The 67,219-nt window shown below is 47.7% G+C and overlaps 2 protein-coding genes across 2 annotated transcripts; both read right to left on the bottom strand.

Annotated features, from left to right (window-relative positions):
• Positions 1–8,329: 8,329 nt before the first annotated feature.
• Positions 8,330–25,555, bottom strand: LOC122172433 (butyrophilin subfamily 1 member A1-like). The gene is made up of 8 exons (XM_065565100.1): positions 24,939–25,555; positions 23,988–24,104; positions 21,795–22,142; positions 19,384–19,665; positions 17,901–18,005; positions 12,686–12,706; positions 11,911–11,943; positions 8,330–9,032 (listed from the first exon to the last, which is right to left on the bottom strand). The coding sequence occupies exons 2-8, from the start codon at positions 24,085–24,087 to the stop codon at positions 8,521–8,523; spliced, it is 1,401 nt and encodes a 466-aa protein (XP_065421172.1). The 5' UTR covers positions 24,088–24,104; positions 24,939–25,555; the 3' UTR covers positions 8,330–8,520.
• Positions 25,556–48,913: 23,358 nt separating this feature from the next.
• On the bottom strand, positions 48,914–63,462 carry LOC101935443 (zinc finger protein RFP-like). The gene is made up of 7 exons (XM_065565017.1): positions 63,034–63,462; positions 57,211–57,306; positions 56,398–56,628; positions 55,383–55,405; positions 54,536–54,651; positions 53,107–53,166; positions 48,914–51,947 (listed from the first exon to the last, which is right to left on the bottom strand). The coding sequence occupies exons 1-7, from the start codon at positions 63,448–63,450 to the stop codon at positions 51,430–51,432; spliced, it is 1,461 nt and encodes a 486-aa protein (XP_065421089.1). The 5' UTR covers positions 63,451–63,462; the 3' UTR covers positions 48,914–51,429.
• Positions 63,463–67,219: the final 3,757 nt, after the last annotated feature.

The raw sequence follows: 67,219 nt of genomic DNA, 5'->3' as shown, positions 1-67,219 counted from the left end.
CAGCCCAGCCTGGGTGTGAGGAGCCGGGGAGGGAGGGAAGTGGAGCCCGGATGCAGCGAGGGAGGAGGGGTACTGCTGCCGCTGCTGCTCTGAGTCTCCCCAGGGCGGTGCGTCGTTTCCCTGCCCGAGTGGGCTGTGCAGGGCAAGTGGCTGGGCAGCCCGAGCTGCCAGGGAGCTGCCGCCGCCCCCTCCTGCCCCCGGATCCAGCCCGCCGCGCACCTCCCCCGCCTCAGCCCTGCACTGCCTGCCCTGGGCAGGGAGAGGCAGAGCCCGACTCCGAGCAGGGCAGCGGGGGATACTGCCCTGCCGGGGGACCCCCGCAGCTCAGGCACCTGGGGGTCAGTGTCTGTCTTCTCGGCTCTTCCTGGACGGGGCTGGGGAAGAAGCTGTCAGAACCTGCCCCTCTCAGCCCTTGTACCCCCCATCCCGCTCGCAACCCCTCCACTTGTACCTCCCCCATTGCTCCTTCGCTGCACCCCTTCCCCTTGTACTCTCCCTTCACCCACACCTCTCCCCTTGTACCCTCCCCCAGCCCTCTCCTCCCGCACCTCCCCCCTCCCCTGCACCTCTTCTCCCACAACCCTCCTGATACCCCTCTCCTCCTCCACAAGCACCCCCACACCCGCTCCTCTGCCTGAACCCTCTTCACTAGCTCCCCATCCCTTTCTGGGTACAAGGTTTGAGGGTTAGTCCCTATGCCTTCCATGTGCATTTGGAGCACTAAAGATGGGGTTGCGGGGGTGAGATTTATATTAAAGTGAAATAAAAATAGGAGAAACAGTTTGATTCCCACTGCAAGTGTAAATGGGGATTGCTGTGGTGAACAAGAAGGTCGTGTTTGGGGGGGGAGCTAAGGGCTGGGGCGTGCGGGTGGGGTAGGGCACTGGTGGGAGGGGGGGAAGAGCCCAGGGCTGGGGTGGGGGACAGCCAAATTTTTTTTTTGCTTGGGGCCGCAAAAAACCTAGAGCCGGCCCTGACCTTAGGTGTAGCTTGCTCTTTCTTTTACAAGTTTCCTGTCTTTGGTTGTAGGTTGTAATTATTAATGTAAAGGTTCAAAGATTTTTTTCTATTCAACTGGGAGAGTCTGGAGAGATCACCACAATACAAAACTTGTTTTTGTTGAGTAAAACACTTCAGATTACACTTTGGTTTGAAATTCTTCAGATTCAGTACAGCCCCTTTTTACTTTCAATAGAGTTGCGCCAGCAAATAATTTGGCTCTCAGTGTTCAGCAACATTCAGAAATTGCCAGATTAATTACAATATTTTTGAAAAATTCACTGTTACCCCCAACATATTTGGAGAAATCATAATTACAATTCCTGCAAATATTTGTGCAGCAAATTAATCAATCTTCTTTTGCTCTCCTTGTGTTCACAGTGATTGAATCATCCAACTAGGGTGAAATTTGCAAATGTGCTGAAGACCTTCTCTGCACATGATTTGTGCACTGATTTAATGAAACTTGTGCAACTCTTTCAGGTGGCCATTCTTACATTGGTTCAATAGTTGACTTCAAAAGAGTGTTGCACTAATTTAACTATGTATAAAACCTTAAATTGTAAAGTAGCGTAATAGTATCCTACCTGCAGTTAGCTTAAGTCAGTAAGGAATTGACAAGCTAAATCAATATATGCACTCAGAAACTTGTGTAAGAGTGTTCAGAAAAGCAGATGGCATTAATTAAATAGCTAATCAGTGCAACTTTTTGTGTGTAGACAAGGTCAAAGTGAATCTCTTTGTGGATTTGAACCAAAATGACTGAAGAAGCACAAATCTAACTGAACGTCAAAACAAACAACAACAGGAGTTAGGTGACATTTCACACAACAAGTAATAAACAGTGAGTTGGTGAAGTGAAAATATCACAAACAAGCAGGGGTGGCAGGTTTGTAGAAATTTTGGTGGTGCCCAGAACCCCCCCCCAAAAACTCCACCACCCAAACTCTGCCCCCCACCTGCCTAAGGCTCTGGGAGGGAGTTTGGGTGGGGGGAGGAGGTCTGGGGTGCAGGCCCTGGGCTGGGGCAGGGGATTGGGATGCAGGAGGGGTGCAGGCTCTGGGAGGGAGTTTGGGTGCTGGGTGCAGGCTCTGGGCTGGGGCAGGGGTACAGGAGGGGGTGAAGGGTGCAGGCTCTGGGACAGAAACGGCATGTCTGGGGCTGGGATCCGGAGCGTCCGTTTGGCGCTTTGGTCTTCTAGTAGCCTTGTCTCAGGTTCTTGATTTTCACGTGGCACTGCGTTGCATCCTGGCTGTATCCTCTCTCCGTCATGGCTTTGGAGATCTTCTCGTAGATCTTCGCATTCTGTTTTTTCGATCGCAGCTCCGAAAGCACGGACTCATCGCCCCACACAGCGATCAGATCCAAGACTTCCCGATCAGTCCATGCTGGGGCCCTCTTTCTATTCTGAGATTGCAAGGTCACCTCTGCTGGAGAGCTCTGCATCGTTGCCAGTGCTGCTGAGCTTGCCACGATGTCCAAATAGCAAATGAGATTCAAACTGGCCAGACAGGAAAAGGAATTCAAATTTTCCCGGGGCTTTTCCTGTGTGGCTGGTCAGAGCATCCGAGCTCGGACTGCTGTCCAGAGCGTCAACAGAGTGGTGCACTGTGGGATAGCTCCCGGAGCTATTAGCGTCAAATTCCATTCGCACCTACCCTAATTAGACCTGGCCATGTCGAATTTAGCGCTACTCCCCTCGTCGGGGAGGAGTACAGAAATCGATTTAAAGAGACCTCTATGTCGAACTAAATAGTTTCGTTGTGTGGACAGGTGCAGGGTTAATTCGATTTAATGCTGCTAAATTCGACATAACCTCCTAGTGTAGACCAGGCCCTAGAAATGACTGCAGAGCAACTGAAAGGCAATACGTCTCCAGAAATCTTTTCCCTCCTAAGGACCTCTTTGGGAGTCAATCAAGAATTTCTTTTGGGCAAGAAAGTGCCTTGGCCACCCTGAGAATATTTGTAATAACATGTTGGGAAAGTTTTCAGCGTATTTTCCATGCTATGAAAGTGGCTGTTTGCTCAAAGTTAGTTGCACTGTGTTATTGTAAAATAATTTATAAGCAGGGAGTCAAAGATACTGTAATGGGAAAGAATAAAGCCTGCAGCCCACACAAAGATAATACAGACACAAGGCACTGGCCTGCTACCTCCAGTTCCAATATGGTTTCTTCATAAAAAGTATCATCTTGAACAAAGCAGTGGTATTGTCCTTCATCAGGGTGTCTGATATTGAGAATCCTCAAGGGAACATTTCCATCTGTTAATTCAGCTTTCAAAAGCTCTGTCCTCTGATACTCTGGCATCTGCCCTTCATACTGATCCTTCCCATCATGATATAGGTGCACAAAGGATACAAAATGAGATCAGAACCATCTCACTTCCACGTTTGCAGTGCTCATCTAGTGGGACAGGTGACAGGGTAAAACAGTTTCCTGACCCACGATGGCAGTGACCAGGTCACATGGTCAAATCACTGTGAACTTTGCTGGAAAATGCACCAGGACAACAACAACAACAAAAGTAGCTCAGAGGAAAGTGGGAATCTGATATGAAGGACTCGGCCAACCGGTTCCATTTCAGACAAATTTTCCAATAAGTTCAGCCAGAGACGGACACCCGGCATGGAACATTTCAGCCTGAATATTTGAGAGAGAGCAGCGCTCATGGGCAGCAGGACTGGGGCTCTGTTATAAGAACACTCAGCCTCAGTGTATGGCACAGGCACACAGCACTGAGATGGGGCGTGGAGCTGATAACAGGCAAGTTTGGTGCATGGCCCAGGCACAGAGCATGGGACAGAGTGGGGAGGTGAGAATTGGTAGGTTCAGTGCATGACAGAGGCACACAGTACTGACAAGGGGTGGAAAGCTGAAGACAGGTGTATTCAATCCATGTCACAGTCACACATCACAGAAACTGAGGCAGAGAGCTGGGAATAGACGTGCTCTGTGTATAGCTGAGACGAGCTGACCATTCAACAGGTTGTTTTTCTAAGTGATCTTAAATTGACACACTTACTGACATTGTCATGAAATTTGCTGGGCCTCACCAGGAATAAGGGTAGGGTTGGTGGGCCTTTTTGGTGTTCTTTCACCAAGGGGCTCCTGAGACATAGCCCTATTGCTAGAGCCAATTGTTTGACTATTATTGTTCAATACTTCATATGATCAAGAGACCAAATAACCCAACTTAACCAATTGTATTGCCTAAAGACAGAACAGTGCACTACAGAAAAGAGACATCCATACCCTCCTTCCGGGATGCAATTCTTATCTTGCAGCTTGCTTACCTTAAACAGAAGGTGTGCTTCAAAAATACACCCCAAACCCACTTATATTTATACTGTGGCTGTTTACAAGTGACAAAGCTCTTGATACATCACCTAAGATCCAACCCACCAGTTCCTTAACTTGTTCTTCTGTACCTTTTTTATCCCAGTTTTGGAGACCACATTCCAAACCACATGGGTGAAGCACAGCCTAACCAGTGCTAGGACACACCATTCATGTATCCTGGCTTTGACAGGCTTCCTATTTTCTATTGTGAATGCTAACTTCAGTTTTGCAAACTTTGGTGGGATATTTGATATTGGTGAACAGAATTGTGGGAAATGCATTCAGTTAACTTCCCAACACTTTTATATAATAGGATTATTATGCACATAATACCTAATAATAAGGTGTATACTACACCTAATATATATGTGTCGACTAACAGGTCCAACAAAAAAGTCACGACATCAAAATATTCTAGTTCTTATTACATTTTTGTGCACGTGTGGGGCTGAAATTATGGCTCTGATCTTTTTTACATCTGAAACCCACCAAGTTAATTTATTTACATATTAATTATTATTATTATTATTATTATTTATTAAACTCTTCAATAAGTGTCCAGTCAATGCTTTGGACATCCTTAACAATCTTTTAAAAATACATGTGTGAACAGACCTAGGCGCTATCCCAGGAGCAAATAAAATAACCCAGCAGCAACACAATCAGAGCCAAAATTGAATAATGAAGGTGCTGATCTTGCTGTGCGGTTAAGTTTACACACTGGGAGTAGTTACATTGACTTTATGTCAAGTATGTTGTTAAGACACTTCAGGGGCCTAAATAAATCCTCTCAGAAACAGCAGACACAGGGCGGATTCCTACCTGATTCCATCTTGTGAACATAATAAGTAAGGAAGAAAACAATAAAACCAGGGAGAGGGAAGCAGGCTCTGGAGCTGTGGCACAATGAAAGAGTCTTCATCTTCATTGTAACTTGATCAAGAAAACAGGTAGGAGGAGGGGGGGGAACCTCATCATAATGAGCATAACACTGATTAACATTAAATCATTAAAGTCAAACATTAAAGAGGACACGTTAAATAAAAACGGAATAATTACATTGTTCAGTGAACTCTTTCATATTACGGAGTGGAGAGCTCTCCCGTCATCATAATAAAACCATCTCCATGAGCAGCAGAAGCTCTATTGATGGGAGAAGGTCTCCAGCTGACATAGCACTGTGCACAACGGAGCGTATGTCCATGTAACTTACGTCAGTCGGGGGTTGGTCTAGTCATACCCCTGAGCAACATAAATTCTGCCAACTTCAGATGTCCTGTGGACACAGCCTCAGGCGCTTCTCTTTGAGAGAGGAGCATGGCTTAGGATTGTTGTTACCATTTCCCATTGGCTGTTAGGTAGCTCCCCACCTAGCATGCTGGCTCTTGTGGATGGCATTGTAAGGCACTTGCCTGTCTCCATTCATCGTGCAGGGAGACTAGGCGCCTAAGTCAGGCTGTGTGGGTTGCAGTGTTCTTCTTGTGATGTTCTAGGCACCTAAGAATGAGGTGCGGGTGATACTCAGCATTGTAACACCTAAGTCCTTTCATGGATCCCACCCCCAGTCATTTCCATTAGAAGTTCACAGAAAACAAAGACACAGACCTGGCCAAAGGTGGGGTGTCTCCTTTTTCTCCCTTTAGATCCCATCTTTTAGCTCATGGCCACCCTAAGTGAAGGGGTGGGTTTTTTTCAATGCAATAGTAAACACAAGGCAGTGATCTCATTATACAGTCCCAGTGGAGATCAGGCAAGTGATGCTTTCACCTCAGTGAAACTTATCAAGGTTATCAATAACCCTCCCAAACAGCCCCCAGCCCACAGAATTCTTCTTGACCAGTTACACGGAGGTGAAACCATCACTTACCTTGTCTACACACAGATTGTACAATGAGAGAGAGAAATCTGCACCCTAGTGTAGACAACCCCCAGAGACTGTTTCTCGGAGCAGGTCCCATCCCATGAACTCTCCTGTGGACACCACATAGGGTTACCATCTGCCCGTATTTCCCCGGACATGTCCGGCTTTTTCGTCTTTAGATAGCCATCCGGGAGGAATTGGTAATAAGGTTAAAAGATCCAGGATTTTCCCCCCTCCCTTCCTTTCCCTTCCCTGCCCCTCCCCCCCATGCAGAGGGTACGGCTGATTGGGCAGCTGGGCCTAACTGAGCCGCTCCCATTGGCCTCCAGCAGCCAGAGCCCCTCCCGCACTTCCCTCCTCCTGCTACCTCAGCACTCTGCGGGGGAGGGGCTGTGTGCTCAGCAGCCTGTTTGGTTTGGCTCCATGTGGCATGGTGGTAAGGGGAGTCCCAGGGGGCAGTCAGGGGCAGGGGGAGATAGATGGGTCGGGAGTTCTGGGGGGAGCCGCCAGGGGGCAGGGGTGGGGAGAGGGATCGGAGCAGTCAGGGGACAGAGAGCAGGGGGAGGGTTAGATGGGTCGGGAATTCTGGGGGTCCTGTCAGGGGGCAGGGAGTGGTTGGATGGGGCATGGGAGTCCTGGGGATCTGTCTGGGGGCGGAGGGAGAGTTAGATGGGTCGGGAGTTCTAGGAGAGGCTGTCAGGGGGTGGCGGGGTGGAGAGGGATCGGAGCAGTTAGGGAGTGGGGGGGTTAGATGGGTCAGGAGTTCTGGGGGGCTGTCAGGGGCAGGGGGGAGATAGATGGGTTGGGAGTTCTGGGGGGGCTGCCAGGGGGCGGGGGTGGGGAGAGGGATCGGAGCAGTTAGGGGACAGGGAGCAGGGGGAGGGTTTGATGGGTTGGGAGTTCTGGGAGGGGGGTCTGTCAGGGGGTGGGGAGTAGTTGGATGGGGCGTGGGAGTCCCGGGGGTCTGTCTGGGGGTGGGGGTGTGGATAAGGCTTGGGACAGTCAGGGGACAGGGAGGGTCCTAGAGGGGCAGTTAGGGTGGGAAGGTCTCGGGGGGGGGGCAGTCAGGGGACAAGGCACAGGGAGGCTTAGGTAGGGGGTAGGGTTCTGGGGGGGCAGTTAGGGGCAGGGGGCCCAAGTAGGGAAGCAAATCCCACGACTCCGCCCCTAACAACTGCAGCTGGAAAATTCAAAAGGAACAAATCAGAATTGTCTTTCATGCTTTATTTACTGTAAATACCCCTTAGAGTGCAAAGGAGCTGAAAGCAGCTTCAATACCCACAACAATGGAAAACAGACCCACAGGTTTTGGGAACAGTTATTTTTAATGACACTAAAATGGCAACAAAGTCAAGGAAGTAACAAATGAAATAAATGAGTGACAGTTGCACCTTCAGTGACGTTTTATAATTCTCTGTCCCTTTTTTCCCCCCTTCTCTGTCACACTGGTCATTTGTACTCACCATTTTTCTAGCACTCATTTCCCATCCCTGTTTATTTCTCTGTGTCTTCCACTCTCCTCTGATCCCTGTCACAGATCATTCCCCTCATGGTCTCCATTCTTTCCCCTGAATTTATCCCTTCCCCTCTCACTGCCTCTGGCTCTTTCCCTTCTTCAGAGTGTTTTCCTTTCCTTGTTTTGATATTTAATTTTCACCCTTTCTTGTTTTACTTTATCTTTTTCTTGGGTTTTCTCTTTTTCAGCCCAGCCTGCCCCCCCCCAATCAATGACTCCCGCAGTGTTACCAATCCCAGAACTTAATAATCATGAGTCAGAGCCAACGATCGTGAAATTGCCCCCCCCCCAAAAACACGAGGGCTCCAAACAATGTATTCTGGTTTATCTTCTGATTTTTGAACTCTCCCATCCAGTGTTACCAGCTCTCCCGTAGTTACAGGGGAAAGTGCCTTGGGCCCCTGCATCAGGAGCTCTGGCTGGGAGACCCCAATGAGACCTAATGACACAGATCTGTACAAACCGCTCCCTGCTGCTGCAGAGCTTCCAGCTTCTCCCCAACCCCCCAAACCCTGATTGATTCATGCTGTGTCGCCGCCACCCCCACATCCACCTGTCCCCAGCCCGGCTGTTAGTTCTGCCCCCTGCCCAGCCCCCACCTCTGCCCTTCAGGGCCCCTCTGCTCCTTCTGCAGCTACAGGGGTTCTTCACCCCCCTTCCATCTCTGGGGATGCAGGGAGGGGAAGGAGCTTCCAGGGGTCATAGAGATGAGAAGCCAGAGGCTGGATAGATGGGAGTCCTCTAGATTCATAGAGACTGGGGTGTGTGAGGTAAGAGATGCTAATTTCAGGGTCCCCAGTATCACGGACACAGTCTGAGCTGGGGTCCCAAGACCCAGAGCCAGGGTCGGATTCTCTCCCGAGGGATGGAGCCCGGCGGGAAAGTGAAGATCTGGGTGTCATCACCAGCATCGATAAATGTCACCTGACCCCGTTCACAGTCCAGACAAATCCGGATCCTGCTGGGGGCCCGGGTTAGGGGCAGGAGGGTCACAGGGGAGGTGAGAGCCCGGAACTGACCCCACCACCACTCCACAGCCCAGATCCCTCCCTCTGGGCTACGGCTGATCCATCCTTTCCTCCCTACAGACTCTCTGGCCACCCCTACAGCCCAAAATGTCCCATCCCCCACCTCCACCTCCCAGCAATGTCTCCCCAAGGTGAATCCCTCACAGCCCAGCACACAGAACACAGTGTCAAATCTCTCAGGGTTGTTGGACAGATGCTGCCACATGCCTCCCCATCTCACACTTTTCCGATCCTCAGACAGGACGAGTTTGGGATGAGCCGTGTCTGGATCCAGAGTCACATTCGCTGGGGAGAGAGAGAATCAGACCATGAGGGTCACAGCTCTGCCCTGAGGGAGGGTCAGGGCCGGCTCTAAGATTTTTGCTGCCCCAAGCAAAAAACCCCTCTCAGGTTAGGGAGGGTGGAGAAGCGGAGCAGCGGCGCATTCAGGGGAGCAGGCAGAGTGGAGGTGAGCTAGGGTGGGGGGGTGCATGAAGTAACAGAGGGGGCAAAGGAAGTAACAGGGGGGTAGAGGAACCACTCCCCGCTCCAGCTCACCTCCACTCCACCATCGCCGCCTCCCCCGAGCGCCCCCCTCGGCTTCTCCTCCCTCCCTCCTGTCCTTGCTGTGTGAAAGAGCTGTTTGGTGAGCGGCAAGCCTGGGAGGGAGCGGGGAGAAGCGGAGCGGCGGCGGCGCACTCAGGGGAGCAGGCAGAGGCAGAGCGGAGGCGAGCTGGGGTAGTAGGGGCACTTTTCCCCCATGCCAGGGAGTCGGCGCCTATGATGGCCAGCGCCAGAATGCCGCCTCTAGAAATGTGCCACCCAGGGCCGGCTACAGGGTTTTTGCCGCCCCAAGCAGCCCCCCCACCCCCCCAAAAAAAGCCGCAATCGTGATCTGTGGCACTTCGGCGGCAATTCGGCGGGAGGTCCTTCACTCCGAGCCGGAGTGAGGGACCCGTCGCCGAATAGCTGGACGTGCCGCCCCTCTCTGGAGTGGCCGCCCCAAGCATTTGCTTGCTAAGCTGGTGCCTGGAGCCGGCCCTGTGGAGGGTTTGATGGTGTCAATGACAGGATCTGCCCCAGCTGGACAGTGACTCAGGGAATCTCCTTCCTCCAGGATTTACCCGTCAGTAGGGCCAGCTCTAGGTTTTTTGCTGCCCCAAGCAAAAAAATTTTTGTCTGCCCCCCACCCCAGCCCTGGGCTCTCACCCCCCCCACCAATGCCCTCCTTCACCCGGACCCCCTGCCATCCCAGGCCTGGTCTCTCTCTCCCCCCCTACCCGCACCCCCTGCCGCCCCAGCCCTGGGCTCTCTCCTCCCCCCCACCCACACCCCCTGCCGCCCCAGCCCTGGGCTCCCCCCCCCACCCAGTGCTGACTCCGCCCACTCCCCCCTTGCCTCCAGCCAGTCCGGCGCTGGCAGGGTCGGGGTAAGCAGTGGGGCTTTCGGGCCACGCCTCAGCCCAGGGTCCCTCCAGCCAGGGATCCCACCTCCAGGACCGGCCGGACCCAGGAGGGCAGAGCTGGGGGACCGCCCCGGCAGGGGGCTGAGGAGCCGGGACAGGGTAGCCCCAGAGAGAGTGGAGCCCCGGAGAGCGGGATGCAGGCCCTGCATGGCAACACCCCTCCCTCAATGGCCCCGCTGCTGCTTCTGCTTCTGGCTGCCCTGCTGCAGTCCCTGGGCAGCTCGGGCTGTTTCGCCTAGCCCCGGCTGCGGCACTCGGGGGCGGCCGCCCTGCAGTACCTGCAGGTGACTCCCTGTACCCCGCGGGGCGGCCCCCAGCACGAGTATCTCCTGCTCGGCCCAGCCACAAGGTACGGGCGCTGCTCCCCCACAGCGTGAACCGTAGCAGCCCCAGGGCTTCCTGCGCGCACCACGCACTGCTGCTGCCAGGGCCGGCTCTAGGCTTTTGCCGCCCGAAGCAACAAAAAACAAAAACAAAAAAAGATGGCCGGAATGCCGCCCCTGAAAATGTGCCACCCCAAGCACATGCTTGCTTTGCTGGTGCCTAGAGCCGGCCCTGCCCGTCAGCTCAGAGATCTCAGCACAGGGCTGGGGGGAGTCACTCCCCTGGCAGAGACAGTCAGTGACAGGGTGAAAGTATCGGCTGCGCCAGGCCTGAGACTCAGAATCTTTCCCCTCCTGCCCCCACCTCTCCCTGGGGAAGGGACTAGAGACTCTGGGAGCCCCAGCAGATGGTACAACTCACTGAATATTGAGAGAGCTCCCCTCCCGCCCCACCTTGAATCTCACTGTGGCCCAGCTGCCCCATGCTGGACTTTGCTATGGGGCCTCCCCACTGCACCCGGCCTGCTCTGGAATGTCACAGCTCGGACAGCAACAGGCCACACGGTACCAGGATTGAACATGCCCAGAATTTCACTGCTCAGCAGCAGTCACAGCACAAAAGTACATTAGCATGAGGCAGAGAGTGAGGGGTTAACACAAGGGAAGGGGGTTCATGGTGGAATGAGGCAGAAGCTACAAGTGTGGGGGGAGGTACAGAATAGGTGGCTGGTGGAAAGAGGGAGAGGGTCATGCTAGTGATGGGGAGGCTAAAGTGACGTCCTGTTTACCAGAGACAGGAGAATGCTGAGATCATGGTGGATGGAGACAGGAGAAAAGAGACAAGCTCACAGCTCTGATCACAGGAGCTCCCCAGATGTGTATAATGGAGCCAGAAGAGCCCCTGTCTGTGATCAAGGCTCTGTTCCTCTGCTGGAGACTGGAGCAAGGGTCACACACAGACACAGTCCCTGCTCACCCCATCAGCGTGGGGTCATGGCAGAGCTCCTGGCCTTCTTCAGAGGGGAAAAGATGAAGGAAGAAACAGAGAAATTGGAGATCAGCCATCAGCACAGGGAGATAAAACAAACTCCCCCTGGAGAAGTGGCTGTGGAGGTGCATGTCCCACTGGAGCTGCTGTCACAGATCTCTGCAGGGTGCAGTGCGCATGCAGGTGGTGGAGGGGCAGGAAGAGCAGATGCAATATGACGTAGATTCATTACAGTGTGGTAAGACCTAGGCACAAACCCCGTCTCACCTTGTGATGCACCGTGGAATGCAGGGTGCAGGGGAGGTCTGCCCTAAACTATCACATCCACTCCCACATTCAAGGAAAAAGAGGCACAGTGCCTCATAGGAACTGATATTTGGACATTGATAAAATATGATCTTTAATTACCTTCTTCTACAGGTGCCACAGATCTTCTCCACCCTAAAAACAACCACATAATTAGAGATGAGAGCAGATCTGAACAAGTATTGCATGATTCAATATTGTACAAACTAATACACTGACGGAGAAAGAAAGTTATAAGTGCATCAGAACCTCCACTGGGTTGCCTGTGTGTCTCTCTCCCTGGGTGGATCTTCACTGCAGAGTTAGGCCAGGATCTTACCTGGCTCTTACCCCAACCTGTTTATTGCACAAGCACAAAAACTCTGACTCAGGTTTGGTGGTGCTTTACACCCAGGCTGGCTGGCAAGACTTTGAGTATTGGCTTTAGCTCAGGTACCACTTTCATTCAGCTTGGTTACCTGCCCACGTTGCAATGTGGAGGGAGGTTAATCATCTCAGGAGCTGATAGTCCTGCAGTGCCTTCCCACAATTCCTCCCCGGCCATATTTTCTTGGCCACTACCTACTTTACTACTGTATTGCTTATCAATATTTCAAATTAGCTTTTGGTGTGAAATTCATCCAGTTTAGTCTTTCCCCGCATTTTATAAAGTTACATTACAAAACAACCCACCCCCAAAATAATAATAATAAAATAAATAATAATAATAATAATAATTAATAATAAAAAGCAAGCAAACAAAAAAGGTTTCCTATTGCATCAATTTAAAAAAATAAATTTAAAAGCGAACAACTCCACCACAATTAAACAAACTCCCACATGAGACTCCAAAATGGTACAAAAAGTTTCTTGTCAGAGGAAGGATAATGACACTTACTTATTTCGTTATCTCGTTTCTCTAAAAATTAAAGAGAAATAAAGATATATTTTGTTAGGCATTTCCCTTTTCTTATGTTTTATTTCTCTTTATCATCTATATGACAGTGAAGGCTGAGAGAAATCAACCTCCTCCTCAGGACGTCAGACGAGAGGATCCAGTGGTATCTTCTGATCTTAAGCTCTCTGACTCCATGGCTCTATTGTTTATCAGTATTTCAAATGAGCTTTTTGTGTGAAATCTCTCCAGTTTAGCACTTCCTCACATTTTACAGAATTACACTAACCCCTCCAAAAAAAGAATAGTAATAAAAAGCAAGAAAACAAACAAAAAGAGGTTTTATATTGCAACAAAATTGTAAAAGTTAAATTTAAAAGCGAACAACTCCACAACAATTATGAGGAACCCATTAGGTACAAAATATTTCCTGTCAGAGGAAGGATAATGACACTTACCAATTTCTATATGTAGTTTGCCTAAAAATTAAACAGAAATACACATATTGTTTGTTCCAAGTTTCCCTTTTCTTATGTATAATTTCTTTTTATCATCACTACAACAGTTAAGACAGAGAGATTATTTTTATTCAGACCTATTAAGTAGGTCAGACTAGACCAGTGGTGCCAGAACTTTTTCTGTTGCCCCCTCCCCCCCTTACCAGTAATGGAATCTGTGTGTGACCCCCCCACCCCATTACTGTACACTCGGCTCAGCAGATGAGCTTGGGCTGAAAGTGGAGTTGGGCAAAGAACTGGGGATAAGAGAAGAGCTCGGAATAGAGGTGGAGCTGGCCTGGGGGCAGAGAGGGAATGAGGGAAGAGCTGGGCTGGGGGCGGAGCAGGGGGCGAAGTGGAGCTGGTGCTGGGCTGGAGCTGGGGTGGGAGCAGAGCGGGGCTGGGTGGTGCTCCCTCCCTTCCCCCCGTAGAGGCTGGCCAGGGCCCTGCTCGCACCGCTCCCACAAACATTCCTCCACATACCCCTAGGGGGCCCGCCCCACTGTTTGGGGACCACTGGACTAGAGGATCTGGTCATCCCTTCTGGTCTTAAACACTGTGACTCTATGACTCTATTGCTTATCAGTCTTTCAAATGAGCTTTTGGTGGAAATTCATTCAGTTTAGTCGTTCCCCACATTTTATAAAGTTACATTACAAAACAAACCCCTATACACTCTCCTAAAAGATGATAATAAAAATAAGAAAAAAGCACGCTAGCAAAGAAACGAAAAAAATATTTCCTACTGCAACCATTTGAAAAGTTAAATTAAAAAGAAAACAACTCTACCACAGTTAAACAAACTCTCACATGAGGATCCAAATTGCTACAAAATGTTTCTTGTCAGAGGAAGGATAATGACACTTACTTATTTCTTTATCTCGTTGGTCTAAAAATGAAAGAGAAATAAAGATATATTTTTGTTAGGGGTTTCCATTTGCTTACATTTTATTTCTATTTTTCATGCATATGACAGCGAAGGCTGAGAGAAATCAACCTTCTCTTCAGGACGTCAGAGAAGAGGATGCAGGGGTCCTTTCTGGTCTTTAAGTCTGTAATTCTATTGCTTATCGGTTTTTCAAATTAAATTCTGGTGTGAAATCTGTCCAATTTAGTGTTTCCCCACATTTTATGAACTTACACTAAACTCCCAATCAAAAAACAGTAATAACAGAAAACACGCACACAAACAAACAAAAACAGATTAAATATTGCAACAGAACTCTAAAAGTTAAATTTAAAAGCAAACAACTCCACAACAATTAAACAAGCTCCCACTTCAGGATCCAATTTGATACAAAAATAAATTTTGTCTGAGGAAGGATAATGACACTTACCAATTTCTATATCTTGTTTGCCTAAAAATCAAATAGAAATATACATATTGTTTGTTGTTTCCCTTTTCTTATGTTTTATTTCTCATTATCATCAATACGATAAGGCTTAGAAACTATTTCTATTCAGTTTCTTCTTAAGGAGATCAGACGAGATGATCTGGTCTTCCCTTCTGGTTATAAACTCTGTGATTCTATTCAAATCACAGAATCCTAGGACTGAAAGTCTAATCCCCTGCACTTGTGGCAGGACTAAGTATTATCTAGACCACCCCTGACAGGTGTTTGTCTAACCTGCTCTTAAAAATCTCCAATGATGGAGATTCTACATCCTCCCTAGGCAATTTATTCCATTGCTTAACTACCTTGACAGTTAGAAAGTTTTTCCTAACGGCCAACCTAAACCGCCCTTGCTGCAATTTAAGCCCATTGTTACTTGTCCTACCCTCAGAGGTTAATGAGAACAATTTTTCTCTCTCTTTCTTGGAACAACCTTTCATATACTTGAAAACTCTTATCATGTCCCCCTCAGCCTTCTCTTCTCCAGACTAAACAAACCCAATTACTCTATTGCTTACCAATTAATCAAATTAGCTTTTTGTGTGAAATTTATCCAGATTAGTTTTTCCCCACATTTTATAAAGTTGTATCCCCCCAATGAGAATAATCATTAAAAAAAAAGTATGCAAAAAACAAAAACATGTTTAATAAATAAATAAAAAGGGTACATTTAAAAGCAAACAACTCCACAACAATTAAACAATCTGCCTATGATGGAATATACCAGTTTAAAAACCATCCCCTTTGGACTTCATGGGGACACAGCCACTTTCCAGTGGCTGATGGATAGAGTGCTGTGTCTGTATGGGTCCTACACGGCCACCTCCATTGACGATATCATCATCTACAGTGAGAGCTGGGCCAAATATATGAAGCATGTTACTGTGGTATTTTCAGGCTCTCAAGGAGGCAAGTTGGACGGCCAACCCAACCAAGTGTCAGCTGGCCACCCAAGAAGTCACTTACCTAGGGTATGTTGTGGCGGGGGGCGTGGGAGGAGCTATGACCTTTGGTGGAAAAGTCCAAGCCCTAGTGGCCTGCGGGATACTATTGACAGTTCATCCCAAACTTTGCTACCATGGCTGCCCAGTTGACAGACCTGGTTAAGGGCACTGCACCCAAAAGGATCCACTGAACCAAAAGCTGTGACAAGGCATTTAGGGCACTACAAGACCTGTTGACCCAGGAGCCAGTAATATTCCACTCAGCCTTCTCAAAGCCCTTTATTCTCCAAACAGATGCATCCAATGTAAGACGCAGAGCAGTGTTATCTCAGGAAGTCGGAGGAGAACACCCTACTCTCTATCTCAGCTGGAAGTTATTCCCACATGAGGTAGCCTAATAGGTCATCAAAAGGAGGCCCTGGAGGTGAAACAAACCATCGATGCCCTATGCTATTACTTGTGGGGGCAGCCCTCCCACCTAGTAACTGACCATGCACCACTTCACTGGCTGAAGTCAATGACAGGCCATAAAGCTTTAGGCAGTGGTATCTCTCAATGCAGCCATAGAGCTTTCAACTGGTACATCATTCAGGCATGGAAAATATATATGTGGACTTATCACAGGACGGTGGGGACACAAACCAGCCCCAGGACACCACAGGCCAGAGTGTGAGGGGAGGGTATGTGAGGGGGTATACAAACACCACACTGGGCATGACAGGGTGAAAGAACAGTACTGGGCCCAGGTAACCCCACCCCTCCAGCCCTGCAGATCATTCTCCAGCTGTTGAAAGGGTTGAAAAGGGAGCAACCCAGCTCAGAAGGGAGAAGCATGGGAGGAGGACAGACCTACCCTGAAGGTTACTGACAAGGGCACCAGAGCAGCCTCCCTGAGGGACTGACTACACACTCAGGCCCGGTTGGGGCTGATGGTTTGGTGCCTTTTCTTTTTCTTTTCACCTTATCTTGTACTTGAAGCTGGGGAAGACCAGCAGCCAGTAGGAAGTGACCCAAGGAGGGTTATTAGGAGGATACCTTTGGGGGCCAGACACTGTCGATCCTCCTAGGGTGCTGGGTCAGAGCCGGGTGTAGTGGGTGGGCCCGGGTTCGCCTATCACTGCCTACCTCACTGCACCTCTGATTAAAAGAGGGTCAGAACTGCAAGACCTACCCACTGGGAGGCAGCACTAAGTGTGATAAGCACTAGGCCACCTAACTCACCGATGCATAGACACCGACTCTGTGGGTGCTCCAGGGCTCAAGCACCCACAGGAAAACAATAGGGGGTGCTCAGTGCTCACCAGCTGGCCACCAATCAGCTATTTGGGGGTGGACCCCAGGGCTAGCTCAGCACCCAGGGACTAGTCTGCACTGAAAACTTACACCCTTCAGACATGTAGCTATGCCAACCTCACCCCCTAATTGGAAGGAGTTTTAAAGGGAGAGGGTTCTCTGGTAACATCCAATAGGGCCCTAAAATGGTGCAGCCTATTACACACACATCAACCCTCCCCTGCCCAACAAACACAGAGAAATAAAAATAAATCAAAGAAACCAACAAGTCTATATATAATTTTGTAGTCAAAATTTGTATTTGTGGAAAAAGGGAAATTGAAACTTACCAACTTCTTCAGTAAGTTTCCCTTAAAAATACAAAAATAAATATAAATTATTTTCCTCTCCCTGCCTCATGAAACAGTGTTAAACTACTACATCCAATAGGTACAAAATTCATTAGGAGCATGGAGGGACAAGTCCAATTTATTTGGAAATTGGGCAGATATTCTTTATGGGCAAAGTGAACCCGGAGCATGGACAGCTGTGTCTGAGTTATGTGACAGTTGATATGATTTTTTTTACCATCTGAGGAAGAAATGTGTTTATTTACAGATTTACCACAGGGGCATTTCTATTGGGCTGATCACTGTAATATCGAGGTGCACTACACTTTGTTAGCAAAAATGATCTTTGAAGTACAAATATAACAGGCTAGGCTTTGCAGAATCTTGTCTCAAGCGGGACAGAGACAGACAGTGATAACCCCCTGAGAACTGGGAAGAGGGGGAGATGGAGAACTGAGCAGAACACAGACGTATCTGCTATGATCTGATTCTTTGGTTCAGTTTGATAGCTGAAGACTCTCCTTCCTCCTATTTTCCCAACCCCAACTCTGCCATCCTGCTCTATCAATACCCCCACCTCCCGCCACACACACACCTCTGCCCCCCACCCTCTATTAATAAATTCACATAAATTCTTCTTTTTTATTTAGGACAAGATCAGCAGGTCACACGTTCTTCTAATATAAAATTCCGAAATTCCTCTTATTTATTTATTAAAATAAAACCTTTATATACAGTATATTTCTCCCTCTGATATTTACCTTTCATTTTAAAGAGATAAACAGTGAGGCCAATGAAACCAAACAAAACCACTAAGATCATACTCAGAGCCACCATCCAGGAATTCACCTTCGGGAAAAATGGATCTGAAAAACACACACACTCAGAAATTGCCTTTGTTTGGAAACAGGGATGAAAATCAGACGTTTTTATTCCATACAAATACACAAATAGTACCCAGCAGGATTTTTGTGAGATAAGAGTGAAAGAATGGCCATGTCTACACTACACATAATACCAGAAAATGATTTTTAAAATGGCTCCATTCAACATAGATTTAACACTGATTTATCCTGGAAAAAATTGGCCTGATTTGATCCATTGCTATTCAGAGAGCTGTAGAATTCAAGGGCAAATTCTTTGCTCATAAAAGAACACTGACTTCAATAGAGTTACACCAGCAAAGAATTTAATCCTTAGTGTTTAGCAACATTCAGAAATTGTCAGATTAATTAGAATATTTTTGAAAAATCCACTATTATCCCCCAATATTTGAAGGAATCATAACCACAATTTCTCCAAACAATTCTGTATCAAATGAATTAATCTTCATTTACTGTTCTTGTGTTCATAGTGATTCAGACATCCAACCAGGATGGAATTTTTGAAATGTACTTAAAGCTTTCTCTGCCCAGGGTTTGTGCTCTGATACAGTGAAACTGGGGCATCCCTCTTATGTGGCCATTCTTAAATTGGTTGAAGAGTTGACAACATATGAGTGTTGCACCAATTTGAATAAATTAATGCACAAAACCTTAAATCATAAATCAGCTTAATAGTGCCCTACCTTCATTTAGCTGAAGTTGGTAAGGAATTGACTGGAGCTAAATCTATATAGGGCCCTCTGAAACTTATATGAGTGTTCAACCAAGCAAGTATCATTAATTATCTAAATAGTCAATCAGTGCAACTTTTGTGTGTAGACAAGGGTAAAATGAGTCCCTTTGTGGATCCAGACCAAAGTGACTTAAGGAGCACAAGTCCCATTGAATGTCAGTAGAAAGAACATCACATGACTGAGGTGACATTTCACACAAGTAATGAACAATGAGTTGGGGGAGCAAGAAGATCACGAAGAAGGCACATTACAAAATGTACCACATTAAAAAAGAAATTATTAAGATAAAGTTAAGATTTCAGAAACATACTGTGTCAGTGGATTGAGTGAAATTTTCTTTTCAAAAGGTTGGAAGTTTGTGTCTGTATGTGCATTCTAGAATATCAGAAAAGTCAAACTTAACATTAAATGTACATGAAACCCAAAACTTTGTTAGACTGAATACTCACAATGAAGGGAACCAAACTGCCTAAGCTGTGACCCTGTAAAAACACCAGCCTCCCACCTTCTATGTTTGTATGTGGATTATGAAATATCCACCACAGACGTTTCAGTTCTTGTTTTCCTATATTTTGTTTTGTTTCTAGTGGTGGTGAGTTCAATGTGGGATTTGGATGGTAACTGACCTGCCATATAAACTGCTGATTCCTTTTCTTGATTGAGAATGGTGTTCCTGATGCAACAGGACAAGTTTTGGTTTGAATGTTCTGTTACAATGATCACAGTTTCTGTTTCAAACAGGTTGTTATACCCTTGGGATTTAGTTTCAGAGAGTGATGGTAAACGTCGCCCATTGAGACCTTTCCACTGTATCTCAGGCTCTGGGTACCAACCAGCTGATCGACAAACCACCCGGATCCCTCCATCCTGGTGACCCTCAACAGAGATGAGAGGAGCAGAGCCCAGACCTAAGGGGAAAATACATAAAGGTGTCAATTCCTTGAATTCATTTATAAAGCAGAAGGGATGAGGAACAGTTTGTGGATCCCTTACTCACACTACAAATCACTAATTCATGTGGGTAGTCAGTAGAACAGATAAGTGAATACTGGAATGGCTGAAATCCCAATATTCATGGACACAAAAAACATAAACAAATATTTAAAATAAGTTCACTGAGTCAGTGGGCGATATGTTGTCTGAACACAGGAGCAACTGGGTGCTGAGCACCTTTGGAGATATGACAACGTAGATACCTGAATAGGATCTGAACTTTTGAAAATCTGATCATTAGTGCATTGGGTAGATATATTTATTATTTTAAAAAGTCTAACTGGCTTCATAATTGCAGTGTCAAAGCAGCAGGAGACAAATGCTAAATCTTGTCTAAGAGGGATAATGCATAATTTCCCCTCCCCATTGTGACACTCTGCACTCCATATTCACCATAGTAATATGATTAAGATATAATTATGTAGCATCTTATACAAGATGTGTCATGTCAGGTGTCAATGGAAACGTTATGATTTGCTGAGTATAGTTATCCTATGTGTATGCATGTATCATTTTTGTATCTGGAGTTATGAATATTGATTATGCATCTGTATTTCAAATGTGCTTGTCCTGGGTAAAACCCACAACTAGCCTTTCAGGTACAACAGTGAAGAAGCTAGACAATGCTAATGGCCCATCAGCAAAAACAATAGGACATGGAAAAGTCTTGTCCTCACCGGGGGACACTTCAGACAGCCTATGGATAATGGTTGCCATGACTCATCAAGTATGCAGAGGAATCTGACTAGATCACATGATACTGAACTCCATTTTGGTACCTGTATTTTTCCACAAACTGGGCTGGGAACCTGGCTTGGAACAAAGGGGTTCCCACCATATTGAAGAAACGATAAAAGGAGGAAGTGACATCACCAACAGGCCTCACTTTCCTCACAACTCCACATCTGGATATAGCTCTGGAAGAGCACAGACTTTGAACTGGGGAAGTGCTGGTCCCAGGTGGGAAAGAAGGAAATCCTGCCTGTGTATAAAACATCTACAAACTGCTTGTACTATCTAACAGGGTGAGACACTGTTTGATTCAAATCCTGTGTAGTATGTTAGGCTTAGAGTGTGTGTTTGTTTATTTGCTAAGTAATCTACTTTGATCTGTTTGCTATCACTTATAATCACTTAAAATCTGTCTTTCTGTCATTAATAAATCTATTTTATATTTTTAACCTAAAACAGTGTGGTTTGAGTGAAGTGTTTGGGAAAAATCTCAGCTCAGTTAACAAAGGTTTTGTGCATATTCCTCTCCACATCGAGGGAGGGGCAAACTGGGCAATTGTAATAATCTTTTCTGGTCAGGCTTTTGACCAGGGCAGGACGGTACAGCTCCAGGGTTTTAGGTTGGGGAGCTGGGGGGTGTTTTGGCTGAAGCCTCGCTATTGTGGGTTCATGAGTGCCTGGCTAGATGCATTCATGAACACAGCTGGGTGTGGTCCCTGCCTGAGGATGTTGGTGTGAGTGCAAGTGTGGAGGGCTTTGCAGCTTGTCACAACATCACAGTGCAAGAGGGAACCCAGATTGGTGAAAGAGAGGGCTCAGCTGTACTTCAGTTCCAGGTGGCACCCTGGGGGGAACCCATCACACCCACCACCACCATCCCTATTATACAGTCTCAGCAAATAATAACACTGCATTTGATTTTAACTATGCCCCGAAGCAACAACCAACAGTGAACCAATGAGAAAGGCCATAAAAGTCTGGCAGTCCCACCTTAGTCCACATCCTAGAAATGCATGCAGAGCAACTGGAAGACCATACGCATCCAGAAGTCCTTTCCCTCTTAACTAAAGACTGCTTTGGGGTCAATTAAGATTGGGCAAGAAAGTGCCTTGGCCATCCTGAAAATGTTTTTAATAACATGTTGGGAAAGTTTCCAGCATGTTTTCCCTAGTATGAAAGTGGCTGTTTGCTGAAAGTTAGATACACTGTGTTATTGTAAAAATAGATCACAAGCAGGGAGTCACAGTTGTTGTAATAGGAAAGAACAAACCCAGCAAACTGCACAAAGCTAAAACTGTCACACGCCACTGACCTGCTACTCGCAGTTCCAATACGGTTTCTTCATAAAAAGTATCATCTTGAACAAAGCAGTGGTATTTTCCTTCATCAGAGTGTCTGATATTGAGAATCCTCAAGGGAACATTTCCATCTGTGAGTCCGGCTTTCAAAAGCTCCGTCCTTCCCTGGTATTCTGGCATCTGCCTTTCATACTGATCCTTCCCATCACGATACAGGTGCACAAAGGGTACAAACTGAGATCGGAACCATCTCACCTCCATGTTTGCAGCGCTCATCCGGGGGAACAGGTGACAGGGTAACACAGCTTCCTGACCCAGGATGGCAGCAACAGTGTTATGGGGTCCAATCACTGTGAACTTTGCTGGAAAATGCACCAGAACAACAACAACGAAAAGCAGCTCAGAGGAAAGTGGGAATTTGATATGAAGGACACATCCAACAGGTTCCATTTCAGACAAACTTTCCAAAAAGTTCAGCCAGAGATGGACACCTGGCATGGAACATTTCAGCCTGAATGTTTAAGAGAGAGCAGCGCTCATGGGCAGCAGGACTGGGGCTCTGTTATAAGAACACTCAGCCTCAGTGTATGGCACATGCACTCAGCACTGAGATGGGGTATGGAACTGATAACAGGCAAGTTTGGCGCATGGTCCAGGCACAGAGCATGGACAGAGTGGGGAGGTGAGAATTGGTAGGTTCAGTGCATGACAGAAGCACACACTGCTAACATGGGGTGGGAAGCTGAAGACAGCTGTATTCAATCCATGTCACAGTCACACATCAGAGAAACTGAGGCAGAGAACTGGGAATGGACGTGCTCAGTGTATAGTTGAGACAAGCTTACTATTCAACAGCCCATTTTTGTAAGTGCTCTCAAATTGACACGTTTGCTGACATTGCCATGAAATTTGCTGGGCCACAGCAGAAAAAAGGGTAGGGTTGGCCAGCCATATTTGGTGTTCTGTCACCAAGGTGTTCCTGAGACACACCCATATTGCTAGAGCCAGTTGTGGGACTGTTATGGTTCAATGCTTCACATGCTCAAGAGACCAAATAACCAAACATAGTGAAAATTATTGCCTAAAGACAAAACAGTACGCTATGAAAAGGAGACATCCATACCCTCCTCCTGGGAAGCAATTCTTATCTTGCAACGTGCTCACCTTACACAGAAGGTGTGCTTGAAAAATACACCCCAAACCCACATATACTTATACCATTACTGTTTAGAAGTGAAAAAGCACTTTATACATCACCTAAGATCCAACCCACCAGTTTCTTAACTTGTTGTTCTGTACCTTCCTTTACCCTGTTTTGGACACCACATTCCAAACCAGGTGGGTGTAGAAGTACATCCCAACCAGTGCTAGGACACAACTTTCATGGCTTTGATAGGCTTCCTATTTTCTCTTGTGAATGCTTACGTCAGATTTGTAAAGTGTTGTGAGACACACCTCTACCCCGATATAACGCGGCCCGATATAACACGAATTTGGATATAATGCGGTAAAGCACTCCGCTGGATCAAAGCAAGTTCGATATAACACGGTTTCACCTATAACGCGGTAAGATTTTTTGGCTCCCGAGGACAGCGTTATATCGAGGTAGAGGTGTATTACATATTTGTGAACAGAACTGTGGGAAGAACATAATACATTCAGTTAACTTCCCAACACTCTCTCTCTATCTAATGTATATAATAGGACTACCGTGCACATAATGCCTAATAATATGGCGTATACTGCACCTAACATATATGTATTAGCTAACAGGCCCAATTAAAAAGTCACATGACATCATTATATTCTGGTTCTTCTTATGTTTTTGTGCAGATTAGTCTCAGACTATGGCTCTGATCTTTTTTACATCTGAAACCCACTAAGTTATTTGATTTTATTATTTATTATTATTATTATTAAACTCTTCAATAAGCGTCCACCCAATGCTCTGGGCATCTTTGACAATCTTTTAAAAATACTCGTGTGAAGAAACTGACCTGTGAATGATCCAAGGAGCAAATAAAATAACCCAGCAGTAGCAACATAATCAGAGCAAACAATGAATAATGAAGGTGCTGATCTTGCTGTGTGGTTAAGTTTATACACTGTGAGTAGTTACATTGACTTTGAGTGAAACATGTTCTTAAGTTACTTTAGGGGCCTAAATAAATCCTCTAAGAAACAGCAGACACGGGGCAGATTCCTACCTGATTCCATCTTGTGAACATAACAAGTAAAGAAGAAAATAATAAAACCAGGGAGAGGGGAGCTGGCTCTGGGTCTGTGACAGAATGAGAGAACCTTCATCTTCACTGTAACTTGATCTAGACAACAGGGGGAGGATAAAAAACTTATCATAATGACCATAACACTGATTAACATTAAATCATTAACATCAAACATGAAAGAGGACACATTAAATCAAAAAAGAATAAATATATTGTTAAGTGAATTCTTTCATATTATGGAGTTAGAACAGCCATTCAATTACAGTTGAAAATGTGTTTCCTTTACGACTCTGATTTTGTCCCAGCCCTACAAAATCCAATTTAAAAAAAAGTCAGATCAGTGTAAAAGTTTGTAGTAATTTCATCAAGGGAGAAAAAAGTTTTAAGGAATGAGAAACAGTGTATGTGTGTGTGTGAGAGAGAAAGATTCTTGGAGGGTTTTTTTTACCCATTTCTTTTCTTTCAACATATCAGAGGCAAAATGATTCAGTCCCATAAACAGAGCTATTAAGTAACAGGGACCACAGAGAAAGACGCTTCCCATAAGCTTGGATTTGCAAGAGTTTGTAATTTATTTTACAAAACAGAAATATACAGTAAGTTAATTCATAGCAAATCTCCCTTTAAAAGCATTGAGAGCAGGATCAGGTCCAGTTTTCGTGAATAAAGTGTAGGAGCAAAGAAATAAATTCTTAAATCAAATAACCAGAATAGTCTGGAGTTACATTACAATGAAAGGAGAGGGGAAAATAGCTGATATATCATTTTGAATATATAGTTCAAAAGCAAAGTTTGTATTCAGAGTCAGACACATTTATCCTGGGATTATTGGATCATTTTGCAGTTAATAATTCACACAGGTAATAAATGTCTACTAGGCGATATCAAAGAACAAGGGAGATGGTATTCAAGTGACAGAAGCTCACTTACCTGATACATCCTGGAAATAAGCTTTGGAACAGTTTTGAGCTCTCTCTGGTGTTCACAGGTTTTCTAAAATCCTCATCCATTTTCCTTTACTTAGTTTACATTGTCAGTGACTCGTTCAGTGATGAGACTGCAAAATTAATTCTTGGTAAGAAATTACAGAGACAAAGAGCTGAATCCTGGTCTTTCCTTCTGTATTTCTGCCAAAAATGATGTTTATTTTTTGTTGGACGCTGAAGTGAAATGTGTCTCTGTCAATGCCTTCACCAAGCTAGAAAGAGAAAGTAGAAAAGGAACTGGAAAGTTATGATGATTTCAGTCCATCTCATACCCTGATTATCGTTTGGAGATAAGGATCCTCTCCCAAAGAAGTCCTCCTAGCGTGCCAGTGTTAGTGGCAGTAGAGTCAGACATCCAAGTGTCCCAGTCTGGCAGAAGGCAATGAGATTTCTGAAGAGGCTCGGCTTCCTGCTTCTCAAGAACTGGTAAATACTGTCATAATAACCATTATATTTTTCATCTCATGCTACAAATGGAAACTGACCTTTTAATTACTTAAGCAACAAGCAAACTTCGTACTGCTACATTGGAGTTTCTGGTGAAGCCAGTGTTTTTATTGCTGTAAGGTTGAAGTTTGAAGTCCAACCCCTCTCTGTTCTCAGATAGGAGTCAAACAGGGATCAAACTGCGTTAGTTGATTCTAGGTTCTGATTGGTCAGCAGACATAGTGTTCTCCTTGTGACAGGATCCCCATGGTACAACCTGGAACTCGGGTACTGCTGTGCCCCCTTAACTTTCCCGGCTGGGCTGTCTCTCACAATGCTTTGCTAGTGACAAGCAGCAAACCCATCCAGGCTCTTTTATCACTCTGCACAACAGCATGTGGAGCCCCACACCCATCTAGATTGTCTGAATGCTCCCAGAGCCACTCACAAATCACATAGAGAAAGGCACCAGCCAATTCCCCCCAGCTCGCCAGCCGTACACCCCAGAACTGTACTGTCTTGCCCTGGTTAGAAGCCTGACCAGTGTACGTTTTTTACACAGTCCGCCCCACCTTCAACATGGAGAAGACACACACTAGCCTTTGTAAACTGAGCAGAGGTTTCCCAAGCACTGGAATGAAAACACACTGTTTTAGGTAAAATATAAAACAGATTTATTAACTACAGAAAGATAAATTTTAAGTGATTATCAGTGGTAGGCATAAAAGTTCAGGGACAATTACCAAAGAAAATAAAAGGTAAGCGCACAATCTAAATCTTAAACCTTATTACACTCGGCAGTATTTAGATCAAGCAATTTTCTCACCACACTGGATGTTACAGTTCTTAATACACCGGCTTGTCTCTCAAGCCTGGGACCAGCCTCCTCAACTGAAGTCTTCATCTTCTTAGCTCAAAGGTGCCAACTTTCTAATGTGCCGTGGGGTGATCCCCCTGGCTCTGCCCCAGGTCCTGCCCCCTCTCCAGTCCTTCCCTCAAGGCTCCACCTCCACCCTGCTTCTTCCTGCCCCATTCCACCCCTTCCCATGAGCACACCCTGCCCTCGCTCCCCCCTCCCTCCAGGCGCCTCCCGCATGCCACAGAACAGGTGATCCATGGTGGGTGGGAGGTGCTGGGAGGGAAGGGGAGGCACGAACTGGTGGGGCCTCTGACAGATGGGAAGCACTGGGTGGAAGGGGATGCACTGATGGGGGGGCTGCCAGTGGGTGCTCAGCACCCCATCATTCCTTTCCATGGGTGCTCCAGCCCTGGAGCACCCACAGAGTCAGTGCCTATGTCTCAGTTTTCTTGTTGCTTCCAGTGTAGGTGGAGGAGGAGAAAGGCAAAAGCACGATGCCACTGTTCCCTATTTTATATCCATAGTCCACGTGCCAAGAAGACACTTGCCCAGACATGGCCTGGTGGGCTTTGCTGAGTCACAGGGTTGAGCAATCCCCCTGGCGTGGTCTTGTGCAACTCAGTCATGGGGTTGAGAAGTCCCCACTGTGTGGTGCTTGCACAACTGTCACTGAATTACAGCTCCCCTGTTGACTAGTGGTCGTTTAACACCCTCCTGGGTGCGGACCATGACCTTTATAGTAGAGACTCTGAAATTCAGAGCATATTTCAGTAACAACCATACAGCAAAATCTCATCTAACTATACATATTTGGACAGAATAACGGGTTTCAGCATATCATGACCTTCCATATGATATCTTACATGGCATGCTTGTGTGAAATATCACAACCATATATGAATAATGAATGTGAGGGTTACACGGTGCTATTTTGAGGTATGGTGTGTCACACTCCTGTCTAAGTTCATCACCACAGGTTACTGAATCCATGAATCATAACCCTCCATGTTCTCTTTATTCCTTTACAAGTGGACAGTGCATTCCTGGGGTCAGACCCAGACAATCACAGTGCAATATTTGTAGAGGGATATGCAATGGTTTCCCATCATGTCAACAAGACTTGAAACAGCACGGAAGCAATGACTGTATGGATCTAGTTATTAGAGAGACAAGGTGGATGAGATCATCTCTTTTATTGGCAGGGCTGGCTCTAACTATTTTGCCGCCCCAGGCAAAAAAGAAGAGCTCCACCCCGCCATAACACACACACACACCCCCCGCGGCGCCGGGCTGGCCAAACCCCACCCTCCCTGGAGTGCTGTGCTGGGCTGCCCGAACCCCCGGAGCGCCGGGCCGGGTCGGCCAACCCCCCGCCCCCCCAGAGTGCTGCGCCGGGCCGGCCAAACCCCCAGAGCGCCGGGCCAGCCAAACCCCCGACCCCCCCCCCCCCCGAGCGCCGGGCTGGGCCGCCCAAGCCCCCACCCCCAGCGCCACGCCACCAAAACACCCCCCACACTGCCCGGCCGAAACAAAAACACTGGGAGTGCCCGCCGCCACCCCAACATTGTCCGCCCCTTCTAAGGTGCTGCGCCAAGCACGTGCTTGGTCGGCTGGTGTCTGGAGCCGGCCCTGTTTATTGGACCAACTTCTGTCGGTGAGAGAGAGAAGCTTTTGAGATGCACAATGCTGGGAAAGGTACTCAGAGGTCATGGCAAAATGCAAGGTGGAACAGATTGTTTAGTCTAAATAGTTAGCACATATATGGGACCATTCAAGGTAGAGTGGCCCGTCAACACCTCTGCAGTCATAGGACAAAGGCGGCGGGGAGTGAGTTACAGATTTTTGTAATGAGCCATAAATCCAGTGTGTCTGTTCAGTCCATGATTTTTAGTGTCTAACAGACTCGATTTACAAAATGCTCCCTGCTGGTGGACAGTTTTCAACTTCTTCTCAAAGTCCCAAACCCTAATTAGCTTAGGCTTTGTCTACACTAGAACTTTTGTCAGTCAGGGGTATGAAAAAACACCCCCCAACTGACAAAATGTTACCAACAAAAAGCACAATCTCATGAAGATGTTTTCTCTGGAATTTTCTCATAATTTAAAGATAATCTCCACCTGCAAACTCACCCTGTCTGTGTGCTCCTAGGAGTTCCCCTGTTTTTGTCTCCAGTGCAGACGGCAGAGTGTCTGGAGAGGGAAAGGAAAAGAGATGGGATTTCAGGCTTTCATATTTATAACAGCATCACCACTCTGAACTCCTAGACCTGTGTTTTAATTAAATACCGAGAGGCACAGGGACTCACTCAGCTATTTAATATAAACTAACCTGAGACCTTCTATTTCCTCTCTGATTCAGGTGTCTCCCAGCCATGGAACCAACATCCTTGCAGCCTCACAACAATCTCAGGTCACATAATCTGTAAGTGAGATTTACTTTTCCCCTCCTCATCCCCTCACACCCTTCAGACCCCAGTTGGTTTGTCTTATTCACTTACTGCATTTTGTCGTAACCTAGACCCAGATCACGCAAAGACTTTGGCATAAAAGTAATTTTACCCACTTTGGTCCCTTTGACTCTAACAGGATGTTCAGAGATTGTGAAATCCTGGCTCATATTGTGAGCTGTTGGGTCTGTTTACTCAGCGTCTCTACAGAAAGCAGCACGATGGGGCCTTGCCCTACATAGGCAGAAACAGGAATAATACTAAAATAATTTTACCCATGTGGAAATTGAGACAGGGGAAGGTTGGCTCCATGGGCCGGATTCACCCCTGTACTTGTGAAAGGAGAGAGGCTGGAGATTTGTAGCCATCAGTCACACTTCTTCATTCTGCTGCTATTTCATGTTTGATTCCCCACCCCTCCATGGAGAAGAACATCAGACCAAGGAGTTGGTTAGTAGCAGGTGACCAGGCCACCTGACTCTGTAGCATCCCAGCATCTTCTCCACAGGATGGCCAAGCCTTTTCACAGTCCATTGTCTTTGCTGATGGGCCATCAAGCCCTGTCTGGCTTTTCCATTGTAGTCCCTGAAGTGTCAGCAGTTGGAGTGACATAAAACAACAAATATGAAATACAGATACACAGGCCAGTATTCCTAACTTCATTTACAAAAAGGATACATGCATACAAATGGGATAATCATATTCAGTAAATCATACCCTTTCCAATGATATCTTACATGACCCATCTTGCATAAAGTATATCTCAGTTATGTCATATTCAGATCATAAGCATATTTTCATAAAGCATGTGGAATATTATGTTACATCTTAAATCAAAGTCTAATACGTTCTCATGCAGTATTGCTCTTACTGTGACTATTGGTAAATTTTTCATGATCAGCAATGGACATATTTTGTCATGGTCTGTGTACGTACAGTGAAATCAACAGTTACAGACATCTACCAATAAAGTCTAATCCTTCCAAGTCTAGTAACATTACATTCCAAGGACAAAAACTTGGTTAAGCTGGTATCAGTGTCTCATAGGCCTGATTCTCATGTACACTAAGGCTGCTCTGGCTCAGTGTAAAGGAGCTGCAGTGTCACCAACACTCATGATTTTATAATAAGTCTTATGCTATTTGGTGTGTGTGTTAAAGCCCCAGCTCCTGGAAGCATGTGATGAGGTGAGACTCTTGGCTTTTGTTTCCTAAACAAAGGAAGTTTCTAGCTTTCTTGATTGCAGAGAAAAACTTAATAATATGATCCAAGTGCAGCCTAAAGGTCTGAGAAGCCAGATGGCAAATAGAAAGAACCCAACATTTATTATTTTTAAGACTTATGGTTTTTAAGGCAATCTCATCATTTCAGGGGTTCTGACTAATGATTTTTAAAAGTTTGGAGTTGGTAATACTGTGAGAATTCATGCCTTAACTCTCTATTCACTACCCATGGAAAGCCCCCTAATTTAGTGCCATGATTTATCTAAAACAGCACAGTCAACAGAAAGGGAACTAGACAAAGAGGGCAAGGTGTGGGAATGCTCATGGAGCCGGACTGTGGGCCCAAGCAGCAAATGAGCACAGCCCCCCTGAATTGGGGGTGAACTAAAGAGAGAAATTAGGATGTTAATTTTTATATTTAGGTCTTTAGAGCCTTTGCTGGAGAAGACAGGCCTGAAAATACAAACTCATCATTGCCCATGCAGTATTGCCAGCACCACGTAATCAAAAATAATGAGGTTGGTTGAAGGAAACATGACGGGTTTTCTTGTAAAAAATTACATTCCGGATATTGTTTGTTTGTTTCTGAGCATTCAGGATTCACTCCAGTCACATTCGCAATCTTTCCTACTCAAGAAACTGAGAGCAAGAAATTGACCTTTATTAAAGTGAGAGCTGAGATTGTCACATAATCACAGGATTCCAGGAGCTGGGGCATTAAGAGAAACAGCAGTTAGAGAAAGAGTCAGTGTGAAATCACTTCTAGCTATTGCAGATCCTTATCTGCCCCCCATCACTGCACTGTCTGAGCACTTCACAAACTTCAATCAGGGCTGGATTAACTTTTTGTGGGCCTGGTGCCAAACATATTTGTGGACCCCCCTGAGGAATGATTGTAAAAGACAGGAGATTGACACAGAAATTGTCTTTGACACAGCACATAGCTGCACAGATTTTATTAACAATAGCTACACAAAGTGGTTTGGTTGAGTAAGTTACATTAATACTTACTATGTAATATACAAATTACTTATCTGAAGCAAAACTAGTATGAAGAATGATACTGTAAATAAAATGTACAAAAGTTTTCTTCCGATTTTTTGACGTGACTGCAGCAAATGTTTCAATTAAACTCAAGAAGTCTATTGAGTTTACCGTCTCCGATTTAATGGATAACAGAGTAAGACTGTTAAGTCTTTCTTGAACCATTGTAGCACGTAAAGCACTTTTTATCCTTTTTAAATGTGAAAAAGACCTTTTCACCACTGCCAGGGCCAGCTCTAGGTTTTTTGCCGCCTCAAGCAAAAAAAATTTTTGGCTGCCCCCCACCCTAGCCTTGGGCTCCCCCACACACCCCCCTGCCTCCCCAGTCCTGGGCTCCCCCCCACCAGTGGCTGACTCTGCCCACTCCCCCCTCACCTCCAGCCGGTCCAGCGCTGGCAGGGTTGGGGTAAGCAGCGGGGGTCCTGGGCCGTGCCTCAGCCCAGGGTCCCTCCAGCCGGGGCTCCCGCCTCCAGGACTGGCCGGGACCCAGGAGGGCAGAGCTGGGGGACTGCCCCAGCAGGGGACTGAGGAGCTGGCGCAGGGTAGCTCCAGAGGGAGCGGAGCCCTGGAGAGCGGGATGCAGGCCCCGCACGGCAGCACCCCGGGCACCGGTCCCCACTATGGCCCCACTGCTGCTGCTGCTCCCGGTCGCCCAGCCGCAGTTCCTGGGTGTCTCGGGCCACTTCGCCCAGCCCTGGCTGCGGCGCTGGGGGGCGGCCGCCCTGCGGCACCTGCAGGCAGCTCCGTGCACCCCACGCGGCGGTCCCGAGCCCGAGTGTCCCACGCTTGGAGCCTGCTCAACCCAGTCACAAGGTGTGGGCGCTGCTCCCCGACACGAACCACAGCGGTCCCAGGGCGCCCCCCCCCGTGCTACTGCTGGCAGGGCTGGCTCTAGGCTTTTGCCACTCTAAGCAAAAAAAAAAAAAAAAAAAACCAATGGCCGGAATGCTGCCCCTGAAAATGTGCTGCCCCAAGCACGTGCTTGGTTTGCTGGTGCCTAGAGCCGGCCCTGACCACTGCAGTTTGAGACTGGTAGTGTCAGGTAAATGCATAGTGCAACAAAGACATTTGAAAGGCAGTTTGCAAATTACGCATGTTCATTATGGTCAGCACTTGCAGTGGTGTAGGCAGAGCTTGTGATAATGGCTTGGAGGCAAGCTGCTTTCCAGGTGAGCACCACTGTACCCATTCTTCAAAGATCTCTTCACTGAGAGAACCGAGACCACAATGTCTCTTCACTGAGGTCTTCTGAGAGACTCTTTAACAGCAGTACTGTCAAGGTCACCTGTTAAAAAACAGAAACAGTTGTTTATTGCTGAATATGCATGAACTCTTCTGTTGAGATGCCTGACAAGTGAATCTATTATGGTGTAGAACGATTCAACTTTGAACTTCTCTTCCCCTGTCAGCACAACAGCAGGTTCTTCACTATCATCCGCCATATGCTTTGGATGATGTTGCCGCTTTACCTGAAAGTTAGCTGTAGAACTTAAAGACATTGCAGATTCATGGTATTCCTCAAAACTATTCCATTGTGCTGCCACAAACTCAGATAGTGACTTCAGCAGCATCCCAGCTGTGCCTAAGTCCATTGTTTCAGACTGCAGAAGTTGACTTGTTTTGTTTACTCTTGTAAGAATTCTACTCCAAAATCAGAGGGGTAGCCGAGTTAGTCTGAATCTGTAAAAAGCAACAGAGGGTCCTGTGGCACCTTTGAGACTAACAGAAGTATTGGGAGCATAAGCTTTCGTGGGTAAGAACCTCACTTTTTCAGATGCAAGTAATGGAAATCTCCAGAGGCAGGTATAAATCAGTGTGGAGATAATGAGGTTAGTTCAATCAGTGCTCTGCAGAGCACCTCACCCTCCCTGATTGAACTAACCTCGTTATCTCCACACTGATTTATACCTGCCTCTGGAGATTTCCATTACTTGCATCTGAAAAAGTGAGGTTCTTACCCACGAAAGCTTATGCTCCCAATACTTCTGTTAGTCTCAAAGGTGCCACAGGACCCTCTGTTGCTTTTTACTCCAAAATGTTGTCATAAATGCAGTCTCCAAATGATCCATGGTTTCAACTAATGAGTTTGCCTCTGCTCGTTTTTCATTGTTCTGCACAGTATCTGCACCAAAAGCCTGAAGCACGGATTTATAGCTTTTGTAGTTGCATGATAAACTGCGAAGCGCATCCGCTCGACCGGACCACCTTGTGTCACTAAGGAGCTTTGGGAGAAGTTCTCTCTTACTGGCCTCAGATGTCTCCTCTTTCAGAGAATCTCACAACAGGCCCCAGCGATAAGTTGAACCTGAGAAAAAAACATACAGTTTTTGGACAAATCCAAAAAATGTAATTGCATCAGTGCATGACTCTGCAGCTGCAATACCAAATAGATGTAGTGAGTGGGTCATGCATGGGATGTGCACTGCTTTCTCATTGACTGCAATTACCCAAGCTTGCACACCAGAATAAATGCCAGACATGTTACTAGCATTGTCGTATGTTTGACCTCTGCAGTCCTTTAGATTGATATTTAGTTCATTGCTTAGGGTTTCATTGATGACATTAAATAGATGAAGACCTGTATGTGATGTAACTGGAACAAAATTCAAGAAGCATTCTGCAGGTGTGCAGTTATTCAGCACATAGTGCACAGTACATGTCAGCTGATCAGTACGGCTAATATCCGGTATGGAATCAACCCTGAAGAAAAAATCCTTAGCCAATTTTAGCTCATCCACAATGTCCTGCTTTACCTTGTTAGCCATGAGTTTGATGAACTCTTCAGATTGTTGATGAAATATGCCCAATGGCCTGTGATGGGATGTTAGATGGGGTAGGATCTGAGTTACTACAGTGAATTCTTTCCTGGGTGTCTGGCTGGTGAGTCTTGCCCACATTCTCAGGGTTTAGCTGATCACCATATTTGGGGTCGGGAAGGAATTTTCCCCTAGGGCAGATTGGCAGAGGCCCTGGGTTTTTTTTGCCTTCCTCTGTAGCATGGGGCATGGGTCACTTGCTGGAGGATTCTCTACACCTTGAAGTCTTTAAACCATGATTTGAGGACTTCAATGGCTCAGATATAGGTTAGGGATTTGTTACAGGAGTGAGTGGGTGAGATTCTGTGGCCTGTGTTGTGCAGAAGGTCAGACTAGATGATCATAATGGTCCCTTCTGACCTTAAAGTTTATGATTCTATGATAGATATGATGTGCCCTGACCAGCATTCCCATATTTGTTGATGTGGCAGGCCAGGAAAGAATCAAACTGTGCTAAGAGCTCTAAACAGCCAAGGAAGTTGCCATTATTAAGACTGCAAAAGGTTTCATTAGACCCTCTCAGTACCAGACCTCCTGTTGTCAGAAATTTTATTGTTGCTACGACTCGCTTCAACACTTCTGTCCAGTAATTTCTTTCTTTAATAGAGCCACCTACTATATGTTTATCAAGGGTTTGAGTTTTTGATAAACGCATTACATAAGTGGTGAGAGCTTGTTGGTGTTCAGTAGAACTTTCATGTTCACCAAGTCTGCCAATGTGAGCCCATGAATCAAACCCTCTCGTAGCTAGTGCAGATGTGCTGTTCGGAGGAAACAATTTGCACACAAAACAGAAGACGCAGCCAGTTGATGGTGAGTATATGAGCCAGAGCCTTTCAATAATTTCACCATTCGGGGACACCTGGTTGAAGACTGTATCACAGAGTTTTTTAAAATAATTAACATGTCACTATTAATGCATGTTCTCCAACATTTGTGATGAATACAGGCACATTTGTGGGGCATTAAGAGAATAAGGGGATCATAGTATAGTAGCAAGCAACCTGGAATGAACATTTTTACATTTAGATATATACAACAAAAACCTGTTTCTTTCAATTGTCTCACAAAATTAATAGTTAAGTCAACCCCTGCTGGAAAGAGTTAATCTCATAAAATGACTCAAGTAATGTATAGATTTTAAAAGCATACGACATTTATAATTACCTTGTTCTGCCCTTATGTGTCTTGATGACATTGCATATTATCCATCACTAGCAGGATTTCGGCAGAAATCGGGGCCCACGTCTATGCAGTACTGTTGGGTGAAAACATCAACAGTCCAGAAGGCAGCATCGGAGGAGAGTAATTGTACTGATGTGTTTTGCAGCAGCTGTTCTTTATTTGGTGAATTTCATCAGAAGAAAGAGCCTGTTCTTCAGAGCCATGATCAATGTCGGCTGGACCTGCCCTTATACTAGTTTCATTAATTACACACTCATCATCACTACTAGTAGTATTAGTATCATCAGTGGGAGTCTCTATATGATTATTAGTGAAGTAGCTGCTTATACGATGCATTTTTGCATTCTTATCTTCAACTTCTGCTTTACGCCTCCGTTTTTGAGCACCACTTAAATGTTTTTTCATCATTATTTTCTTTATCACTTGGATTTGTTCATTCTCCTATGTTTATAGAATCCTGCTTTGCACCTCACCCACACCTGTCGTATATTACAGTGCGTACATATGCCACTGACACCATGTGCCTTTCCATAAATAACTGCAGGGGAGGAAAAGAAAATGAAAGGGTTGGGTGGGCAGAGGGCTCAGGGCTGCAGTTCAGAAGTGAAGGGCACTGGCAGAGTGTGGGGAGGAGTCCAGGGCTTGGCCTGTAGGAGGCTGCCCAGGTTGGTCCCCAGAGCGAGGTAGGGGTTGGGGACAAGAGGGAGGGAGGATTGGTCCCCAGCTGGAGCAAGGCAGGGGCCAAGGGCAAGATGAGCACATGGGTATGGGGGGAGGATTAGTCCTTGCTGACTGGAGCAAGGCAGGGGCCAGAGAGGGGTAAACAGGATCCCTCCCTGCCCACATAGAGCGTGTACCTACCTTCTCCCTGGTAGTTCTAGCCCATTCTCTTCCTTTCTCTGCACTGAGCTGCCCCTCCTCCCACAGCAGCAGGACAGGTTCTTTTCCAGCCCTCTGGGGTGTGTGTTGGGAATCGGAGGAGTGGAGGCTAATGTGGTTACTCCTATAACCGAACTTTTAGTTTCCAGTCAGCACTGCTAACTGGACACTCAAGTCCAGTTGTCTACTGGGGTTTCCAGTCTAAAACTGGATACCTAGCAACAGGGCTGCCAGAAAAGCCTGAGGGGTGTGTGTGCAAGCAATCATTTTTAAAAGTGAGAGGGCTAAGCCTTAAGTGGGGGAAGGGGGGAAGCAAGTGGTGGGTGGACTAGGGAGTGGAGAGGAGCTAGTGGGTAGGGCCATGTCTGCTGTACTGCCCAGGTAGGTTGGAGACAGTCTGTGAGGATCAGTTGACACAGTATCCCCAGCCCAGGTGACGTGACAGCCAGTGGTGGATTTAGAGTTAGTGGGGTCCCCCAGCCCTGTGCTCAGCTTCATTTTGGGGTCCCTACTTGGGACCAGCCAGGGCCGGCTCTAGGTTTTTTGCCGCCCCAAGCAAAAAAAAATTTTGGCTGCCCCCCACCCCAGCCCTGGGCTCTTCCCCCCCCACCCACACCAGTGCCCTCCCCCACCCGCACGCCCCAGCCCTGGGCTCTCTCTTCCCCCCCCACCCGCAACCCCTGCTGCCCCAGCACTTAGCTCCCCCGCCAAACATGACCTTCTTGTTCACTACAGCAATCCCCATTTACACTTGCAGTGGGAATCAAACTGTTTCTCCTATTTTTATTTCATTTTAGTATAAATCTCACCCCCGCAACCCCATCTTTAATGCTCCAAATGCACATGGAAGGCATAGGGACTAACCCTCAAACCTTGTACCCAGAAAGGGATGGGGAGCTAGTGAAGAGGGTTCAGGCAGAGGAGCGGGTGTGGGGGTGCTTGTGGAGGAGGAGAGGGGGTATCAGGAAGGTTATGGGAGAAGAGGTGCAGGAGAGGGGGGAGGTGCGGGAGGAGAGGGCTGGGGGAGGGTACAAGGGGAGAGGTGTGGGTGAAGGGAGAGTACAAGGGGAAGGGGTGCAGCGAAGGAGCAATGGGGGAGGTACAAGTGGAGGGGCTGCGAGCGGGATGGGGGGTACAAGGGCTGAGAGGAGCAGGTGCTGACAGCTTCTTCCCCAGCCCCGTCCAGGCAGAGCCGAGAGGACAGACACTGACCCCCAGGTGCCTGAGCCGCGGGGGTCCCCTGGCAGGGCAGTATCCCCCGCTGCCCCACTCGGAGCCGGGCTCTGCCTCTCCCCCCCGAGGGCAGGCAGCGCAGGGCTGAGGCGGGGGAGGTGCGCGGTGGGCTGGGTCTGGGGGCAGGAGGGGGCGGCGGCAGCTCCCTGGCAGCTCGGGCTTCCCAGCCACTCGCCCTATCAGCGCGCGAGCCGGGATCCGCGCCCCCTGCCCAGCCCAGCGGCGCCTGCACAGCCCACTCGGGCGGGGAAACGCCGCGCCGCCCTGGGGAGACTCAGAGCAGCAGCGGCAGCAGGACCCCTCCTCCCTCGCTGCATCCAGGCTCCACTTCCCTCCCTCCCCGGCTCCTCACACCCAGGCTGGGCTGCAGTTCAGGCTGCCTGGCCGCTGGAGAGCCGGAGCATCATCCCCCGGAGCTGAGCCCCTCTCGCCGCCGCAGCCGGGCTCAGCTCCGGGGATGACGCTCCGGCTCTCCAGCGGCCGGGCAGCCTGAACTGCCGTCCAGCCTGTGCGACTCCGGCTGCCATGAGCGCCATCTAGTGACTGCAGCCAGAACTGCAATGTCAGTTCCAATTCAGCCTGAAAGCCTCAGCTGACAGGGAACATCTTGGTTCAGGGCCGGCTCCCGGCTTTTTGTGCCCCAAGAAAAAAAAATGGGGGGCCCTGGAGTGCCGCCCCTTGGAAAGTGCTGCCCCAAGCACATGCTTGCGCTGGTGCCTAGAGCCGGCCCTGAGTGGGTTGATCCAGGGGAAGCAGCTCAAACATCCAATGTGGCTGGACAGCGGCAGGACATCAGCACTGCAGGGGAGGGGTGGGTGTGGCAGTGACATCACAAGGGCCTTTGGCAGGATCTCAGCCTATTGGACAAAGGTGGTGGGGGGGTGATGATCTCACAGAGAGATCTTGACATCAGCCAGGCAGGACAGGGGTGCAGGACAGGGGCAACCTTGGAGATCCCTGTGGCTTTGCTTCAGCATGTCTCCTTCTTGAAGTCTCTCCTTGAGGACTGAGAGACAATTCACTTTCACATACGTGAGCGCAAGGAGGACCATCTTCGGAGTTTTCTCCTTTTCTTTTATTCATTTTGCTAGAAAACAGACGTCCCTGTATAGAAGGTAAGAGCCTCCGAGAGGTTTGGAACCTGTTCAGTCTGATCCATCAGGTGCCGGCTGATTTTTAGGAAAGGAAAACACTAGATTGTGGGGGCAGCATTTTATTTCCGACCTAGGACTTTGTCCCTTAGAATCACTGGGGACATTGGGGTTTCTCCTTTTTGTTTTCCCTTTTCCTGTCTCTCCCTCCTTTCTCTTCTTCTCTTGCATCTTCGTCCTTTTCCCCTGCTCTCCTTTCACCAACAGGACCTGACTGTGCATGTGGAGTGGGGGGCGGAAAGGGGGTTGCACTCCAACTCTCAATGCCGGAGGCCCTCCCAAAGACATGTGACTGGAATAGTGCTCCAAGGATGACTCCCTCCATTGGTGACCTGGGACATCTGGTGAGAACTCTCAGCTTTCTGATTCTCAGAGTCTCAATGCTGATTGGGTGAGCATGGGGCTCTTGTGAGGGAGGAGACTCCGGTCCTTGTTACTCTCTTTTAAGACCAAGGAAATAAGCCAGAACCAAACATGTATTTGATTGCTCTTGCTGCTTTTCTCCATTCATTGTCTTTGAGTAATTCATGATTCTCTCTCTAATGGGCTAGTTCTTCTAAAATACTTACTGAATAATTAGGTTTTAATAAAGCCATATGCAAACCCATACTTCCAGTCACAAAGGAGTCAGGCGGCACCCTACAGAATGGGGGACAGTCTGCTGGAAAGCAGTGACCCTGAAAAGGATTTCGGGGCCATAGTGGACGAGCTGCTCAACATGATCTGTCAATGTGAAACTGTGGTAGAAAAGGTTAAAGCCATTCTTGGATGGATAGAGTAGTGAGTATGGAAAGGGAAGTGATCCAGCATTGGTGAGACTGATATTGGAATGTTGACTCCGGTTCTTGTGTCCACATTTTGAATATTATGTTAAAAATATTGGAGAGGGGACAGAAAAGATTCATAATTGAGTGATGGGGATGATGCCTTATAATGAGACATTGAAAAAGCTCAATCTGTTTAGTATATACAAAAGAAGAATGAGAGGTGAGTTGCTTGACTTCATGGAGAGAAAATGTTGAGTATAAAAGGGCTCTTTTATCTAGCAGAGACAGGCATGACAAGACGCCATGGATGGAAGCAGAAATCAGAAAAAGTAAAATGACCATAAAACCCAGATTTGTAAGAGGGTGATTCATCATTGGAACAAACTACCAAGAGAAATGATGGCTTCTCCATCTCTTGATATCTTCTAATAAAGACTAGATGCCTTCCTGGAAAATGTTTGAGTAAAAGAAAAACCCAGCTCTTCTGACATACAGGAGGCCTTAGGATACACAGGGGATCAGATTAAATGCTTTAATGGTTCCTTCTGGCCATAAAGTCGACTAACTTATGACAACCTGATTGCGGCCTGGGGAAGAGCCTCTCATGTTCTACTGTGTAGTTGGTGTCACCCCCACAATGAAGAGTCATTGAGTGGGGTGATCCAGAGGAAGCAGCTCAAACATCCAATGTGGCTGGACAGCGGCAGGACATCAGCACTGCAGGGGGAGGGGTGGTGTGGCAGTGACATCACAAAGGCCTTTGGCAGGACCTCAGCCTATTGGACAAAGGTGGTGGGGAGGTGATGATCTCACAGAGAGATCTTGACATCAGCCAGGCAGGACAGGGGGTGCAGGACAGGGCCAACCTTGGAGACCCCTGGGGCTTTGCTTCAGCATGTCTCCTTCTCGAGGTCTCTCCTTGACGACTGAGAGAGAATTCACTTTCACATACATGAGCGCAAGGAGGACCCTCTTCGGAGTTTTCTCCTTTTCTTTTATTTATTTTGCTAGAAAACAGACGTCCCTATATAGAAGTTAAGAGCCTCCGAGAGGTTTGAAACCTGTTCAGTCTGATCCATCAGGTGCCGGCTGAATTCTAGGAACGGAAAACACTAGATTGAGGTAGCAGCATTGTATTCCCAATGTAGGACTTTGTCCCTTAGAATCACTGGGGATTTTGGGGTTTCTCCTTTTTGTTTTCCCTTTTCCTCTGTCCCTCCTACCTTTCTCTTCTTGCTTCCTTTGTCCTTTTCCTCTGCTCTCCTCCCACCACCAGGAGCTCTGTGTGTGCAGTGGAGGCCGGGGACATTGTGGGAGGCCCTCACAGAGAGGTGAGACTGGAATAGTGCTCTGAGAGTGATCCCCTCAGTGGTGACCTGGGCCATTCTTTGGGCTATTTGATAAGAACCCTTACCCTCCCACCCCTCAAGGTCTCAACCTTAATTGGCTGAGGTGGGGGCTATTGACAGGGAGGAAACTCTAGTCTTTCTTCTTCTCTTTTATGACCAAGCAAATAAGTCACAACCAGTTATATGTTTGACCAATGTTGATCCTGCTTTCCATTAATTGTCTCAGAGCAGTTCATGATCCTCTCTAACATTCCAATTCTTCTAAAATACTTGCTGAATAATTACTATGAACAATTGTTGGTCTGTAGCTCATTTGAGAGCAACTCTGCTACTGACTGGATGCATCAGCTAAGACAAGTCACTGCTCCTTTCTCAGCCTTAGTTTCTCCTTCTGTCAAGTACGAATAATAATCCTCTCCCACCTACCTCGCGATGGGTGGATGATGGGGATCCATTGAAGAGTGTCACTAGTAGCAGTGCAGAATAGGAGGTGTCCTATCACATTGAGCCATATCAGTTTATGACATAATATTCTATTTTATTTGTATTTTATTCTTTTGAAATTGTTAAGAGCAGCAACTACTTAGCTCAGACTGAAGCATCTCGTCTAATTTTCTAGATCATAGTGTCTCCCCTTTGTGTACGACGAGACAGTTTAATGCACTGTGACAAACAGGAGATGCTCTTGTTTTGCAAACAAATATTTTTGCAAAGAATTTTCATCCCACTTGTTATGATTTCAAGAAACAAAGTTGTTTAGTCTGAATGGATTTTCTGACAGAAAATGGTTTCCATGAAAATTTTCACCCCTTATTTCCTGGGCTCTATCCCTGCCTCCGGGGGGTTGTTGTCCGTATGGAGTGTGTGTGTGTAGACCCCAGTACAGGCGGATAGGAGTGAAAGTGAATCATTTTTCAGGCCTGCTGTAAAACGCTGAGGTTCTCTCTGAATAGCCAGACACTTTCTGTGCTCAGCTATTAGGTCCAGCTGCCCTCAGCCCCATCTCCATCCAGTTCTGTTTGCATTCCCTAGATAGGATTCTCTACTGGGTATCCCCTGTTCCCCTTAAGATCCCTTTGGAGGAAGGGATGAGAAGGAGAGACAAACATTTATCCCTCCCCCACAATCTCTACCAGTCCCTGCTCCTCATCTGGTGGGGAAATAAAGTAAAACCAGCCCATTGGGGCTGTGAGCAGGTAAATCTCCTCCCTCCCCAAGCAGCTCCCCCAGAGCACTAACCCAATGGCTCCCCCACCACCACATGGACAGAGGCTGAAAGTCCATCTGATGGCGGCTCAGGGGCCAGTGTGGAATGTGCTGGGTTCTCAGCCTTGGCCCTCGTGGGGCAGGTGACCCTGTAACACAACCACACCCTCAGCAAGGCCTGCACCAATTTTCTCCCTTTTTGTCAGTCCCCAGAAGACTCAGGGACTAAGTGGTGTACAGAGACCAAGCTCCTCCGCACCAGGTGAGGGCTGGGGCCCAATGGCTGAGGGCAGTGAGTGTGAGGGGAGCTCACACTTGGGGTCCTGCAGTGCCCAGGGTGTGGGATAAACAGAGAGCTCTAGGGGTCCCTGGTTCAGTGCTTGGTGCGCTGGCCAAGAGGGCAGCCGTCACACCTGTTCTTAGCCGAGTGGCTACTGCTTCTGTTTCCCTGCACAGTCTCCCCAGCTCTCGGGGACTCCTGGCTCTCTGCAGATGGCAGCGGGTGTGAGGGGAGCTGGCACTGGGGCTCCTGCGCTGTACAGGGGATGGGCTAACCAGAGACCTCTTGTCTCCAAGGCTCTCAGGCCCCTTTTCCAGTCTGGCTGCAGGAGGGGATCTGGGGACAGACAGAGGGGGCCTGGGAGAATCTGGGGAGCAGCCACCTGGGACCAGAAATGGAAATCCAGCTGTGGTGAGAAGGGAACGCTTGCCAAGGATGTAGCTGGTTACAGGGGCTGCCGTACAGCTGGATACAATGTTGCAGCTATTTAATGCAGTGCACTGTGGAATTCCTAAGTTTTTGCAGCTGGATGGTGTGAGCTGAAATTATTTTCTTTAAAGGGAAGGCTGGCAGTGCTCCTGTTTTGCTGGAGAATGCCTGGCTGGAGATCTGTAGCCATCAGTCACATGCCTTTATTCTGCTGCTGTTTCCTGTGGCTGGGCACTGCAGCCAGGACTCTTTTGTAGCAGAGTGGATTTGAGATCAGATTCAATAGGGAATCTGGGGAGTGGCCGCCTGGACCCAGAACAGGAGCTGCAACTGCGATGGGACAGGCGTGCTGGGCGGAGATGCTCTGGGGAAGCAGCTGGTTACTTCATGAGCAACAAGATACCATATTGTTACGTCTTTACTCAGACTGTGATGAGATGTATTGTAACCATTGTGTAAGGCAAACTTGCTTTCAACCAGTCTTGCTACTTCTTGGCAGCCAGGTGCTGTCAGCTCTGGTGGATGTGCTCAAGCAGAGGTTCTCACTGTCGGCGGGTTTTTTGCTGGTGAATGTATTGCCTGAGAACTGTAGTCATCAGTCAAACACAGATGACATGCCATTATTTTTGGCCAACAGAAGTGGCCTCCAGGAGCTGTGAGGGGGAGGCTGGAGAGATGAATCCCTCAGCCCATGTCACTTGCAGGCAGCTGACTGTGCCAATGAGACAATTCCCAGACTGCTGAGCGGAACAGCAGGATGGGGGAGTGGGGACACTTTCCAACAGCTAGGTCAAAAAACAAGGACTCAGGTAAAGTGAAACAAGCCAGAGGACAAGTACAATTCTCACTTGACCTTCCAGCCCTAGCAGGCAGTCTAGTATTGAAGACCTTTGCCACCCATTCTACTCCTAATTTACCAGAGAAGTTGCAAAAGGTCACTGAAGCCAAAATGGGGAATAGAACCAGGGTCTCCAACATAGACGGCCCAGGTCTTAGCTACTCAGCCCCACTGCCTTGGTTGAAAGTATCAACTATCTGTTCATTAGGTCACCTGTCTCTAACCGTTACAGCAGAGCCAGCAATAGGAGCCCAGAGTCCTGATCACAAATGTTCTACTGATGATGACTAGCAAATACTTGTGTAACCCACTGGCAAAGCACATGTCACATCCCCTCTACTGGCTGGTCTACACACAGCACAACAATTATTCCCAGAGCTGGTATGGTGGGGCTCTGAAAAGACAAGATTCAAATCATGTAGCAGAGCTAGGGAGAAAAGCTTTGTAGTTCAATGTGTTTTATTTTTATTTTTTATTTTTTTAATGGTTTGTTTAATTCACACAATAAGGAAAAAATACTTTAAAGCAGGATTATAGTTTATAAACATTTTTATCTGTAGGTTATGGAGCAATGTGCAACCAAACACAGCTGTTCCACATTTCAGCTATTCAGCACATACATTTCTTGCTGGTGCCACATCTTCGCATGTTTGAAGGCTGATGGGCACCGTGACCAGCCAGCTCCCTCCAGAGCTCCATGAACAGTTCCTGAGTTACATGGTTATATGCAGTAAACACCCAGACAGGCCGTAAAGGAACATGTCACAGGCTGGCCAATGTACCTGGACAGGCAGTTAAATGTGTCTCTTTCTTTCACAAAAAAGGTAAGCATTGCAAGTAAACACACTGGAAGTCTGTTGGCATATGGAACAAACAGGAGTATGAGATGACACCTTGGAGCCCCACAAACAGACCCACAGGGTTCCACCTGCCTTTCTGGAGCAGAACAATGAGTTCTGGAAATACAAGAAGAAGCAAAACAACATTTTGCTCCCCATTTCCTGAGAAAACCCCTGGTACAGCCTGGGGTGTTCAGGAAATCTTGGATCCTGGTTACGACTGTAAAGCAGCAGCTCTGTCAAAGACAGAAACCTTGGGAGAAACTCCAGGGAACTGGAAGCAAAGGGCAGTGGGGAGTGGCCAGGCGCATGATGGCCTCAGTCTATGGTATTTGCATCTATTGATTCCAGTGAGACAATTCTCAGTATGCCTGGAGCAGAGCTGGGCCCTGACTTCATTCTGAGTTGTTGGTACTCAGCACCTTTCAGGGTTGGGCCTGAAGTATGTACCTGTTTCCCAGTCTGGTTACTATGGGCCGAGGGAAAGGGACAAGTGCTCAGTGCAGTTTTCCTTAGGTATCTACAGCTCAAGTCAGTGAAGATGGCGATTGGTTGGTCTCTGGGGGTTTAACAATCAAAATGATCATTAAAACGACAATAGATCTTAGTGATTTGTATTTTAAAATTATTGAGAAACCTTCACTAGCCAGTTCCCCAAGATGCCGATAACCTGAGTGTTAATAAACTTCTTTTGCAGGCTGGCCCCTTGAAATCAGTGGAAAGATTCCCAACCACATCAAAGGCCTTTGGATCAATCGCTAAGTGACTTGGTCCGTCACCCCAAGTGCCATTCACTGCACCCCAGTAACTGGGTTCTCTGCAGGTGAAGTGCCAGGGGGTGGAAAGGTGAAATCCACCCCCATCCTGGGGCCAGGACATAGGGCTCCAGCACAGCACATCCTGTCCACCCTAAAGTCAGCCCCTCCCCCAGCCTGTGCCCTGGAGCGCTGGTTTCAGCCCCCCTGCACCACTGGGATTCCCCTTCCATGCGACATTGGGGCTGCTTCCCCTCCAGCAGCTAGTCCAAGCCGTCCCTTTGCTGCCACGGCCTCACTGCTATTGGTAGTGTGCTCGCTCCAGCAGTATCAGCATGTTTACATGTACCCGAGCTGGGAATCACACCTCCCAGGTACTGTGTAGATGTGCCCTCAATTGAACTAGGACATTCTTAATGTAAGTAGGGTCTGAATGAGCTCTCCCCTGACACCTACTGATGAGCTGGGGAAGAGGACCTCAGGAGCTGCCCTTGTTTGCATGGACACACCCACCCTGCCTAGGTGCTCAGCATGATGGAGCTGCTTTGACCAAATGGTCACTTTTGGCTGGTGTTGGATCACCAGTCACTTAGTTATTGGGGCAGGTACTAAAGGGTTGTTCTCCTTGTTGTGTGAATCAAGGGCAGCAGAACTGTGCTTGGCATACCCTGATTGAGGGACTCACCCTCAACTAAACTGCACTCGCTATGCAGGGGACATGGGTTCCAAAGACTAGTGGAGGTGTGAGGGGGTGGTGAGATATCTGTACTAGATGGTTGAAGCCCTGGATGTGATCTGATCCTTTCTGTGTCCACTGTGTAATCACAGAGATGGTTAAGATTCAATGGGGAGTCTTGTTATGTATGAACAGAGCTGAAATAACTGATTATCGGGTTTAAGCATTAGATCTGCTTTGGGAGAGTTTTTCTGATACAATAGACTGCCTTGTCTGTGCTACCAGTGAGTTTCCCCCACTAACAGCTGAAATCACTGAGAGCTGTGCTAAGTGGTATGACTTGAAGATGTCCTAGTGAGTGTGGGGTGGTGAGCTAATAACTGGCTGAGCAGCTGGTGCAGTGGTAAGTAGAGCTGTGAGTGGCTGGCAAGGCAGCCGCTGCCAGAGCAAATGCCTGGACAGTGGAGGAAGCAAGATGCACCCCCTCCACCCACCACCAGGGGGAGAGTTGAACTCTGCAGATGCACCTCTAAATTCCGAGTCTTCACTGTGAGTGCGGCAGAGGGAGAAGGGACGGGTACGTTAAAGGAACTTTTGGTTGCTTGACTAAAGAGCCTGAGACAAAAGGTCACTGCCCAAAGTACTCCAGGGTGGTGGTTTCGCTCATGGTTTTATGTTTATTAATCCAGCTTGCAGCGTTTTCCCAAATGAATGCCGTGTGATTTCCCTCCTTTCATTAAAAGTTTCGTTTCTACACTCAGACTCTGTGCTTGCGAGAGGGGAAGCATTGCCTCCCAGAGGCGCCCAGGGGTGGTGTGTAATTTTCGCAGGTTACTGGGTGGGGGCTAGAGCCGGTTCTGTGTTGTATTGTTGAAGAGGAACCCCTAGATATTGAACCCAGCCCTGGTTGCTGCCAGCTCCACCGGGCAGAAGGGTTATATTAATACACAATGAGGGCACCCACAGCCACACACAGACTTGCACTGAAACAACAGTGCAAACAGACACACAAACAGGTGTGTTGTGAGCAAGACATGAGAAGTCATTCTTCCGCTCTACTCTGCGCTGGTTAGGCCTCAACTGGAGTATTGTGTCCAGTTCTGGGCACCGCATTTCAAGAAAGATTTGGAGAGAGTCCAGAGACAAGCAATAAGAATGATTAAAGATCTAGAGAACATGACCTATGAAGGAAGGCTGAAAGAATTGGGATTGTTTAGTTTGGAAAAGAGAAGACTGAGAAGGGACATGATGTTAGGATATAGATATTCAGGCCTGTCTGCAAACGCCTATACTTTAAGAATTTAGGTGTATTCTTATCACTTAGCTAGTTATAGAGTTATAGAAGAAAGAATCAAAATCACTGTCTGCCGGAGTAGGGCCTTCTCTTATCATGACAATCTGAGGCCCTGTTCTTAGGCTAAGGCCTTCGGCTAAGCAGCAGAGGCCAGCCATAAACTGGGAAGTCTATGGTCACATTCTCACATTCCAAACTAGTCACATTGAAATAAGGTGCTATTGGGCTGTTAGGAATACAATTCTGTCCTGATATTCCTATCACCTCCAGAGAAAAGGAAGAGCCTAGAAGATGTAAAAGGAAACTTAGTTTGATAGCATCCTGTCTGGCAAGAACTCACTTATCAATAGCTGGGATGTGAAATCCTCACTTCTGTGTTGTTCTATCACTGTAGTCTCCACTTCCCTATTGTTTATCTGTATAATCTCTGTCTGGTTCTGTGATTGTTTCTGTCTGCTGTATAATTAATTTTGTTGGGTGTAAACCAAATAAGGTGGTGGGATATAATTGGTTAAATAACCATGTTACAATATGTTAGGATTGGTTAGTTAAATTTCAGTAAAATGATTGGTTAAGGTATAGCTAAGCAGAACTCAAATTTTACTATATAGTCTGCAGTCAATCAAGAAGTAAGGGGGGAATGGGAACAGGGACTGGGGGAATTGGAATCATGTTTTGCTAAGGGGGGGGAATGGGAACAGGGAATGGGAACAGGAACAGGGACACAGGCAAGGCTCTGTGGTGTCAGAGCTGGGAAGGGGGACACTGAGGAAGGAAACTGGAATCATGCTTTCTGGAAGTTCACCCCAATAAACATAGAATTGTTTGCACCTTCGGACTTCGGGTATTGTTGCTCTCTGTTCATGCAAGAAGGACCAGGGAAGTGAGAGGGTGAAGGAATAAGCCCCCTAACACATGATAGCAGTTTTCAGGTATATAAAAGGGTGTCATAAGGAGGAGGGAGAAAACTTGTTCATCTTAGCCTCTAAGGATATGTAAGCGGGGGAATGGTCCCGCTATTGTGGGGAACTTTCCTGGCTTCTGCACTACCCCAGTGAAGTGGGCTAGCGAAAGGATCTGAGTCCTCGCTCCTACTCCCTGTACCCAGAGGCCTCCCTGCCCTTGAGGATTCCCCTTCCACTCTCCTGTCTGGCAGAGTCCTCGTAACCCCAACAAGGCTGGGCCCAGGATTCCTGGGCATTCGACCCCCAACCCTGCTGTGGTCACCTAGGACAGGAGCTAGGGTGTCCCCACTCCGGGGTACTCTCTCTGCACTGTGCACCTCCCTGACCCACTGATCATTTCATACAATTTAAAACAAATACAAATTGTTTAATTAACAATTACTTAAAAAAAAGAATAAGGAAAAATGGAAAAGGTTGAAGGAAAACACATCACCCTGCTCTGTGGCAGGGAACATCACAAACAGTGTCTCTGGAACGTCAGGGCACTTCACAGTCTGTTCCTTGTAGGTCCCAGGCCTCCTTCTCAGGCCCTGGCTGCGCTGCAGGGATGCTGCGGGTTAGACACTTGCAATGGTGGTGGCCACACACCTCCGGGCTTTGGGTGGTGGGACCCTTCTTCCCAGCATCAGCCCCCCCATCAGGTTAAGATCCCCCTCCCAGTCTGGCCTGCAAGGGCCCTTGTCTGGGGGTGTCTTTCTGCACTGGGCCGTTGGCCCAAGGTCCCCCCTTGGCTGGTCCCAGTTGCTCACCACACCTGGCTCTGTGGCTGCACAGGATCTGCTCTACCTGGGCTGTCTCTGGTTCTGTGGCTGCAGCTCTGCTCGCAACTCTAACCTGCTTCCTGAGCTGCTTTTCTGGCCCCTCTGGCTGGCACAGTTCTGCTCCCCAGCTCAGCTCGGGCCCCTGCTTTCTCCTTAGCTCGGCCCCACTCAGTCTAACCCAGGCAATTCCAGCTCACACGGAGGACGGGACCCCCCAGGCCTCCTGACTCTCTGATTAGCCTGCCTGCCCTGTCAATCAGGCTCAGAGGTTGAGGCTGACCTGGAGCATTGGCCTCTCCCCAATCTTTTAGTGCTGGGAGCTAACCAACCAAAACACCCCCACTGAATGTTAGTAAGGGGGCAACACTCCCCTTACAGATAGAACAAGAAGCAATGGACTTAAACTGCAGCAAGGGAGGTCTAGGATGGACATTAGGAAAAAGTTCCTAACTGTCAGGGTGGTTAAACACTGGAATCAATTGCCTAGGGAGGTTGTGGAATCTCCATCTCTGGAGATATTTAAGAGTAGGTTAGATAAATGTCTATCAGGGATGGTCTAGACAGTATTTGGTTCTGCCATGAGGGCAGGGGACTGGATTCGATGACCTCTCGAGGTCCCTTCCAGTCCTAGAATCTATGAATCTATGAACTATAGGTGGGAACTAAACCCCCCTTGAGTGATTTCAGTGACAGTGTGTGTGTAGAGGATCCTTGGCTTCACTGTATCTTGCTGAACATCTAACCACCCGCCTGGGACCAGCCGGGCTACAGGGATTCCCTGGGTTAAGGTCAGAGGCAGCTGGTGTGTCCTAGTGACAAGGCATGAAAATGGCAGCAACTCATTAACCCAGAGCAACCCTTGAGCTGAAGGGTGATTTTATGGTAAATCTTCTAAGATTTATGTAATCACAGTCTAAAGGTTACAGCCCGGCCCCTTCAAAACACGAGCTAAGAGCTGGAAAGAAGATTTTAGGTTTTCACTTTGTAAAACTCCAAACACAAAAGGGAAAGTAACAATCCTACCCGTTCCCCACCCCCATCCTCCACCCTGTTCCAGCTGCCCCAGTCTCTTCCTGTCATTTTTTCTCCTGGGGCCAATACCGAGTTCATTATCACTGTGTTGACTGGGTCTGCTGGGGGGAATACGAGCCAGGGATCCATGTTTTGGTTTGTCTGACTCTGGACAGAGGAGTGTCAGGCCGGAGAGAAGGGACAATGGGGACTGCTCGGCACACAAAGCTGGACATGCTCATGTCCACAATGAGCAGCAATCTGCTCCTCTGCACAGGCTCTTTGCTACTGGAGCTCACGGCAAATGTTTCCCACCAACACATTTGCCTCCACAGGTCTAGATTCTGACTCGGGTTGTACCATTGCTCCTTTGACCTCAGCAGTTAGCCAGTGTTTGGGGCCTTGCTAGGTTCTTCCATTGGCAGGAGAAATTGATTATAGGAGTTTGGTATTTCTTTGGTGATAACTTTATTATTTACGAATAATGTCCACACATTCCTGTGTCCTGAACACGATAGAAACAAACAGCAGCCGGCGGTTTCTTTTCTCAGAACTCCACATCTCCCTTTCCAGGGAACCCTGTGCCTGAAGCCAGCTCTGTCTCTCCGTTTCCTGCTGGGATCATACTCACAACTGGTTCTCTTGGCTTTCTGCCTCCGCACACCAAGCTCCAGCCAGTCCCTCAGACTCTGTGTTTTCAGCTAGCTCCAGGGAAACCGCTCTTAGGCCTGCTCTACACTTAACACTTAGGTCAACCTGGTGACATTATTCAGGGCTGTGAAACATTGTGTGTTCTGAGTGCTGCATGTAGATTGACCTAACCCCTGGTGCAGACAATGGAATTCTGCCGGTGACCTGGCTACAACCTCTCAGAAAGGGGGGTAAACTAGAACAATGGCGGGGGGGGGGGGGGAACAATTCCATCAATGCAGGATGCATCTACACTATGACACTTCAGCAACACAGCTATAGTGCTGTAGCTCTGCTGTAGTAGCGACTGTAGCGTAGATATACCATTATTCTTCTGGAGACCTGGTCTACACCTAAAACTTAGGTCAGCCTAGCTACATCGCTCAGAGCTGTGAAAACTTTCACACCCTGTGTGATGTAGTTGGGTTGATCTAACCCCGATGTAGACGCAGATAGGTCAAGGGAAGAATTCTTTGTTGCCCTAGGTACTGCCTCTCCTAGAGGTGTATTTGCTGCATTGATTGTAAAGCCCCTTCTATCGATGTAGGAAGTGTCTACGCTAGTCACTCATTTCTACTGGATATTGGGATGAATGCACACTCCCCAGTCCCCGGGTCTTCCTCTCCCAAGCTTCTGGCTGTTGCAGAGCTTCCAGCTTCTTCCCAAAATGCCAAATCCCAATTAATTCTGTGTCCCTGCCACCCCACATATGCCTGTCCCCAGCCCCACAACATCACATCACTTCTGCCCCCAGTCCCTCCACCAGTTGTGACCCCGCAGCCCCCACAGCTGCCCCTCAGGGCCCCCTTTCCCCTCCTGCACCTCCAGAAGATCTTCACCCACCCCCTCCCATCCTGGTGCTGCTGAGAGGGAGGGGGAAGGAGCTTCCAGGGGTCATAGAGCTAAGAGGCCAGAGGTTTGGGTAGACAGGAGTCCTCCAGGCCATAGGGGCTAGGATTATTTGGCTAGAGAAACCCATTTTTCCATTCCCAGTGGGCTGTTCCTCCCCATGTCTCAGTGACACTGTCTGACCCAGGATCCCCAGAGTCTTCCTGGCTCATAGAGGACAGTGGCAAACAGGCTGCACAATCCCTGGGGCAGTGATGAGATTGACTTCTCTTCCTCACTCACTCAATGCTCTCTATGGTTTGACAGTCCAGAGGCTGCACAGAGTTGAGACTGGAAGCAACCTCCAGGGTCAGAGAGACGGGATGATACAAAGTACACAGGAAGGAGCCATAGAGACAAAGGTGTGCGAGGCTAGATAGGCTGATTTCGGGGCTCCTAGTGAGATATTCCCCTGCTCCCCCATCTCAGGGACACAGTCTGAGCTGGGATCCCAGCCACACCCAGAACCAGGGTCGGATTCTCTCCCCAGGGATGGAGCCTGGCAGGAAAGTGAAGATCGGGGCCTCGTCACCAGCATTGATAAATGTCACCTGCCCCCGGTCACAGTCCAGACAAACCCGGATCCTGCTGGGGACCCGGCTCAGGGGCAGGGGGGTCACAGGGGAGGTGAGAGCCTGGAACCGACCCCCCCACCAGCACTCCACAGCCCAGATCCCCCCCTCAGGGTTATGGCTGATCCGTCCCTTCCTCCTCACAGATTCTCTGGCCACCCCCACAGCCCAGAATCGCCTATCCCCCACCTCCACCTCCCAGCAATGTCTCCCCGACGTGAATCCCTCACAGCCCAGCACACAGAACACAGTGTCAAATCTCTCAGGGTTGTTGGGCAGATCCTGCCGTGTGTCTCCCCATCTCACACTTTTCCGATCCTCAGACAGGACGAGTTGGGGATAAACTGTGTCTGGATCCAGAATCACATTCGCTGGGGAGAGAGAGAATCAGAGCGTTAGGGGCAGAGCTCAGCCCTGGGGGAGGCTGGGACCATTTCTCACACTCCCCAGCAGCCCTGTCTTGGCTGGGACACTTCTGGATCCCAGGGAGCTGCCTCTGTATTGGGCACCTGAGACTGAGCAGAGATGTCACTGAAATTCCTCAGTGTGTTTCTCATTTGCTTCCAGAAGCTTCAGCTCCCTGCTCCCTCTGCTGGGGCTGCTCCATTCCCAGCAGCAGAGACACAACCAGGAAGGTGTCAGAAGCTTTCATTGAGGAGGGAACAGACAGAGGAGTCAGTTACCAGCTCTATACCCCCGAGGGAAACTCTGTCCCTTAAAGGCAGCCTCCAGTCCCAAGCTGGGGAACAGAGAGGAAGATGCAGCATTGGGGAAGAGCTGCTTAAAATCAGACAGTAGGAGGTGGCATTAGATGGGGTAGCCCCATCCCCAGCCTAGAGAGAAGGGAGGAGCTGGCAGCATCAGAGGGAGAACATCTCCCCAGTCCATGAAGCAGTGAGCAGCTCTAATGGGAGAGTCCAGCCGGCCCACAGGAAAGGCACGATGTTGGAGAAGAGTGAAGGGGAGACCCCCTGCACCGGGGTAAAGCAGAGGGATGTGTCAGCCCTCAGGGCAGAGAGCTCTGTTTTGGTGCTGCTCAGTGAGTGTTTCTGTTCATGAACGTGGGCATGAACTCAGCACTAAGGTTGGTGTCAGGATTGTTTGTGTGATGTCAGCTTGGGATCTCCCCAGGAGTTCCGGACCCTTGGTAGAAGTTGGGGGTGGGGCACGAGGTCCCACTACTGGTGGCCCCACCCACTCCATGGCCCTGCCCCCTCCTCCTCTTCCCGCTGAGCCCCTGACCCCTGGCCAGGCTGGGAGCCTTGGCTGCTGGGGAGATCTCCCGACCCTCCACCTGCCCTGGGTGGGTTTCTGGGGGGCCTGTGAGCAGCCCCCTGCCCATGTCCCCGCTCCCTGTCGTGCACCACCCCAGGGCAGGTGGAGGGTGCAGGACTCGCCAGTGCCGCTCGGGTTCCCTGGGTGAGACCCCGGCTCTCGCTTCTGGCCTGGCCAGGGGGCAGGGCCCTGGAGGAAGTGGAGCAGGAGTGGAGCCACTCTGGGGCCAATGCCAGGAAGCGGCTGCAATCTCACCCTGTCTGTGCGTGCCTAGTGGTTTCCCTCTTTTTCTCTCCAGTGCAGACGGCAGAGTGTCTGGAGGGGGAAAGGATAAGAGACGTGAGTTTTCCAGCTTTCATATTTATAACAGCATCACCACTCTTAACTCCTAGATCTGTGTTTTCATCACGACACAGAAACAGACAGAGACACACTCAGGTATTTAATGTAAAAACGGTCTGAAACCTTCTCTTTCCTCTCTCATTCAGGCATCTCCCAGCAATGGAACCAACATCCTTTTGAACTCCCAACTTGTCAAAAGACATGAAATTGTATAAAAGATCCTTGGGTCCTGATTCTGTCATCTCAGAGCTGCTTAGGCTTCATCAGGGGAAGTTTGAGTCGCAAGACTGAGGTCCCAGTTATGCTGGTCCGCTCTGAAGGTGATATTGGACAGTGGACTATGAACTATTTCTGAAAGAACTCTTTACAACTAGGAAGCTCACCATCTCTGCTATGAATCTGGACCTCAATTAATCAAGCTCATGTCTGTATGTATATTGATCTTCTAACAATACTCTCTCTCTTTTGTTTTTTAATAAAATTTAGTTTAGTTGATAAGAAATGGCTGTAACGTGTATTTGGGTAAGATCTGAAACATTCGCTAACCTGGGAGGTAATGTGTCCGATCCTTTGTGATTGGTAGAACCTTTTCTTTTATATGATGAAATAAGATTTTTAGAAATCATCGTATTTGACATAAGGGAAATGTTGCCTTAAGTGACCTTGCTATTAAGTGATGTGTTCATAAGTTGCTATGTGGGATAAAGAGATGTTTTGACCACACAATGTGCTTAAAGACACCAGGCACCCAAAATGTGCTGTCAAGGAGTAGTTACCAAAGTCCAAAAAATCCCATGTGGAGAAAAGGGTCAAAGTGACCCGTGCACATCAGTGTGTAATGACTGGTAATGAACAAATCAGAAAAGAGAATAACTTGAAAATAGCTTGGACAGCAAAAGTCCTGCCAATTAGAACATTCATGCATGTGTAATGTATGAGTTATACAAGATACTTACAATGCATAACAGACAAAGGTGATTGGAAAAGAACTAATAAATATATAATCTGGATGTGTATAATATGTCGTACATTGTAAGGGATAGTCGGAGCATAGGAAAAATGCATCATGACCTGCCTATTCCCCTGGAGAAGGTAGATGAACAGTATTTCTTTCGGTATGTCTGTCATTTCTTACTTTCATAGTAATTGTAATAGCAAGGCATGCTTTTGGAACAAATAAGGGGTTGAATTAATCAGTCTGAGTGTCTTGGACTCTAAGTATGTGGCATTCTCATCCAACAATGAACTAGAAGTCTAATCTACACCAACTGACTAGCGCCATTCTCTTCCCACAGTCTCAGACACTGATCCCAATTTCCCCTCCTAGATCCCTTCTAGGTACCTTTGAACTTCCTCAGAGCCTCTAATAGCGCAATAGTTTTCTGGGAGAAACCACTGACTCGCTCTTCCAGTTCAGGAGAAATCTCCTCTGGCTGCTGGAACTTCCCCTTCTCCCACCTGAAGAGAAACAATTTCACGTGATTATATTTCATTTAGTGACTCATTATAAGTGCTTACTAATGAGTCACTGCTCTAATGGGCCTGGAGTTAGAATTCCTCTACTTCTCCCAGCCTCAAAGCAGGTGAGACACAGCCCATGGCAGTGAAACCTTCCCCGCAAAGGTCCCATTAATATTCTTCAAATGTGGCCTGGAGATATCAGCTCTGGGGACAAAAGGGGAATTGAGTCTCTATGGCCAATTCACTCCTTGGCCTCCATGGTCTGAGGGACAGGAGGTTCCCAGGTGAAGTGCTGTAGAAATCTGACCACTAGGAACTAGACTGAGACACCAACTCCCCCCTCCCCAGCTCATTCCACACAGGTCTCCAAACAGTCCTCAGGTGGGAAAGACTCTTGACCATTGCTGCCCTGGGCTGAATGGTACCCAGGGCCCCAGCAGTGACAGGCCCATATTCCATCCTCACTATCCTGGGGCAGCCAGTCCCCCAGGGATGTGACATCTCTGGGAAATACTTTAGGTCAGTCCTTCCCACTGAATGGATAATTTCAGAGTCTTCTGTGCAAAGGTGAGAACCTCAGGATAAAGCTGATCAGAGAGATTTGTATCCAGAATGTGACCTTCCCCACACATTTTGCTATAGAGCCCTGGGGAGACGTGGTGCTAACATCACCATCAAGCTCTTTCCAAGCATTGTGAAGTCTGAGGGGGAGTGAGAGAGCCACGTACCTGCTCAAGGTGCTTCTGACATCCTAGAGGGGAGAGAGAGAGAGAGAGAGAGAGAGAGAATCTTAGGGCAGGTCTTCACTACGGGGGGGGGGGTCGATTTAAGATACGCAAATATTCGACGTATCACAGCCGACTTACCCCGCTGTAGGGACGGCGGCAAAATCGACCTCTGTGGCTTCCAGTCGACGGCCCTTACTCCCACCTTCACTGGTGGAGTAAGAGCATCGATTTGGGGATCGATTGTCGCGTCCCGTTGGGATGCGATAAATCGATCCCCAGAGGTCGATTTCTACCCGCCGATTCAGGCGGGTAGTGTAGACCTAGCCTTAGTCCCATCTGACGCACAGAGGAGATCCCATGGTAGGCATTTTGCAAATATGGGGAAAAGAGGCCCTACCCTGGCCCCAGGGCCATGGATTCCCTGAATTAATGATGCTTTTCCACCTTTAATATCTATGTGTCTGTAACGCTGCAAAGATAATAGCCATTCACATGTCAGCAATGCACATGCCGAGTTACACTGAGATCTCTGACCGCTGGCCCCCAGTGCTTATGATTCAGGAGCCCTCCCTTCCCTGTGTGGGGAGCTGGTATATTTCTGACCACAGGTGCTGGCTTCCAATTGTCCCTGGGGGTGCACAACCCCAAGCCTCACTCCACCCCTTCCCCCATGCCACACTCTTGCCCAGCTCTTCCCACCCCCACTCTGCCCCCACCCCACCTCTTTCTGCCCCCTCCCTCATGCGCACCCCCTCCCCACTCCTCCCCCTCCCTCCCAGTGCCTCCTGCACATCGGGAACAGCTAATTGAAGCAGGTGGGAAGTGCTGGGAAGGAGGGGGAGGAGTTGATCAGCAGGGCTGCCAGCGGGCAGGAGGCACTGAGGGGAGGCGGGGGTGGAGGGGGCTGGCTGCCGATGGGTGCTAAGCATCTGCTAATTTTCTAATTTTTTTCCGTGGGTGCTCTAGCATTTAAGCACCCATGGAGTCGGCACCTCTGTTTCTCCCTCAGTCTCACCTGCAGGAATTCACTTGCTGGCTTCTGACACTTCCCCTCCAGCTCACTGATCAGCTCATTGAGACGGGAAATCTGCTCGGAGAGTTTACTGACATTTTCATTCTGGATCCTCACAATCTCCTCGTCCAGCTTCTCCAGCTGGGCCAGCAGGAGTCGCTCTTGTTCCTCCAGGAACTGCCGCAGTTGCTGAAATTCAGACACAATCTTCTGCCTCTCGGTTTGTATTTGTTTCTGTATGAAAATAGGGAAAGGGCTGGTCAGGGACAGGAATGGCATCTGGGGTCCTTTCATGGAGAGCTGAGTGAGCAGGAGGGAGAACTTCATTGAAAATCCTGATTTCTGACATTTGACTTTACCCTAGGGAGAGAATTCTCTCACAACTTCCCCTTCAGCCCCTATATCTCTGAAAGGGAGGTTTCCATGTCTGTCATGGTCAGCATATTGAGTTATTCATGGCCTCTGGGAATTCAGACCCAGAGCAGCAGGAGGCAGGACTCAGCACTACACTGACAGACACCAGGGGAGAAAAAAGAAACAAACATGTTAATGCACAAAATGACTAGACAAGTGGACAGCATGTCATGGGTGACATTCAGTTCACTTGGGGGGATTTCTGGGAAAGCCACAAGAGCTAGATATTAACTCATCAGCTGAAATGGAAGCTTAGGGCTTGTCTACGCATGAATCTAACCCCAGCAATCTATGATCATGGAGAAACACACAAGCCGATGTTCACCAAGGCCACACAGGAATCTGCCTCCAAACAGACCTCTGTCTGCCACTCTCTGCTGGTTAATAACAACAGGCACCTACCAGATACTCCTGGCGTTTCCCCTCTCCAGTCACATGAAATCCCCACAGCTTTTCTCTCTCTTCCCGCAGAGTCTTCAAATGGGCCTGAATATTTTCCTGAAGAAACCAAAAGGATTTGGGAAGTTTCACTTTGAGGGTTGAGAGGGGTTTGGAGTTGGATGTTTTCCTACCCAAACTCAAGATTACTGTTGGTCCTAATCACTTTGTGACATCAGGGCCACCAAGGAGATGAAACCTTATTAATGTAGATTGGGAGTGTGTCATATTCAGACTTGTTACCAATTCAGGTTCAGTCTTTTTAGTAATTACACAGAGATCTCAATTATAACCAAACTTTATTGGTATTTGTGAATTGATTAGTGGTTCAGTGCATAACAGGACACTGAAGTCACTTGGGGGTGAATCAATAAACTTGTTTTTGAGAAGGTTTAATGAACAAAGTGATACAAGTCCCAGAAACCACCAGGGTTCAAATATGGGCTGGATTTCAGCCCTGAATCCCTGGGGATTGCAGTGGTTGGACAGAGCTGGTTTAAGCACCAGGGCAAACCCCATGAGAAGTATGGAGGCCATTCGTCTGGTTTGAAGCTGCGCAGTCCCAGTTTTGTGGAGAACTATCCCTGTCTGGTCGGGACCCAGCACTGGACATGTGTTTGTCCAATGAAAAAGAGAGAAGAGGAGACCAAAGATGCAGGAGGATACCAGTGAGGGTGGAGGCAAGGGTGGGGATAGCACTTCCATGCAGAATGATGCAGGTGGGGGCGTGCTGACAAAGGTGGTGGTGGGCCCACACAGGCTAACTGATTCAGGTGTGGGAGGGCCCATGCAGGCAGGCGTGGGGATGTCCTATATTCTGGGGATGCCTCAGTGGCCTCCATAATTAGACAGGCAGATTTGTATAAAGAATGGTTGGGGTTTGCCTCAGTACTGTCCTAAACCTTTTCAGTGGCAATGCACTCTGGGTAGGTCCCCACTGTCCCATTCCCTGGTAAGAATCCCAGAAGCAGTGCATTCTGGGAGATTTCAAAAGGCTGTCTGGTGGGACTAACGGAACCACTTAGGCTGCTCTTTGCCCACGTACACACTAGAACAGGTCAGGCTGGCACCGGGTCAGCTCCAGCCTGGGGTTAGTTTTGCTACAATCCAGTGTAATCCCAGTGGTACTTGGCATGGACCTGCGCTGTCTGGAGCACTTTTGTGTGTGGACACAAGGTGCTTGGGGTTCACACGGCGTTTAGCCCCATGATCTCCTCTAGTGCAGGCCAGCAGCATCTGAGTTTAACCCTTCATGGAGCAACACAGGAGTTCAGAATCTCAGTGGGAAACCTTGTCTCCCTGCTGGACCTAGGGCCTTTATCAAGGAGTCTTTCCCTCCTACTGTCCGCACTTCATCACTGCTCAGTGCTGCTGATGGAGGCAGTGTAGCCTAGTGGTTAGGGCACTGGCTTGACCTTGGAAAAGTGGGGGTTTATACCCACCTCTGCCACTGACCTACTGAGTGACCTTGGACAAGTCACTTCCCCTCTCTGTGCTTCAGTTTCCCCTTCCACCTTTTGTCCCTCTTGTCCAGTTAGACTGTGAATGGCTCAGGGCAGGGATTGTTGTAGATCAATCTCTGATAATTTTCATATGACTTTACATTGTGCCTCTTCATATAACCTTGTGGTGGGTCTACCCACGTGTGACCTCTGTTTTCATGGAACTTTGTATCAAAGCCTCATTTAGAAACTTTGCATTGCCCTTGGTATAATATTATAGCCCCTAAGGATAGAATAAGATAGAAGAAAAATTTCTTTTTGCTAGCAGTAGAACAAGAGCTCTCCCCCCCACTCTTAATCAATTGCCCTGTTGAATGAATGAGGTGTGAATGAGCAAGGCATGGAAGGCAGCACCTCCAGACAGCCTCAACTGTTGGAGAGGGGCTGGGAGCCAGACCCAAGGACAATAAAACGTGTCAAGTGGGCTCATTAAAGACAAGCAGACATACCCAGGGCCTCGGGGGTTAGAAGCAAGCACCTTCTTTTGGAAACACCCTCTTTGCAGCATTGGGACAACACTCAAAAGAAAGCAGCACAAAGGACCAATGGACACAGACACAGAGTTTAAATCTGGTATAGATTTGCATAAGAGGAAAGCTGCTATAAAAGTGAGGTGTCTTGCAAAGGACCCCGGGTCTCGTCTTGTCAACATGGGAGCATCGATCCGGATCGGCAGAAGCCCGGCTCCACCCCCTCCTCCATTTAACTCACCTGGCCAGTGAAGTTAAGGGGAGCAACTAATTGGTAACAACAAGACGGAGTGTGTTTGTGTGTGTGTGTGAGTGTAAGTGTAATATATTATATGCATATGATACAGTGTTAATGAATACATGTATTACTAATAAATGTGGCGTTTTGCCTTATTCCCCCGAAAAGATCCTGTGCAGTACTTTAAGTACAACATTTTGGTGGAGAATGCGAAAGGGGGAGCAAGCATAGAACCCACAGTTATTATAAAACTGGTGTGCACACCGCCAGCTTTAGCAAGCCTGGCACTAGAGGAAAAAGAGCGTAAACTTTCAGTTAATTAACCAAACTCTGAAGGATATAGGAGTTTAGGTTTGAATTGTGTTATAGAGGTACATACACCCTCAGCCGTAGCAAGACTGAGCTAAAGAGGAGAACTTAGTGTTTCTCACTCTGATCCGGGGAAGGATCTAATCCAGGGAAGGATTTGTATAATTGGTGTATGAACCCTCGGTGGTAGCAGACCGAGTAATACAGAGGGAAGCTTAGCGTCTCTCCCTCTGGCCCAGAGTGGGTTAAAAACATAAGATGCAGATCTTGTTCTGTTAAGCCAAACTCTGAAGGATATAGGAGTTTGGGCAGTGTAGTGTGGTTTATGTTTGTTTGTTTTTTTTGTTTTGTTTTTTGTAAGTAATATTGTGGTAATTTCACAATTTTGCAAAAAATGTTTAAGAAACGGAACCAGGAAGGGTGGGGGCTAGTTAAAAAGCCCACCCTCCTTGCTAAATTGGTAGTAAAACAAGGCTTGTGCCCATGGAAAGAAACTGTTTATTGGAAAAAGCAGAATCGGGCCCAGGCAAGCAACAGATAAAGAAACTGGAAAACAGGTTGGGTACAGAGAGTTAAAACAGCAGTCTCAAATCTTACAGCAGCAGTAACATCAGGAGAAGAAACATTTGAGACCCCAGAAGGGGGCAGACCTTTGGGACCCCTCTGGAGATTGGGAAGGGGGATATTTGGGATATTTGGGTAAATTCCTCCTCCCAGGGCCAAAATGCCATTGAAACAGTTAACAACAAGGCCTGCTTCTGCCTCAGATCTCCAGGCCATGGCAAAATGGCTCAAAATTTTAAAACAAAAATTTTTTTTTCTAGATGGAGTGTTAACGCCCTTTTACTGAGAGAAAGGGAGGATTTACACTCACAAAAAAATGCACCATTTAATTAGCATTTGTGCAGCCCCGAGTACCAAACACACTGTGGCAGAGACTAAGCAGGTTCTGCCATGGTGGAAGCACTGTGCTAATTTGTTTCCAAGCTTCTATCTTTCAGGCTCTGAACCAGAACATCAGGAGAGCTGGTACCAGCTGAAGAGTTATAAAATACCATGGTTATTGTGTCATGACAAAGTCTGTGTTCAGTGTTCTGTGTTGCATGTTCTGTGTCTGTCTCTAGTGGTGTCCTGTGCTAGCATTGGGTCTAGAAAAAGAGGGGATACTACACTAGACAGGGCAAATGTCTTTTCCTCTCTCTACTTCCCCCATGTCCATCCAATTTATCAATCACCACTTGTGTCCAAAAAACTTTGGTCCCCAGTGCATCAGGTTTATTTTTTGTTAGGTTCTCTAACAGTCATTTTGTTGTTAATTTTTGTCATTAATACATTTGTATTGTTAGTTACATTTGCTTGTATTGTTAATTCCACACTTTCCTCTATGCACTCTGGTTCTATTTCCCCAAGCCCTAAAGGGTAGTTCTTGGGCCCCCATAACCTGTAAGACCTTGGCCCATAATTGTATGGCCCCATCTTTCAGGTCCCCAGAAACCTCTGAGAACAACTGTTAAAAATAGGGAATTCTACAACATTTTAGCAACTGAATGTTAGTTTAAGTCCAAATCAGCTTAACCTTGCATAACAACTGTGGTACTCCTACAAAATCTTATTTGTTGTGTGTGCTTAAGAATGTCCTAACCTCAGTAACTTTTATTGTTTGATGGCTATTGCAGCATCAAACTTGGGCCTCATTTTGTTTGTCAATGTACCCATTTATTGTAATGGTAATGGTTTTGTTGTATTTCCAATTATTATAATTATAATTGTTTGCATTTGTGTTTGTTATATCTGGTGTTTAGTCAATTGTAATGGTTTTAGTTATATTCACCTGGTTATAATTGTTTGGTTTGTTTGCAACAAATACAAAATATTTATATGGTGACCACTCAAGAATTGTTCTTGAGAGGTCAAAAGGGGGACAATGTAGATCAATCTCTGATCATTTTCATATGACTTTACATTGTGCCTCTTCATATAACCTTGTAGTGGGTCTACCCACGTGTGACCTCTGTTTTCATGGAACTTTGTATCAAAGCCTCATTTAGAAACTTTGCATTGCCCTTGGTATAATATTATAGCCCCTAAGGATAGAATAAGATAGAAGAAAAATTTCTTTTTGCTAGCAGTAGAACAAGAGCTCTCCCCCCACTCTTAATCAATTGCCCTGTTGAATGAATGAGGTGTGAATGAACAAGGCATGGAAGGCAGCACCTCCAGACAGCCTCAACTGTTGGAGAGGGGCTGGGAGCCAGACCCAAGGACAATAAAACGTGTCAAGTGGGCTCATTAAAGACAAGCAGACATACCCACGGCCTCGGGGGTTAGAAGCAAGCACCTTCTTTTGGAAACACCCTCTTTGCAGCATTGGGACAACACTCAAAAGAAAGCAGCACAAAGGACCAATGGACACAGACACAGAGTTTAAATCTGGTATAGATTTGCATAAGAGGAAAGCTGCTATAAAAGTGAGGTGTCTTGCAGAGGACCCCGGGTCTCGTCTTGTCAACATGGGAGCATCGATCCGGAACGGCAGAAGCCCGGCTCCACCCCCTCCCCCATTTAACTCACCTGGCCAGTGAAGTTAAGGGGAGCAACTAATTGGTAACAACAAGACGGAGTGTGTTTGTGTGTGTGTGTGAGTGTAAGTGTAATATATTATATGCATATAATACAGTGTTAACGAATACATGTATTACTAATAAATGTGGCGTTTTGCCTTATTCCCCCTGAAAAGATCCTGTGCAGTACTTTAAGTACAACATTGTCCCTCACTGGGTTTTGTGCAGGGCCCCCTACAATCGAGGTCAGATCTCATCTGGGGTCTGTAGGGGCTGCTGGGATGCAAATAACAATAATAAACTGTGATGCAATCAGCAATAATAGCCACAGCTTGTAACTCCCCCTTCTCCAGTCTGAAGGCAGCACTCCCATAGACTGGCCTGCAGCTCTTGTCAATAAAACCTCACTAGTCATTTAATAACTTCCAGTCTGCAGAGAGTTCCCTTATTTCACTGGTGGGAGCTGAGTTTGAAAAGGATTCAACTGCTCAGAGAAAACTTTCCCACATCAGACAATTTTAAAATCTTCATCTCTTGTCATTCTTGCCAGGCTGGAGTATCATTAATTTGTACAGCATCTTTCATGCAATGAAGGCTACACACAGCTGAATGACACAGTTACACCTGTCTCGGGCAACTTGTGATGCCAGTAACCTGTAATTAAAATCCAAAGTTATTACCCATTAGACTGGACAGCAACTCAGTACCTTGTACTCCTGGGCAGCTTCCTGTATGAGAACCACAGTGTGAGCACGGTGAGCCCGGGACTCTCTGCAGATCACACAGATGGGGGTTTGATCCTCTTCACAGAACAGTTTCAGAGCCTCCTGGTGTTCCCCACACACCCCATCCCCTCCTGTTCCCTTTGTTGCCTGTAAACTCAGCCGTTTGGCTATTTCTACAACATTTGCCAGCTGCCTGTTGGGCCTGAGGTTTCTCTGTTGCACAGTTTCTCTGCACTGAGGGCAGGAGGTGGCTGTAGTGGATCCCACCCAGCACTGGCCAATGCAGGCTCGGCAGAAATTGTGCCCACACTCCAGAGTGACAGGTTCTGTGAAATACTCCAGACAGATGGAACATGAAGCTTCCTCCTGGAGACTTTCCAAAGGGGTCTCCGCAGCCATGGCTCCTCTGGGCAGTGTAACAGCGTAAGTTTCAATTTCCTGAGTTCACACTATGCCCCGCCTTCAGCAGCAAGGGGATATTTCCCTTCCCGGAACTGACTCGTGCTGTTTGCTGAATTGGAAGGGGCCCACCCGTAACTTTACATCCCTGGAGGCTTTGGTGAAAAATGTACCACTCGGGCTCTGGTCCTGCAATCAGCCCCTGTGCTGGTGTCGAGGGTAACTGGGGCTTCACATGGACATCAGCATCCCCCTGTGAGGATGAACCTGGAGGAGCAGGGCCTGTGTGTCTAAGGAGCGATAGTCAGACTTGGCAGAATTCATTTTTTATGATATATAATTTTTACAGATATTGTTTATTTTAAGCCATTTTTATATTTATTGATTTAAACTTTCACAGTTGCACAAAAATCTGGGTTTCAGCATTTCATTCCAATTGTTACCAATTGAAATTTTCACAGCTGTGGGAAATCAGGAGGGATCAGACAATATTTTGGTCAGCCAATAACTATTTAATGACACTGGACACTGAGATTCAAAAAGTTAAAGCTTTATAACCGTTAATTTTGTCTGTGAGCATGTAAATCTTCTCCATCCCTCAGCAGCTCCCTGAGGGCAATAATCCAATTCCTCCCCCCGACCATATGCACAGAGGCTGAAAGTCCATCTGATGGTGGCTCAGTGGCCAGCGTGGAATATGCTGGAATCTCAGCCTTAGCCCTAGTGGGGCAGGTGACTCCCCTTTCACGCCACCACACCCAGCAAGTTCTGCACCGATTTTCTCCCTTTTTGTCAGTCCCAGCAGAGTGACCAGGGACTCAATGGTGTACAGAGACCAAGCTCCTCCCCACAAGCTATGGGCTGGGGCCCAGTGGCTGAGGGCAGCAGGAGTGAGGGGAGCTTGTACTAGGGGCCTGCAGGGTACATGGTGTGGGATAAAGAGAGAGCTCTCAGGCCACCTGTCCATTCCAGGTGCAGGAGGGGATTGTGACAGGTTGGATCACAGAAATCCCCTTGGGAGCTGCCACCTGATGTGCCAAGACTACTACTTCTAACCCTGCCTTCCCTGCCAGCTTAGGACTCCAGCACCCTGTCTTGCTGAGCCAGACACTCCCGTCTGCTCCAACACAGACCCAGGGTCTGAAGTCCTGACTTGGCAGGGAAGGCAGGGATAGAAGTAGGCTTCGCACATCAGTTGGCAGTTCCCAAGGGGGTCTGTGATCCAACCCATCACAGTGGGGTAGTCGGCACGATCTGTGCACAGCTGATTGTTTTGAGGTACTGGTAGTAATTCTAAGTGAGTTTTAAGTGTGGTGGCTGAAGAACAGACAAAGTGGTTACTGGTTTGTTATTTTCTGTTTGCTTATTTTGGGTAAGGGAAGTAGGGACAGAAAAGGAAGCAAAATAAATAAGATTGAAGATTAGAAGAAGCTAGAACTATACAAGTTGCAAATTGTCCAGAAAGGCCGAACACTGGGCACTGGGAAAGTCTCTGTTAACTAAGAAGCCCCTGAACTGAGTGCATCTCAGTTTCAGTGAACCTCTGTGTCTGTGCTGAAGCTGACTGGAGTGTCTAACTTAGCAAGACAGGAGCGGAGGGGTGCCTTTTCTGAAGTGACAATCTCAAGGGAAGACAAATGGAAATTGACGTGCAATTTGCCCAGGGAAAGGCTGCCCTGGAAAAAGAAAAGGCTGCCCACCAGCGAACCCTGGACTTAAAAGACAAAGCAATTAAGACCCAAAAGCATGACCTGGCTGTAATGGAGTGGAAGAGGTGCACAGAGACATGTATCCTGGAGCTGGAAGTTGGGGTCCTGGTGACTGCTGCGGTTGGAACAAACCCCAAGGACTCTAGCTGGAAGCAAACCCAATCTGAGTGAAAGGGGGGTGGTTTTTCTGGCCAGGATCTCTTTCTGGATCAGGATCTTTCCCTTTTGGGGGACACAGGAGTATCTGCCCCATAGGGGAGCCCAAAACCGATTTTTAGGTATACTGCCTCCGCCATGGTCTGTGTCCAAGTCTCTGGTAGTAAGTCCAGAAGGAGGGTGTGACGTTGCAGTCTATATGGTTTTATAAAAATATGCTAATGAGTGACTATAATGTAACTGGAATATGCTTCATGCAAAAGGTCTCTTGTAAGGTATCATTACAAAGCTTATAATCTACGGAGTGTGATCATCCTATTTGTATAAATGTACCACTCTTGTATCTGAAACTAGAAATATGAAATATAACCCTGAGGGCCTATTGTAATTATGCAAAGTGTGGGCCATTAATGGTGGATTGGAATCTTGATGACTCCCATTAACCAGAACAATTGACTGCAGATGGCTGTTTTACCTATAAGTCTTCCTGGTTATGTGTGTGCTGGCAAGTGGGTAATGAAGTCTTGCAGAGACATGTGATCATGTCACCTGAACTGGAATCCATCTTTAACCTGGTGTCTTTCCATTGAGAAGTGTGGGGTGGGAACCCAGAGAGGGACAAAGGAGTCCCGCCTTATGCAAATATATAAAGGGGTGGAACAGAACAAAGGGAGGCAGTCATCATGAAGGTTCCCCTAGCTACCACCTGAGCTGGAACAAGAGCTGTACCAGGGGAAAGAATTGTGCCCAGGCATGGAAGGTGTCCAGTCTGAGGCCTGGTCTACACTAGGCGTTTATGTCGAAGTTAGCGCCATTACATCGAATTAACCCTGCACCCGTCCACACTGCGATGCTGTTTAGTTCGACATAGAGGTCTCTTTAATTCGACTTCTGTACTCCTCCCCGACTAGGCTAGGTGTGGATGGAAATCGACGCTAATAGCTCCGGGAGCTATCCCACAGTGCACCACTCTGTTGACGCTCTGGACAGCAGTACGAGCTCGGATGCTCTGACCAGCCACACAGGAAAAGCCCCGGGAAAATTTGAATTTGAATTCCTTTTCCTGTCTGGCCAGTTTGAATCTCATTTCCTGTCTGGACATCGTGGCGATCACAGCAGCACTGGCAACGATGCAGAACTCTCCAGCAGTGATGGCCGTGCAGTCTGTGAATAGAAAGAGGGCCCCAGCATGGACTGATCGGGAAGTCTTGGATCTCATCGCTGTGTGGGGCGATGAGTCCGTGCTTTCCGAGCTGCAATTCAAAGCAGGTCACCATGGGCGACAAAGAAGGAATGCAAAGATCTACGAGAAGATCTCTAAAGACATGTCAGAGAGAGGATACAGCCGGGATGTAACGCAGTGCCGCGTGAAAATCAAGGAGCTGAGACAAGGCTACCAGAAGACCAAAGAGGCAAACGGACGCTCCGGATCCCATCCCCAGACATCCCGTTTCTACGAGGCACTGCATTCCATCCTCGGTGCGGCTGCCACCACTACTCCACCACTGACCGTGGACTCTGATGATGGGATACTGTCCACGGCCGGTTCTTCGGACATGTTAGGGGACGGGGAAGATGAGGAAGGAGATGAGGAGGGCGAGGCAGTCGGCAGCGCTCACAACGCTGATTTCCCCGACAGCCAGGATCTCTTCATCACCCTTACAGAGATCCCCTACCAAGCGTCCCCAGCCGTTACTCCGGACACAGAATCTGGGGAAGGATCAGCCAGTAAGTGTTGTAAACATCTAAACATTTATTTTTAACAGAACAGGAATATTAACAATTAAAAGAATGGGTTGTTCATGATTACTTTGCCCTAGGCGCTTAACGGTTCAGTCATGGGCAGTGCAAGTTTTGAAAAAAAATCTAGCAATGTCCGGTTTTCCGTGATTGTCCTGCCCAAG

Source organism: Chrysemys picta, chromosome 12 (genome assembly GCF_011386835.1).
Source record: "Chrysemys picta bellii isolate R12L10 chromosome 12, ASM1138683v2, whole genome shotgun sequence".
Lineage (NCBI taxonomy): Eukaryota > Metazoa > Chordata > Testudines > Emydidae > Chrysemys > Chrysemys picta.
The sequence above is the reverse complement of the archived record's forward strand: the minus strand, read 5'-3'. Positions and strand labels throughout refer to the sequence as shown.

Coding starts and splice junctions, on each gene's coding strand:
- LOC122172433 (XM_065565100.1), bottom strand. CDS start 24,087: ATGAAGGTTCTCTCATTCTGTCACAGACCCAGAGCCAGCTCCCCTCTC. Junction 22,143..23,987: donor TGTTCACAAGATGGAATCAG/GTAGGAATCTGC, acceptor TGCATTTTCCAG/CAAAGTTCACAGTGATTGGA. Junction 18,006..19,383: donor ATCAGCAGTTTATATGGCAG/GTCAGTTACCAT, acceptor TGTGTTTTTCAG/ATCCATTTTTCCCGAAGGTG.
- LOC101935443 (XM_065565017.1), bottom strand. CDS start 63,450: ATGGCTGCGGAGACCCCTTTGGAAAGTCTCCAGGAGGAAGCTTCATGT. Junction 57,307..63,033: donor AAGCTGCCCAGGAGTACAAG/GTACTGAGTTGC, acceptor TGGTTTCTTCAG/GAAAATATTCAGGCCCATTT. Junction 56,629..57,210: donor GGAAACGCCAGGAGTATCTG/GTAGGTGCCTGT, acceptor ATTTTCATACAG/AAACAAATACAAACCGAGAG.